Here is a 72089-nt window from a genome sequence, read left to right on the forward strand (position 1 = left end):
AAAAGCAGTACGCCAAAGGAGTAGTATGTTTGAATTCTCAGTATTCATAAAACAGTAGGCGAGATATAGCCAAATGACCTATTAGCTTCCGCCGAGATTCTGCAGTATGGAAGCAATGCACACTGTGGATACTGCACCATCTCATAAGGCAATGGGACTGGCATGGAAGAACTCTCAGAATCCTAAATGGCATGTCAACTCTTTTGAAGTTGTAGGGCACATGACATGGCAACATGGCGGATGTAGTACATCCGGATTGTATTCATGCTTAGCACTTTTACTGATCAGTACATCAGTATGTACTGAACAGTGAAAGTGCTGAGCATGAATACGATGTATCAACGGCCGAGCAGTAGGTACCGAATTGACTGTAGTAGATCACAATACATGAATTCGGACACAGCCATAGAAAGTCTACATATGGGTGATGTGTGGCCATTTGCAATTTTATGACCTCATCCTCATGCATGAAGTCATCCGAGAAGGGCACACAAGTCATATGAGTCATTCCATTGAACAGTCTGTGAAGGAATCAAATGACTCTTGTTTTATAGCTGCTGAACATTAGCACAGGTTTTAAAGCATAATTTGTGTGTTATACATCACACTTTGTATCATGAATTTACTAGTTACAAAACCCACACAGCTTAATAACAGCATGGTTTAGTGCCTTTGAAAGACAATAGGTTCATCAGAATTAAAGCTGAATGACTTTCTAATTTTTGACAACTTCATTTTGACATCTCTCACTATCATATTTCCTTGCATGTAGAAACACATGATCCCTTCATCTGCCAAAATTGGCCTGCCAAGGTCACCATTTTTCTATGCATCTGACATCATTCAACAGGCATGGACTTGAAAACCAGTGATAATGGAGCATGATGGAAGCATATGGTAGGAGAATCAACAGAATCTGCACTCAGCAGTCCTATTGTGCATGGAAAATGTTTTTTTTCATATTGGTGAATGATAGAGAGAATAGACAGATACAACTTAGAATGTGTCATAAATAGCTATGGATGATGTATTCTAAACATTTCTGAAGGATATTGTTATAAGACTGATGTCATAGAGGAAAGAAAAAAGAAAAGAATAGTTGTTTTCCTATTAATCTCCCGATCATTCTGGGAGGCATAATTATGATGCTGGGAGGTTGAGAGGATGCCAAGAGTGGGCAAAGCTTCATCAGGAATGCTATTAATAATTTAAAATATAAAATAATTATGATTTGTTTAACACTTTTGTTCATGTGTAGATTTGTCCAAAGTTTTGATTGGTATTATATATATTTAAATTAATAACTAAAATATTCTTGGCATTTACATGTTATCTTTATTTTTATGTATTTTTAATGTAATAGTTTTCCACTATATAAATACTGATATTAAAAGAAAATTGAATCCATCCATCTATCCATCCATTTTCCATGTCGCTTATCCTACACAGGGTTGCAGGAAGCCTGGATCCTATCCCAGGGAACTGAGGTGCCAACCCATCACAGGGCACAATCGCACACACATTAACACACTACGGACAATTTGGAAATGCCAATCAGCCCACAATGTATGACTTTGGACTAGGGGAGGAAACTGGAGTACCTGGAGGAACGTGCAAACTACAGGGTGAAAGCGGAATTCAAATCCCCAACCCTGGAGGTGCGAGGCAAAGTGCTAGCCACTATGCCACCATGCCCCTAGAAAATGCAATAAATAAATAAATAAATAAATAAAAAATATAATTATTATTATTATTATTATTATTATTATTATTATTATTATTATTATTATTATTATCATTGTTGTTATTATTATTATTATTATTATTATTATTATTATTATTATTATTATTATTATAAATGTCTGCATATATAATAATGTCTTACTGTCAACACAAGTACAACACACCCACATAAAGTAAGTGCCACATGTGGTCACAGGGTGGGACAACCATCAGTGCACCAGAAAGACTAATGACTTTTGGGCAATCATCACCCATCTCTCTCTCTCTCTCTCTCTCTCTCTCTCTCTCTCTCTCTCTCTCTCTCTTACAATCACACAAATCCCTAAATGTCCCCACAAGGTCAGAACTGTCAGATATTCCTATCCTTTGAGGGAATTTTGCTCCCCAACAAAATGCTAAGTTCAGTGGCTTCGCCCCGTCACTAGTGTTGCATAAGATCACAGAAAAGAACTGTGATAAATGAGATTTCAAACTGTGGGTTACAGGTCATGCTAGTAATGTTACTTAGTTTAACAGTCTTATAGAGTCTTGCATGTTAGCAAAGAGCATTTTCTGAGCCAAACCCTTGCAATTCCCCCATCTCCCACCCTCTCTGTGTGATTTCATTTTAATGGTTGATGAATTTCTAACATGCTTTTTCTAAATTACCAAAAGTCATTCTAAGTCATTTCTGTGGTTGCTACAAAAATGTAGAAATGGAGAAATGATGTCTCTATTTCTCAAATGCAGCATTATAAAAAATTCACAAATGTACACACACTCTTTCAAATTGTTACTAACAGTTCAGATTAAGGTTGTTTTTGTTTGTTTCTTTGTTTCTTGGTTTGCTTTTACTTCAACTCACCTAATTCTTTATGACAGCACTTCATAAACTGGGGCAGTGGTAAAAAAAAAAAAAAAAAAAGCGGTAGAAGGGGGGTCGGGGGAAAAATTTATTTTAAACGATTGTACACAGAGGTTCACAGAGAAGCCACTGGTGGATTTTGGATATCTGTGCACGCCAAATACAGAGAACTGAGTGACATGGCATAGAAAACATATTCTCCCGTTCGCATTGACTTATCTCTGTGAGGCTGTTTTTCAGCCCTGGTGTACCTGAAGAACAAGTGTAGAGCCAGACACATGGTTGAAGATTTGCGTCTTTTCCTCAGCTATGACTGGACCGCCTTGCATCCTCTATCTAAGCACAACCATCATACTGTAATGCAAATGTATTATTGACACTTTTTGATTAATCAAGGCATGTAAAATACAGGTACCGGCAAGTTTGCTCAAGTGATTTCCACCATGCACTTGCTATGCTTTGCTGCCAAAATCTCTGTTCATTTCTTAGGTATGACAAGATGAGTGATTTAATATGGAACTGGAACTAGTATCTAAAATGTCTACAGAGTCAGATTTAACCTGCTGAAGCAACATATTTTCATAATCTGACTCACGTGAAGATACACACATTGAATGAAAGAAAAAGCTAGAATGAGGGTACACTAAGGTTTTTCAGTCAAGTTGGTTGAAGATGTAAGTTAAAACATTTCATTTTATAACTTGTAATTTAAGATCCCAAAAGTATGCACTCTTCTATGTAAACATCTAACATACTGTCCCCTGTGAAAGTACTAGAACAGCAAGGCCAATTCTCTGTTTTTGCTATACTCTGAAGACATTTGGGTTTGAGATCAAAACATGAATGAGACGATAGGTCAGAATTTCAGCTTTCATTTCCTGATATTTACATCTAGATGTGTTAAACAACTTAGAACATAGAACACCTTTGGTGGCAGACCACCTAATGTTTAGTTGAGAAAAAGTACTGGGACAGATAGGAGTAAAGTAAGTTAAAGTAAATAACACTACTCTTCAGAATGTGAAATAAGTGCTCAATTGGGTTAAGGTCTGGTGAACTTTGCCAGTCTAAAACCTTCCGCTTTTTACCCTGATGAGGTCTTTTGCTGTGTTGAAGTTCCTCCAAATTAGATTGGTTGCTCTGTAAACTGGTAGACAGGTGTATAATTTTAGCTGAGCTCCAGGCTCACGTTTATTATTTATTATCAGCTCACTTTCAAAAACTCACCAAAACATGAGGACAAATCAACAGAAGTAGAGTCCATCACAGACTCGCGGCTGACTTACACCATTTAGTGCCTGCACAGTAATATGTGAGAATTCATTCTCCATGCTGAGAAATGTTATTTCGGACCATAGACGCACAATGCTCCACAAAAGAAAGACCCATTTGGTTCAGTAGGCATTTGAGAAAGACTTAACGGAAAAATGCACAACTGAGTCGAAAGACATTCTTAGGAGCATCAGTACCAGCACTCGCTGCCTGCAACTCTTTTAAATGTAAGCCATTTACTTTCATTTACTTTGATGCCAGCCCTGAATTTCTTTATTATTATGCAAAATAATTCAGTAAGCATAGAGTATGTAGTCTATAGCTTATTTTTGTTTTCACCAAAATAATGTGTGTGTGTGTGTATGAGTGAGAGAGAGAGAGAGAGAGAGAGAGAGAGAGAGAGAGAGAGAGAGAGAGAAAGAGAGACAGAGGGAGACTTTCCATGCATGTTTTAAGACTGGAGCTGTGTTGGTGCTTGTGTGTTGGTTGATGGCAAACTCATATTATCAAGAATAGACTGAGTTTGTTAAGAATAGAATTAGTTTGGTCCCTGTCCTAAATGTTCCAACATGAGATTATAATGAGACACCTGGAATACCATTTCATGACAGCTCTTCAGTACCAACAAATGGATCATTTCTTCATTAGTTTGAGTGTCCTGCATCACGTGATCTATGTTTAATAACTGAAAAGTGGGGTAGGTGAGTGGAAGGTGGATTATTTGACCATCAGTTACTTGGTCAAAGGCATGGCAAAGAGACTCGTTATCATGTAATGTAGGCTGGGAAGGATACAATTGCAGATAAGAGCTTTATTAAAGTGAGGCAGGCAGACAAATCCAAAAACATGAATCAATAGCATGGTCAAAACAAGCAAAAGGTCAGGTGATCGGCAAACGGGCATAAACTAGGCTAAACAAGAATCAAACAACGAAGTCGATGTCAGGATCAAAACTATGAGACACGAAACTATGAACAAAGGCTTGGTACGCAGAAAACTCACGCAATACTTCGGAAAGTACAACAAGACACAAGGGGTTTAAATGACAAACATAATCAAGGGTGAACATAAAACAGCTGAGACTAATGATGACAAATGACACATGAAAACAACCAATGACAATACAGGGGTAGAGACAGGATAGAAATCATAACAGATGCACATGTAGAAAGTAAACAAAGTCAATGTCACTAAAAAAATGCGTGCGCAAGGGGAAATTGTGACATTCGTCACCCGTCTGTTACCCAAAGGGAAACAAGGCATATAGAGTTATCATGACACACAGATGTTGACAGCCCCAGCATCGCCTCCCTGGCCAGAACTGCAAACACCCCATACCTCCAATACACTGCAGCAGGAGCTATCCACCCTCATAAGTTCTACTATTTTCTTAAAACCAATTTGTTTCCAAAATGAGTAGATGGGTGAAGCAGGGACCTCCACACTGTGCGTTTTGACCCGGAAATTTATTAATACAGCACCAGCGGACGTTCATGAATATACCTATGCACGAACCTTACATTAACCAAATGTGCACGTCCCAAAGCCTCGTTCTGAATCAGGCTTTGGTGGACTGAGGTCTGATTATACCCCAAATCCACCAAGGCCTGATGTGTACTCCCTTGTATACACACCGGTATGTGGTACATTCCTGCTCAACAGGGTAGGCCTGAAGCATGTTAGGGATCCAGATCAGAGTTCCCACCTCCATGCGGGAACACTGATCCTTGAAATGCCTGGCTTCTGCAACACCAACACACCTGCCTGGGCTTTGCCCCAGCTCAGGTGGGCACAAGATGTTCCTCCTGTGGAAAGAGAGACACAGCACGAGGAGATGTTAGAGAGGCAGGGGAGGAAAAGCAAGGTACCGAGGGCCACCATTTTGATGCTGTAATCAGTGCCGCATTAAGCCTTTGCTGGACCCGGGGCTAATGCATCCCTTGGGGCCCCAGTTATATGGCAGTTATATTCCATCAACTAGTAAATCAAATGCGCAATCAAAGAACCGTAAAGACTAAAGGCATGTCGTACTCGACAAACAACAAATGAGCCAAAATGCTCAAACAAGGAGTGCATAGTGAACACTTCCATTAAAATTGTTGATCAAATAAAAATGAAGAGAACTACAGAGAGCATATCATCAACCCATATAGGCTAAAAATAATCCACATAAATTAATCAATGGTATCGAGTAATAATTTGACAAAGCAGAAACAGCCCAGCAAATAAAATTAATTAAATCTCACTCAGCACTAAAAGGCCTTCTTCCAGCTCTTCTTCAAAGAGAATTCCTTATTCCTGTTTAATCCTTAAAATCAAGTTAATGCAGCATGTAGTACTCATTTGACATCACTGGCAAACAGTTAAGCCTTTGTTCATGCAATTTTGAACCACCTGATTCAGAAGTGTTGGCTGAAGGAGGGGGCATATCATCATCCAGGTGGATGGTGGTCGTGGTGGTTGAGCAGATTTCCCCCCAATACAATGTAAAGCCCTTTGAGTGCCTAGAAAAGTGCTATATAAATCTAAGAAATTATCATTATTATTGTTGTTATTATTATTATTATTGTTATTATTATTATTATTATTATTATTATTATTATTATTATTATATTCGGCCTACCTAAAGTGGCAAGATCGTCTCGATAGATCCAGTAAGCCCTCGGCTTATATTGTAGATAATTACCTGGACCATAATGTGTCATTTTAAAATGCAAAAGAGAATCCTCTCAGGGGGCCCCCTAGTGTTCGGGGCCCTGGGCTGCTGCCCATGATGCCCATTGGGATAACGTGGTCTTGGCTGTAATACTCCAACAGTGACACCCCCCACCCACCCCCAGATTATGAGGGTCAGTCACAGACTCGTGGCTTTTTCTCTGTTAAGTTCAAGTACATGCTTTTTGGTGTGTGTGTGTGTGTGTGTGTGTGTGTGTGTGTGCATGTTTTGCAAGTGCCACCGGCTATCTCTCGCTCTCTCTCTCTCTCTCTCTCTCTCTCTCTCTCTCTCTCTCTCTCTCCACTTATGTATGTCACTGAAAGCACAAACACTAGCAACCAGGTATTTTCTGTAGACTTTCCAAATCAATCTGATACTTCTGTCTTGAGTTACATCATCAATAAAGATTATCGAGCCCATTCCAATCCAGAAGCAGCAATGCATGCCCAAGTCATGATACTACATCCACCATGCTTGACCAGTGAGCTTGTATGTTTTGGATCATAAGCAGATTAATCTTGGTTCCAGAACTTTTGAGGCTCATCTCTGTATTTCTTTTCAAATTCCAATCTGGCTTTCTGATTCTTACTGCTGATGAGTGGTTTGCATCTTTTGGTATGGCCTCTATATTTCCGCTCTCAGTCTTTTTTTCAATGGTTGATTGTGATACCTTCACCCCTCCCCTCTGGAGGTTGTTTTTTGGTTTTACTTCACAGCTCTCACAATGTTTCTATCACCATCTGCTGTTGTTTTCCTTGGCCGTTCAATGTCTGGATGTCAGTACACCAGTGGTTTCTCTTTTTTTTTCAAGACATTATAAATTGCTGTATTGGCTATACCCTATATTTGGCAATGGCTTAATTTTCCTTAATTATCCTTTTTAACATAAATCCAGTCTTCCCATGTGAAACTCAGGGCTTAAACCAAGAGAAGACCTTCAGAGCTATTAAGATTTTAAACAATCGATCTAACAGTGTATATCTGGGCAGCAAGAAACACCTGTCAGTCACATGTTCCAATATTTTTGATCACTTAAAAATTGGTGGGTTCAAACAAAAGGTGCCATGTTCTAAGTTGTTTAACACATCTAGATGTAAATATCAGGAAATGAAAGCTGAAATTCTGATCTATCGTCTCATATTCATCTTTTGATCTCAAACCCAAATGTCTTCAGTGTATAGCAAAAACAAAAGAATTGGCCTTGCTGTTCCAATACATTTGGAGGGTACTGTATGATGGGATCCATGATTGGTGCATGATGGAACAAAATTCAAGGAAATTGTTTATATAGTTGTTTATAGTAGCTATTCATTATGAACTCAACATAGCCAGTTGTGCATGAGCTTGAGCTAATATTTTTTTGGATGATTTATTGCATTATGTTGAATCATTTGGCATCATGTGTTAGAGTTCTGGGGAGCTGATTTAGTGGGTGTTAAGAATATGTCAACTTTAATGGAGTCATAATGTGGTGTGAGTATTGCTCAAGTGAATCAAGTACATACCACCTGGTCATCGCACACTATAACGTGTATTTTGTACCTCCCTCTGCATATTGTAAAGTCAGTTCTTCAGGCAACATTTTGTCCTTTATGTGTTTTGTGGCAATTATTGGCAGCAACAGTCATACACACAAACACACTCTTCCCTAAGCCTATGTATTATGAAACTTATTACCAGCTGTTTGTCTTGGTCCTAAATGCTGGGCATGTTTGTGACACATGCACTTGCTATAACCTTTCAACCTACTTAGGCAAATTAAAGATAAATGTTTCACCTCACAGAAGCCTCAAGGGGACAAGCTCAGCCAGAAAACCTTGTCCCTGCCAAGTGAACACCCTAAAGCAAAGTACATAAGTAGGGACATCTGGGCCCATGCAAAACTTCATGAGTGCTGATTTAACAAGCAAAAGTTTTTATAAATGAGCAAAAGAAATGCTGATGAATATCGACAAACTTGATCTGTGAAATGCATTTCTGTGTTCAGATGAGACCAAAATATAATATATTTACTGTTAATAATATCAAACATCAACAGATTTATATCTCAAAAATATTTTATATTAATATATTAAGAGCTATAATTAAGTGAATGATAAAGTTCTAAAATGTTATGTTAAGAACTACTTTAAGTAAGTCACATACTGTAAAACATTCCCTGAAATAACATTCTATAATACAATTCTATAACATCAACTGATCATTCCATCAGGTTATACTCATTATTCCTGTGAAAATACTGTTCTAATCTTTCAAATCAATAACAGAGTTTGATTTGAATTGTGTCTGAAACCTGTTGCTAGATGACAAATAATTTTAAGATAAGTTCCCAGAATCATTCAAAAATATCCAATAATAAAGTTGCAAAATTAATAAATATTATATCTGTCATGAAATATAATGTCAATGCTGGAATCGGCAACTCCCAAGATGCATTGTAGCCTACAAATATGGCTGCTCAGCGTATATTCATGAGTTTGCCAAGCCTTTGTACTTATGTTTGAATTCTGATTTATAATCTTGTTCATTGTCTCCTAGTTCACTGATTCTAGTTTTGCCTCATGTACTCTGTTTGCTGATTGCATGATCCTGTGCCTGTTTTTTGACTCTGCTTCATGTTCTAGATATGTCCACCTCTGCTGTCTGACAGCCCCATGTAAGAATTTCCAGTAACAATGTTCCCTCTAGTTCTCTTCTCAAAAAGGAGATGCAGAGCGTCACAAAATATCACAGTTCATCAAACTGCACACAGAAAAAGCACTCACCTAGGCAACTGCTGTCTGGTCATCTGGTGTCTGGTGATCACACCCCATCCTATGATTGCTTCACTGAGTGCTTTCAACAAGTCTTGGATTATTCCTCAGAAGGCAAGAAAATTGGGGAGAGACTCCTGTGTGTCAAGCAGGGAAACTGTAACACCACTGAATTCACCCTAGGGTTCCCCACACTCGCGGCAGGAAGTGGATGGAACAAATCTGGAGTAAACTAACTGTTATTGAAGCATAAATGGGAGCCACGTTGCTACTACTGCAGCTTCCCCAAGATGATTTCCATGCATGCAGATTCACAGTCCTCAAATCTCATGGGCAGAATGAGAAATCACACACTAGTCCCCTCACTATTACACATCATGTCTCCAAGCACTTCAGTTCCTAGCTGCATCAACCTCCCTGGAGAGCCCTGACATAAACACCAAAGTGGAAATTCCTCCATCTACAGTATATGTGAGACTCAGGAGGTATTCAACTAGGCAAAAGCTAGTGGTCTGGCCCCTCCCAAGCCATGGAGGAATATATATAAAGAGGTACTCAAGCAGGGCTATATTCGTCCAGTCACTTCTCCAGTCTCAGCTGGATTCTTCTTTTTGGAGAAGAACTTTAGAGTTCTTAGCTAGCCTTTGATATAATTTTGATAAGCTTATTTTTCAGAAGCCTTACATGTAAAAGACTCACAGGGTCTTCTTTCTAAGTGTTCGCTATGCCATTGAACTTCTTTGACTATCATATGGGCTGCAAATTTGGTGGTTTTAAGCTGATTGAAGACAGTCTATTTTACTATCTTCCTGATAGCTATTAACTGTCCTTGTACTCAAAGCAATATGAAAAAATATGGACTTAAAAAGCAAAGGATTTTAGCAAATGTATAAACACAGACCCATCAAGGGACAGCGGTTCACTTAACTAATGTAGTCTTAGATGACTAATAGCTACATTGTAAAGGGTATTTCCAGAAGAACCCAAGGAACTGGCTTCTGAAATCACAGTTACAGTTACCATGATTTCTCAAACTTTTATTTGATATTAAGGCTTATTTCAGTGACAGATAGGGATAGAGTGATTTTCATCACAGCTTCCTTATAGAATAATAGTAGGCAGTGATTGGTTTAGAATATCGTGTTCAGCATAGTTTTAACTCATTGAAAGGTAATGAAGCCACATCAGTACCCCATAAACTTGTGCATATGCCCCAAACTGTGCACTCTAATATATGAGGATTCCACATGGATTGTAGATGAATTGCAAATGCAGCTTGAATTTAGCCTAAAATATTCCACATCACTAATGACTATTGAGTGTCACAGCAGAAAACAGACCTTCCAAAGATGCTGTCTTCCATGGGTCCATATATCATGGAGTTATAGGACAATCACTGGCATTCTTCAGTTGTAACAATTGATCTGGTCAATTTGGTTGTATATTTTAGTATCTCCCTATCACAACCCATTAATAGTAGTTGCTTTTATCTCGTAATCATACTGTTCTAAATCTTCCAAGAGCCACTTTCCATGTCTGCTAGTCTCGTTCTTTTTCAGGCTAGAACACAAGTTATTTCTGGTGCTTATATTAACATTTTGGGATTTTGCTGTGTCTTGCTGTGTGATGGGGAAGATAGAGTTCACTCTTGTCTAGTCTAACCTTTCAAGTTCATGAACTTCACTAAATGGGTAAACACTTAACCAAAAAAACAAAAAACAAAAAAACAATGTATGTTATTGTTTCAGTGCTGACCATGCAGACCAGGAGTTCTAAATCCTTCAGGGGCCTCTGCTAAGGAGTCTTTGACCAAGGTGCTTAACCTCTATTTAGGTTCTGGCATGAAGACTGATGAATAGGTCATACAAGGAATGTGTACAATCTAAATTCTGCAGAACTAATACAGCCCTTAAGAAAGTAAGATAGCCTATGTGTGTCAGCCTAAGCAATTATATAATTCGATTTCTCATTTTAATTTGACAATTCATTAATATGTAGAAATGTGAATTGCATGTAGTATGCAGTCACCTGAATGTTTGCAGATATGTTTTCTTCCCAATTTCACATGAGGAAAATCCCTTTTTTTATTTTATTAATAGCTACATACTCTTCAGCATTCCCCTATGGTACATACAGTGGTGCTTGAAAGTTTGTCTCAAGAGAAAGTGGATCATGCAACAAGACAACCACCCTAAACACACAAGTTCTTCTACCAAAGAACGGTTAAAGAAGGATAAAGTTAATGTTTTGGAATGGCCAAGTCAATGTCCTGACCATAATCCAATAGAAATGTTGTGGAAAGACCTGACGCAAGCAGTTCATGTGAGGAAACCCACCAACATCCCAGAGTTGAAGCTGTTTTGTACTGAGGAATGGACTAAAATTCCTCCAAGCCGATGTGCAGGACTGATCAACAGTTACAGGAAACGTTTAGTTGCAGTTATTGCTGCACAAGGGGATCACACCAGATACTGAAAGGAAAGGTTCATGTAGTTTTGCCATTCACAGATAGGAAATATTGGATCATTTTCCTCAATAAATAAATGACCAAGTATAATATTTTTTTGTGTCATTTGTTTAATTGGGTTCTCTTTATGAACTCTGAACCTCAGAGAAAGGATTGACCGCCTGAAAGTAGAGGTAAAGACTAATTGTGGGGGCTTCAGTCTCCAAAACCTCTTAAAGAAGCTTTAAAGTTATTCAAGACTTTCAGCATTACAGCTGCAGTTGTTTATTTAGGAAATGCCCAAAGAGCTCAAGTTATATTGGGATACGTGGGACCACAGGAATCAATGGTTGTTATAACCTTTCGTTCAAATATCTGTTAGACAAGGAAACATAAATAGTCTTTCTTTCACAAATAAAGTTCAATTTAAAAAATTTGTTTACTATAATCGAGATTTATGGCAAATACAGGTTCAAAGAGATGCCTGATTTAAATCACACAAGGAAAACAATCTAATAGCAGTCAGAGCATATCTTCTTAATACTTCACACTTATTCCCGACATCAACATGAATTTAGAGCATTTTGCAATCCATTGTTTAAGCCAATTCAGTCTATGTACATGTAAGTTACATACGTTGCTGAAATGTTATTCACAGAATTCCTGTTTTGTTAAAAGTTTTCAAACTTATCTTTGACAACACAATACTTACTATACATGTATACATACTCAGGTTTTAATGAGATACAATAGGAGTAAGAGCCTAATTATTACATGTATTCCATTTCAATTCAAATACGTGGTCATGTTTCTTCATTGCCAGTGCACAGACTTTATAAAGAACATCTGTACTGTGTTTCTACTAAACCTCATTTTCAGTTTCATTTCATATAAATCAACCCTGTTACTTAAAATGTTTGATTCTCACTGAAGCACATTCTCACACTAAATATGTGCTCTATAATCTGGGTTAATTAGGAAACACAACATTTTCCACAGTTCTGGTTTAAATTAACTTTTGACTCCTTAAACTATCTGACCTCTAGGTCTTTTCTAACTCGTATTATATCCTTATTTAGTAAGGGGGAACATAATGCATTGCTGGCTTGTTATCAACTAAGGTAGCAGAGGATTTGTGTCCAAGATGTCGCTAGGTCCCGTGTTAACCTTAGAATAATAAGGCCCATTGTATGAGTTAATTTGTTGGTGGATATTTGGTAGTGGTGGTGGATCAACACATTTTCTTCCATTTCCTGTTTAAGCACACATATAAACTCACTAGAATGGACTATTAGCATGCTAGTGAGACTCACAATAAATACAGCCCATTAAGGTACTCTCAGGAGAGCTGTCTATAAGGCAGACATCAGGGGAATGCCCTTGTAATACATTTCTGAGAGTGAGCTTGACATGGGGAGGCCAGCCACAGGAATGTGTTGAGTTTGTTTTAGGAGGCTTTCCCAATGGAGGATCACATCCGACAGACTGGAAATATGCCAGAGGTCAGGACCAGGTAAGAAGAAGAAGCAGTGTGGGTACACACTACACTCATATCGAAAGGATCGTACTTTTGTAACTACATACCTTTGTAATATGAACACTAAATATACTCCTGCCAGATCACTTAGGTCATCCAACTGTAACCTGCTACCCTGCTACCCAAAACATGGCTGAAAAGCAGGGAGTCAGCATTTTTGTTGCCTAAACTGTGGAACTCTCTCCCTGAAAAACTACGTGCAGTTGATTCAATTAGCTCAAAGTATCTCAAGATGTATTTGTTTACTGGAGCCTTTCCTTAAAACATTTAATTTCCATATTTTTATTTGTACAGGGTGTCCAAAAGTCTCCAAACATAGGGGAAATGAACACTTATTAGCTAAATGCCTTCCAAAATATTTTATACTTAGAATATATATATATATATATATTATATATATATATATATATATATATATATATATATATATATATATATATATATATATATATATATATTCAGATAGCCTTTAAGAATGCCTTTGGCAAAAGAAACACTGACAAAGGCACAATCGACGTGGTGCTGGCATACATACTCGCCTATGTATGGAGACTTTTGGGACACCCTGTATTTAATTTGCTTGTCTTTTATTTCTTTCATTTAATTTTATTTCTGACTGCTGATTTTATTTTCTTGTATTTACTGTCATATGCATGTATGTTTACGTCGTTTGTAAAAAAGATTTAAAAGATGCTATACTTTAAAGCTTTACTTTCACTTACTTGAAATTGGGACTGGATTCCCCACATGTGCCAGTCAAAATCTTGAACCACTGCTCTAAAGGCAACAAGATAATGCTGTATCCAACCATGTCAAAATTGTCTTGTGTCATTTCAAAAAATTTGTCCAATGAGACAGAACAAAATGCTGTTCTGTTTTTTCCAGAATATGTCCACCAATAAACATTTCAAACTCAAATTTATACACTCCTTTGGTCTATCTACATATAAAATGTGTTATAGTTCATAATTATTTCCAAAACTGTGCTCTTTGATTAAACATAAAGAGTATTAAACACTGTTGAAATATGACACAAAAACCATAATCATGGAGTAAGAATATATGAAAAATCTGCTCTTTAGGTGCCCAACACAAGTGCATGAGCAAATATGATAAACAGCTTGTTATTTGCTGGTCCATTTTTTTTTAATAAAAGTGAGGACTGGGGTGACTAGAACTGCTGTATTAATGAAATTTAAAGTCAACTGGAGTTAAATGGGTCAGTCAAAAACGGATGGAGTAAAGTGTACATGTTAGTTCACTTTGGGGTTGGACAATGGGGAAATTCCTGAAATGTGATGCTTGAGTGGCTTCCAAGATGGAAACCCAGATGTTGGGGTTTTTTTTCTGTTGAACATTAGAGTGGTTCTGTTTGACTAGATAGCAATCCCTGTCGATGTTTGCCAGAAATGCTAGTGACAACAGAACTGATAAAGTTATTGAACTGATAAAGCTATTGGACACAGCTAGGCACTATATCCACTACATTTGATTTGAAGAAATTAATATAAATACAAAAGTTTAGACATCCATATCCTGTGAACACATGAAGGAAGCATGGGGCACAAGACGGGGTATACCCTGGACAAGCCAATCCATTGCAGGGCACAATCACATACACACACTTTGGACATGCCAATCAGCCTACCATGCATGTCTTTGAACTGGGGGAGGAAACTGGAATACCCGCAGCACGTGGAGAACATACAATGTTGTTCATGGATGTTCATGGACGTCCTTTCATTTCAATACATTCTTTTTTTGCCAAAGGCATTCTTAAAGGTTATATGAATATATATATATATATATATATATATATATATATATATATATATATATATATATATATATATATATATATATATACATTTTGCTAAAAAGTTTTAATTTCCACTATGTATGGAGACTTTTGGGACACCAAGCAGTTTAAAAGAGTTCTGGGATATAGGCATAGATGCTTCATAGAAAGGAGAACACACCATGACCTCAAAGATTTCAGAAAACACAAGATACGAACTGCTGGTAAATGCTATAGAAAGACTCAATTACAGTTTGTTGAAGTATATTAAAAAAGCATGTAGAGTGCCTGGCCAAGAATTGTGGACAAATTAGTTGAATGTTAGCTTGTATCAAAGAGATATTATAAGGAAAGTGCAGAAAAAAACATTAACCACTCATATTTCAAAGTATACCACCCGTGAAATATACTGTCATATGCATTTGTGGCTGCCAGTGTAGCTGAGTCACTTCTCTATATTAGAAACATAAAAGATGATGGCAGAAGACTATTGACTGTTCAGATCAAACCAAATGGCTCAAAATTCAGCGGTTGGCATTCCAGCAGGGCAATTACTCAAAAAACGCTGCAAAAACAACTATAAAGTATTTCAGTGCCAAAGTAGAATGTATAACGTGACTGGGCAAGTGAATCACCTGGATGAACCCCTTTGAGAATGTATCTAGGGTTCAGGCTGTCAGTTATGACATTTGAAAGCCTTAATTTAAATTGTTACTTATAGTCCTTTAAAATAAGGGAAAGAATGTTGTTATTCATATAAAATTAATCCAGTTAAAGCTGACATGCTACACCTTAACCTCATAATCTGTAATTTCTATTCTAATGAACTGACATATACATATTAAAACTCTTACACACTGCAGTGAAGGTTTCATATCATCATTTGCTTTACAATGTGTGATTGCTCTGAGTGTTAAATGTTACTGTACCTTATATTATTCAAAAATATATCAACACATATTTGGAATAAGGATAAAGGTTGTTGCTCTGCAAGCCAGACTGCAACTTCCACCCACCCACTTTTATAAATTCTTCCCCACTCAAGTAATGGTGAGGAGTAGGAAACTATGAACCCAGAAATGGTTTTCCAAAACAAGACTGACTTAAAAAAAACATCAGATAGTCCAATATAGAAGTAAATTCTTTCCTCTGTATGTTCACCTGTCCTGTTTTTCTCCCTATTTTCTTGGCCTCATCTGGCTGAAAACATTCATTTTGAAAGTAGTGGAAAGTTTGACTCTGAAGTTGACTAAAGAGCTGACTGCCAACATTTTGTTTATTGGATTAAGTAATTAGTGCTTGTTTTCTCACAGGTTTTATGTATTTATTTATTTTAATTGGATTCAAATTATGACACTGGAAGTTCACTATAATGAATGATACATAAATGTGATAGTATGTAATCTCATCCCCCTCTCATCGTCTTGTTAAATCCCAGGTGTGCACAATTGTTAAACTACACTTCTGATTTATATATAACCATTGATGCACTAACTGCTACTGTGTATATTGATACTGCTTTTTCTGAAAAGGAAAAGGAAAAACAGAACACTACCTAAAGCCATACTAAAGTATTTCTGTGTCTCCCTTATGAATTGGGGAATTCAAATTCCTTGATTATACAAAACCATTCAAGCAAGAAAAAAATATTTTAAAAAACAAAATAAACATTAAAAACAACACAAAAAAATCGTTAGTCACACCTCATGTATCTACCTCTCTCACTAATTCTGTAGTGCTTTATGTATTTTTTCTAAAAATGTTAGCACAGACTATGGTTCTACAATGCCACAAACAACAGATCAATTCACTGGTGTATTTTCCCAATATGATGATATTGAACTACATTTCAAATCACAAAAGTATCTATATTGTTGTCCTCAAATTCACTATAAATAGAATTAAATGGAATTTCTAAACTCAGTTGTATCCGATTGTAAATGGTTGTGATCTGATTTAGTCAACAGTGTGTTGGGGCGCACGGTGGCTCGGTGGCACATGGTTAGCATGCTTGCCTCACATCTCCAAGGTTGGGGGTTTGATTCCCACTGTGGCCCTGTGTGTGTGGAGTTTGCATGTTTTCCCCACGTTTCTGCTGGGTACTCCTGTTTCCTCCCCCAGTCCAAATACATGGTAGGTGTAGGCAGATTGGCATGTCCAAAGTAGTATATGAATGGATAATGTAGGTTTACCTAAGAGCTTATGTACTGTAAAAATAAAAAACCATAATGCTTATATCAAACATCCCTTCAACATGCACAGTACTGTTTGACTATATCTTAGGCAGTTGTGGAAGAGTAGTGACTTATAATCCCACTATCTGGTATTACTCAGAAGAGGATGGATTCCCTTTTGATTCTGGTTCTTCAAGGTTTCTTTCTCATGTCGTCTTAGGGAGTTTTTCCTTGCCTGTGTGGCCGGCGGCATGGGGATCTACATCTACATCTGGATTTCTGTAAAGCTGCTTTGTGACAATGTCTATTTTAAAAGTTGTATTTAAATACCTTCTCAAAAAAACTGCTGTTCCACATGTTACATACTTTAACAGATGTGATGTGAGTACTGAACAAACATGATTGATTCATAACCATAGACATAAGGGATAACTATTTCCACATTCCAATTGCTGTAAAGCTTAGATGATTCCTCCATTATGCAGAGTGCAGACTGACACCACCATGGTGATATAATCTAAACACAGGTATTGGCAAATCCACAAGATGGTTCAGTTAATTTCTAATGTCTGTAGCAAAGTTTCTGAACTGACAGACAATTCAGTGAGCAATGTAAGTCAGACAAGGCAGAGCAATGTAAGTCAGACAAGGCAGACACAGTTGCTTTGGGAGAGGATGCATTGACACATGACTGGCCCAATTAATGGCTGCAATGGCTTTCCACTACTGTTACTGTTACGGATACTGCTGCAGCACATTCAACAGACTATACAACTAGTGTTGCCCCATTCTGGCTATACAGAATGATTCCACTTGTTGTTTTCAAGATGACACCAGTGGGATTGGTTGCAATCATTACTGCTCCGACCACACTTAATTTGTTTTTGTAAATTATTTGGACATTTCCTTACTTTAATCTCTTTTTCTTTTCCCCACATCTTTCATCAGATATGATAGAAACACTCTTATTTCTACTGGTTTACAATCCACTCACTTATTGCCATTTTTAACACTGGATTCATGCTGGCCGAGTGAGATCCTGAGGAGGAACAAAGAAGGCGACCCGAAGCAGCGGCCCCGATTGGAACGACCTGGCATCGAGAACAGGCTGAAGGCTCATGCACGCCATGCTTCCCTACCTAGCATCCTGTTAGCCAATATCCACTCTCTGGAGAACAAGCTTGACAATCTCATGGGCAGGGTTAAGTTCCAGAAGGACATTCGGGCCACTCGAGCTCTTCCACACCAAACTTGTCAAACCATATCTTCACGGATATCACTTTGTGTTCAGGGGCAATGTCATGCTGGCATATGTTTAGGCCTTTTGGTTCCAGTGAAGGGAAGTCATAATGCTACAGCATACAAATCCATTCTAGATAATCATTGTGCCTCCAACTTTGTGGCAAAAGTTTAAAGAAGGCCCGCATACTTTTGCTCATGTAGTGTAACTGTGGCAGTGTGACTGTCACTGTGAGTGGCAGGCTGCCAGGGCCACCTGGGTCACTCACGTTGATAAGTATGACCAGAAGAAGAGCCTTTTATATTTTTCACACAAGGTCACAAGTAGACTTTGTTATTAGTGTTCACAAAAAAACAAATAAATGGGAACACTCCACTAGCTCAGAAGGAAACTTCCCTGACTCAGTTGTAGAATCACCATTACAAATGTAACGTTCTGCTGTGTTAGAGGAAAAATACAGCAAAAAGCCAAGAACGAAACTGAAGTATGAAAAACACATAGCAGTGCCCTGAGTGAGAGGAAATCCTCTCTGACTTTGCAATTATACTTATGTCATAACTTTGCATGTGTCTGTTGTCATGGAAATACCGGAGATGGCACTTGACTACATTTCCCATAAGCCACTGCACCCCACTGGACTGCCTGATCCTGCTTCACATTTCTGTTAATGAGCACTAGGATTTAAGTCACATCTTGCACAACACTTTTGTCTTGCTTTTGTCTTATGTTGTTTCCATATGGTTATGTTCTGAATTCATAGTTCTTGTTCTGTGTCTAGTCTATTACATTTTCTTAATTTGTTAATTTTTCATTAAATTCTTATCTGCATTTGCATCCGTCTCACCCTCAATTACATGACAGAAAGCAATACCTACAATGGGTACAGCAGATTTTCTTTCCACCCAAGAGGACATTTTGGAGTACCTGAGGTTGGAACCAGAGGGAAGGGGATCTTGGGCCAGGGCCATATATAAGTATGGATGGAGGCCATGCGTAAGATCTTTCCTCACACTCCCTCCCTCTGTCCCTTCACTATTCCGGATTTCTCTCTGCCTGCCAGGTTCTCCATTGCTCAGCCTCCCTGCTTCACTGAGGGTGTTGCTCCGCTTCCCTGTTCCATTGAGGATGCCTCTCAGCCCTCCTGTACAGCTGAGGACGTTGCTCTCTCTCCTAGTTCAAGTGAGAGCTCTGCATTACCTCCCTGCTCTACCTCAGTGTCACTACGCCAGGCGTCCTCTTTGGACATCGCTCCACTTTCCTACTCTGCTGAGGACATCACTATGTCTCCTTTCTCGGTTGAGGACATCCCTATGCTTCCTTGCATGACTGAGGATGTCGCTCCTTTTCACTGCTTCACGCCGTGTGTCACTCCCCCTTCTTACTTCGTGGAGGACATCACTCCCCCCTCCTGCTTTGACCGCCTGAACCTGTTTCACATTTCTGTTAATGAGCACTAGTATTTAAGTTACAACTTGCGTCACACTTTTGTCTTATGTTCTTGTCATGTGGTCATGAATTCATAGTTCTTGTCCTGTGTCTAGTCTATTACATTTCTTAGCTTGTTCATTTTTCATTAAAGTCTAACCAGCCTTTGCATCTGTCTCACCCTCAATTACATGACATCTAAATGTACAATGTCTAAGTACATTGGTCAAGTTTGTGATACATCCTCAGCTACATGACATCTACATGTACAATGTTTAAGTACATTGGTTTGTGGCATATGTGAAAACACTAGAAAGCACAAGTGTTCATAGAAACATGGCTCATTTTCTGAGTTCCGTAATTATATTGTAATAGATATAGACATTGCTGCAAAAGCTATGATGGCTAGAATTAGAAAGGGTGTGACTGGCATACTGGAAAGCATGCAGAGCTTACATCCTGGAATGCAATATACACTAAAAAGTACTAGAATTTGCACTTAGGCATAGACCAATAGGCAATGCTTTAACATAAGTGCTGTACACATTATTCAGCAGCAATACACAAAAGAGCACACATACGCACACACTGTACTAAAATCTGGGCATATACATTTACAAAGCATACCCAAGACTATAAATATATTAAAATATCTTGTTGTGTAAATATTAAAATTCAAGCAAAAGTATTTGTTAAAAAATATCCTCCCAACTGTTAAATCAGAGGAACACACAGTTGTTAAAAGATGACGCCCTTAGTCAAAATTATGCAGACTATTAATTTAATTCAAAATAATCAGTTTTATTGTATACAAAGTAGTATTTTTTCTTTTATGCTGAAACCCCTTTTGACAGAGTAGAATGGTCTTAATTTATTTCATTGTTTAAGAAGGATTTACAAAACCTATTCAAACTTTTTCCCGTTATCCCAACTAACTCAACAGAAATATCTGCTTTCACTGTTTCTTTTTCCGGGCTATTAAGCCTGCAAAAAGGATCATAAAGTCTCAATCTCTGCCCATAAACTTCTGCTGTATGTTTTCAGCCCCTTACATTCTACTCCACATATGATGCATACTTTACAAAAGTGTAGAACCTGGTGTGTGAGGGTGTGGAGGAAGACTCTTTATGCTTTTGCCCCCGGAATTTAATAACTTATACCAGAGGATACTCATGAACATCCCTGTGCACACATACCTCACCAACACCAATTGTGCATTTCCCAATGCCCTGCATTAAATCAGACTTGGATGAACAGTGGTCTGTTTACACCTCACTAGTCCACCAAAGGTGTCTAATGTGTCCGTAGTGTATGAATGGGTCTGTGAGTGTGATTGTGTGCCCTGTGATGGACTGGCACCCTGTCCAGGGTGTACCCCGCCTTGTGCCCAATGCTCCCTGGGATAGGATCCAGGTTCCCCGCGACCCTGAGAAAGGAGTAAGCGGTAGAAGATGGATGGATGGATGGATGGATGGATGGATGGATGGATGGATGGATAGTCCACCAAGGCCTGGTGTGTACTCCCTTATATACTCATTGACACGCATTGCGTTCCTGTTCGATCAGGGGAGGTCTGCGGCATGTCAGGGATTTGAATCAGTGTTCCCACTTCCATTAGGGAATGCTGATACTGGAAATGCCTGGCTTCCCCACTGCACCAGCCAACCTGCCCAGGCTTTGCCACAGTCATGGTGGACACAGGAGGTTCCACCAAAAGTGGGTGGGTGTAAAAGTGGGGAGAAAAACGAAGATTGGGGAGCAAGCTTCAGGTCCCTGGCACCTTGGTTCCAGGGAGTTGGTACTGGGGGAGGAGTATGGAGAGGAGAGAGAGAGAGCGAGGGAAAAGAGTTATGGGTGACCAGGAACCACCATCAAGTGATCCTCCGCCATCTGAATGGCATCCAGGGACGTAGGCTGTTGGCAATGGACTTCCTGTCAGGAGTTGCATGATGAATTGTTCCAGTAGCACAGCTGGAGGAGTGGTGGGCTGCAGCAGCTTTCTCGGCTTGCTCCTGCATGGTGCCTTCAAAGTGCCATTGCTGCTTGTTGTGTAGGTCAAGAATCGCTTGTTGTTGGGTTTGGTGGAGGATGGTGAAGGGACTTTAGGATCTTGCCATGTGGGGAGGCTTCCATGATGGCATCTGAGTCTTCTGAAATCCCTGGTTTCAGCAGCAGTGTATAACCTTGTGTGTGAGGGTGCGGAGGAAGTCTCGGGAGGCAGACGGAATTCTAGCAGAGCGCCAGGATTGTGTTCACACCGTGCTTTTCAGTGCACTTTTTAAAAAAACTGAAAACGGTCCATCAAGAACTTGCGGCTTTCATTCTGTTCAAGTTCAAGTTCACACTCCTCGATGTTTGTGTGTGTGTGTGTGTGTGTGTGTGTGTGTGTGTGTGTGTGTGTGTGTGTGTGTGTGTGTGTGTTGCATGCTCTGCCAGTTCAGTTTCTCACTCTCTCTCTGATTATGGCTGTCCCTGAAAGCACAACAAAACACAAATATGTAGACCGGCGATAACAAGACACAGGTGAGAATCATCACACATTACCTGATGATTCAATCCACCTCCTCTCTGTCTACAGCTGATGCTCGATCATGCCCCCACTGTCATAAAAAGTAAAAAATTTTCTTGGGTTCGAAACTTAGCTAGCAAAAAAGTAAATGCGTCCTTCCTTGGTAATCAACACACATTTGCACTAGCTTTTAAAATATAAGCAAGTTGAATGAGTAAAGGTTTTACACTAGAGAATACAGAGCGAAAGCTGCAAGTCCAGGATGGACTCGTTTTTGAGTTGTTTTCATTTTGTTGAGTTTTTAAAAGTGAGCTGAAAAGCACAGACAGAAAAAATGGAAGCACGGAGCTCAGCTAAAATTCCACCTGTCTCTTGAGACTTTATCAACACTCTCACACAGCAGGATTCTACAGTGGTGCTGAAACCTGGGATCATGGAAGACTCTGATGTCACAATGGAACCCACCACACTTGGTGAGATTGTCAAGGCTCTCGCCATCCTCCACCAAGCCCAGGACAGTCCTGACTGTATGACAGGGTTACTCAGCACCGGGAGATAAGGTACATGTTTGACTACCCACATCAAGCTCTAACTTGCTTGCAAAGTGGCAAGGACCCTTTGAGGACATCAAATATACCAGCTCCATCTTCATAAACTGTGGAGAGAGGCAGTTCCTATGGCTCTGGTGATGGTGGTTCCTGAGAGGGAGGAGCTGGAATCAGAGGTCAGTCTAAAAAGTATGGCCCAATTCACCCCGCTCCCCTATGTAGACAACCTTTCACTGTTCCATAGAGCACAGGTTGCCAGGATGCAACTGGAATTTTCTGATGTTTTCACGTCGACCTGGTCTCATTGTCTCCATAGAGCACCACATTGAGACTCTTGCAGGTGTGGTTGTCCACAGCTACCCATTCCGGTTACCTGAACACAAAAAAAATGTGGTTTGAGATTAACTCAAGGCTATGCTTGACAAGGGAGTAAACAAGAAGTCCCACAGTGATTGGAGCAACCCAGTGGTCTTGGTGCCCACGACCGACGGGTCAGTCCATTTTTGTGTGGACTATAGAAAAGTCAACACAGTGTCTAAATTTGACACATATCCTCACATTGAAGAGCTGCTAAATCGGTTAGGTGCAGCTTCTATGTATTTGAAACCAGACTTAATCAAGGTGTATTGGTAGATTCCCTGGTCTCCAATACCCTGAGAGAAAATAGCTTCTTCCACTCCGTTTGGGTTTCACCAATTTGACACCCTTCCGTTTGGGTTGTTTGGAGTTCCAGTGATGTTTCAACGTCTCATGGACAGAATCTTCCAACCGCACTATGCATATTACAACATCTGAGGGCTGTCCTGAGATTCTTGAGACAGGCAGGACTCACACCAAACCCAAAGAAGTGAGCAGTTGGATGGGAGGAAGTGCGGTATCTGGGCTTCTACTTGGGCCATGGGCTGGTGCATCCCCAAATTGAAAAGACAGCAGAGAATGCAGCCTGCCCTAGACCCAAGACCAAAAAGTGAGTGAGGCAGTTCCTGGGGCTGGCTGGCTATTATCAAAGGTTTGTACCTAATTTTTCAGACGTCACCAGCCTGATCAAAGGGAGTGCCAGATCTGGTCCAGTGGGCAGAGCCGAGCGAGTGGGCTTTCTGCCTGGCAAAAGTGATTTTGTGTGGGAGCCCACTATTGCGTTCTTTTGACTTTTCTCTCCCTGTTGTTCTGCAGACTGAAGCATCAGACAGAGGGCTGGGGCCGTTTTGTCCCAGGAGACAGTCAGCTGCAGGCCAGATGGCTACCCACCCTGAGTCGGGTACTCGGGGTATGTAGCAGTGGGGGCGTGGTCAAGCATCAGCTGTGGACGTCAAGGAGGCAGATCGAAAAGCAGGTAACACGTGATGATTCTCACCTGTGTCTTATTACCACCAGTTTACTTATTTGTGTCTCTTTGTGCTTTCAGTGATTCTCATAACCAATGAGAGCAAGATACAGGAAGTGCAATATAGCTGGCAGAGCTCACAAGATATGCATATACACACAAATCTTCTGGTAAACATGTAAATATCTTATGTATATCTTGAAGGGCAGTATTAAATAAAAAAAAAAACGTGAGCTTTAAACAAAATAATAATTTACACCAAGCATCTTGTTCAAAAGTTTACACCCCCCTGAATCTTAATGTATCATGTTGCCTTCCTGTGCAACAGTGAATGTTTGCACCTTTTGTAATAGTTGTGTACGAGTCCCTCAATTGTCCTAAGTGTGAAAAGATGGATCTCAAAATCATATAGCCACTGTTGGAAAGGGGTCAAATATGCAGAAGATGCGGTAAAAGCAAAGAATGTGCTGGACCTGGAGGATTTTTCTGAAGAACAGTGGGCACTTTAACTGCTCAGGACAAACAAGGAACTCATGAATAACTATCATAAAACATAAACACACTAATTGATCATCCAGGTAACAACACAGTATTAAGAATCAAAGGTATGTAAACTTTTGAATTTATTTATTTGGGCAGTGGTAGCTTGGTGGTTAAAGGCTCCAGGTTACTGAACAGAAGGTCAGGAGTTCCAGCCCCAGCACTGCCAAGCTACCACTTTTGGGCCCTTGAGCAAGGCCCTTAACCCTCAACTGCTTAGTTGTATAAATGAGATAAAAATGTAAGTCGCTCTGGATAAGAGCATCTGCCAAATGGCGTAAATGTAATGTGTAAATTCAGTTATTATTGTGTCTTGTTGACTATTTATTTAAGACAGTACTAAATCGAAAACAAAATGTTTTTTGTTTTTTTTTACAATTATTAACATTTTGCAGATTCTGCCAGGGGTATGTAAATTTATGAGCTGTATATAATAAATACTCAGACCAATGTTAGGATTTATTCATGCAGTGTTTATTATATATTCTCCAACACCCTATAATGTTTCAGACTGAAAAAACAACCAAAGACAACCAAAGCTTGAGGCATATTGGCTTCAGACACCAATTTCTTAGTCATTTTAAGATAGCCATCAGTTATCCTGCTGCAGGAAGAGATGCAGGATCTTGCACCTGTAAAGTTTGCCAGAGTAATTTCTATGCTTCAGCATGCACTATATGCTAATACAGTTTATACTTTATGGGTTATATTCTCAGTGCTAATGGGGTATAAATGGATGATAGCAAAATCCAAGCTAAGACTATCCACTGAATAACCACAATCAATTTATTAAAGTCCAAATACACATTTTCTTGGTTTTCAACTCTTTACTGACAATTCAGTCAGGATTCTATTCTATTACTACATCCCTTACCTCCACTGTCAGGAGAAGCCTTAAGACTCTCCAGTGGTCAGAATCAGCCACCAAAGTATTCCGACTTTGAAAAAAAGGACACCCTGGCCCTACAATACCTTTAGTTGTTAAGGTGAATACTGCAGACACCAGAGTAGGAGGTATGTTATCCCAATGCCACAGCATTCCACAGTAAATGTATAATTTTTATTTTTTTTTAAACACATGATATTATGGAAGCTGCCTGCTACATGTGCACAATCTAAAACCTCTTAACACTTGCTGACCTAACGACCAGTGTTCTAGAAATTTTTATTCTTCTAATATACTTTTCCAAGGCATGCAGACTCCTTCCCCTTCCAAAATTACCCAACACTTTGGAAACAGCGGAAGCACCATTTCATCATGTGTTTCATTTGTGCGGTTTACCTGAGGACATGGTCTCTGACCAAGGCCCACAAGTCACTTCTCATGTGTAAAGCATTTGTATATTTCTCTTTATCAGTGTAAGTTTAACATCTGGATATCATCAATCTAATGTCTAACTAAAGTTTGGGGAAAAAGTCCACACCTAAATCTTTACTTCCTACCTCAATTTATATATATTTTCATCTTTCCATTCCACATCCCAACCCAAGTTTTCACATACATTTACAAATATCATAGCCAATTCTAAGCCTATGCTGCCTCATATCTTCAAAAGTGGATTGTCTTCTGATCCTGGGGCCATTTGGGTTTGGAGTTGTATTTTCTCATTTGCCCTCTATCATGGTCTGTGTACTCCATCGCATGCTTCATCCCTCTGTACAATGACTATTTCTCATTCATCATCCATCTACTATTGGCTTTCACCCACTTCATCTGTCCCTCCTACCATTCCTCCTTTAAGAACTTCCAGTGCTTTAGAAAAACAGAGACAGAGAGCATTAACTTAGCATTTTGCTGCATCTTCCAGCTTGACCTGAAGACATATTTGCAGTTGCTGCTCCTTCAATCAGGTTTGGCAGTTTCTTTGTTTTTGTTGATTCATATATCATTGATATGTTGAATTAATTTATTTAAACCCTGTGAGAGTTTTAGTCTATAGTTATCCTGCCATTTTTTGAGGACTCATAGTCATCAATCTGCTAATTTAGCAGGTGTCCACATTGTTAATAATGTACACTCTAATTTTGTATACATTATTCCATTACTTGCAAGCTACAGTTATAAATTAACTGAAATTTGGAACAAAGACAACAACTTAAGCATTGGGCCTGGCTTGCATAAAGCAGAAGCTGCCCTACTCCAGCCCATGTTTCCCCAAAGAGTCCCCAGTACCATTTCACTGTCACGATTGGGAACTGGAAGTAGATGCAAATGCAATTCAGGGTTTTATTTAAGAAATTGGCAAACAGATCCAAAACATGAGGCAAAAGAAGTAAACAGGAACAGGCAAAGGTCAGGTAATCAGCAACCAGCAATACTAGGGCAAATCCAAAAAATCCAAAAGCCAGTTAGCAAGGCAAGTTCAAAACCAGAATATCAAAACACAGAACACCTGGGTGGGCTACACTTGCTTGTAGGCCGAGGTGCATTCTGGGAAAAAGAGTTTGTTGTTGATTCCTGAGTTGACCTTACATAACACTCACAAACACTCTCTTTTTCTTTATTTCACGTACCATATTGTAGAGGTGTGTAAAAACAGCATACCATGCCTATATACATATAATATTGTGCAACAACAACAGTGTCATAGTAAGGTGCTGCTAGACCAGCTTTAAAGTGCCTTGGCATTGACTGCAAGTCTCTGGAACTGTACAGCAGGGATAGAACTATTAGATCATACATCATGACATCATTCATGTCATCATTGAAATCTCATGCTACAGTTTTAAGTTTAGTGGTAAGGGTATTAATTTTTCAGTTTATTTTGTTTGGTATTTGGAGGAAACACAACATGATCCTAGAGCACTACAGACTTTGTGATAAACATCACAAATGCAGCTGCCTATCTTTGTGCACAGGGAAATTGTCATGGATTGACCCAGTTTGGGCATCTTACTTTGCCCATAAAGTGTAGCAACAGTTGACAAATAAAAGACATTCAAGCAGATTTAAACACATTGTATAGAAAAAGAATGATGGAAGACAATATATCAGCAAAAAAGGTGAAAGTCAAACACGTACAAATAATTTGTTGTCACTAATATTCCGTAGCTTTTAAACTCTCTGTGTGTGTGTGTGTGTGTGTGTGTGTGTGTGTGTGTGTGTGTGTGTGTGTGTGTGTGTGTGTGCGTGCATGCGTGCGTACATGCGTGTTTGCGTGTGTGTGTATGAGATGGTCATGCAGCTGTAAGTATGCACTCAGTGAGCATTAGCTTTGAGGATCAACCCTCCAGTTATGTAATTTGCTCCACACATGGATATATTGGATGTACTCACAGTAAGTATGTGTGTGTGTATCCAGCATGTGTGCTCTTTTGGCACGTGTCCTAGGATGCATGTCCATATGCACGTTTTTTATAATGCACTATAGTGCACTATATTTAGAGTGTGTGTGAGTGTGTGTGAGTGTGTGTGTGTGTGAGTGAGTGAGAAGGGAAGAGAGAGAGAGAGGCTGGACAATATCCATATGGCTCCCTTTTGCCTTTCTCTCATAGGATCTGGATTATATGTTGTTTTCTAATTTTGCATGTGTTGGGAACAACATTAACACATTGGCCAGTGTGTGCCAGTGCATAGAATGAGTGTGCATGTGTGCGTGCATGTCTTTGTCCATGTGCCATGTGTGTTATCAACACTGCATTAACAGTGTGACACACAAGCTGTAGAATTCCAGCTTTTGTGTATGGTTCCAACTATCTTTCATCTCTTTTTGAAGGCATACCCTTCCTCCACACTTACAAATCTCCCACAAACTGAAACACATCAAGGACAGTAAACAAATCAGTGCCTCTGGTTTCAGCATAATCATTTTCCTGCTTGCTGCTACTGCACAGATATGAACTGCTAATACCTAAAGATAAATTAAAGCATCACACTGGCATTCGTCACTTAACAAAGGTCAGCTGAAAGATATCACCTGGACAATGTTAGTCTTTGTCATTCTGTTTCTCTTTATCTATTCCCCTCACTACACAGCATGAAATAACAGTATATAGACAGATACTTAAGGCCAAAAGGTCTTCACTGTGAAGGAGAGAACAAGACAGGGGGGATGCCCTATAATAGAGTCTGTCAATAACAAGAACAAGAAATAAGGTTCACTATCAGCTGATACACTGTAATAATTGTAGAGTACTGAGCTGAAGTGGGAGCTTCCACTTTCATAAAGGGGATGCAATGGTGGAGAGTGGACTACACCACTTGGCTCTGGGGCAAAAGGCTTACAATGATGGTTGCTGGAGGTGCTGAAAACAAGCATTCAGCCCCTCTTACATGTTTCATCACAAAGCACTAAATATGTGTATATGAGTGTGTGTTTTGTGTGCAGGCAGTAGGCTGGAATTGGCAAATGACTAAATTGGGAGGAAATGCGATTTTAAAAAACCTCCTCAATATTGCAAGTAAACCAATTTTTTTTTCCTTCTGTTGTGCGCTTGTTTTGGGTAACATTGTTCACAAATCTATGTGATACTGAATTCACAGCCTCATACCCGAATACAAAATGCCCCTCTCACGATCAGAAGGCTTTTCACACATAACCAAAGTACAATCTTTAATCAAACAGAGCTGGGGAAATTACTTTGTATACTAGCTGTAATTTGGCAAACTTATTATTCAAGTTTATTATTAAAGTCAAAATCGGGAAGGAACAATCTGGCACCTGATCCTCTGTCGTATTTGATCTTCTGTTTCTGGATTTGAATGCATTTCTGTTGAACTGAACACAAAATACGACGTGTTGAGCGAAAAACAGTATTTCCTCTTTGTTTTCAGCTCAGGCCAAACACCATAGTGGACACGAGCAACTTTTCAGCCTAACCTTTTCAGGTCTTCTAGCACCAATTATTGGTCTCTGCGTGAACATTAACCTCCTGCTGTTTGTGTCTCGGCGCCAGACAGACTTGATCCAGACAGTTAACACTTGACTTTGATTCCAGGAGACACTCGAGCGCGAGTCGAGAGTGAACGGCTGCGTGTGAAACTGCGTAGTGGAGAACTAAACTGTATGGCGAAGCAGACATACTAGATCTGGTATTTAACATACTATTCAGTAGAATAGGGTGCGTATTTTGGACGTAGTCAAAAAAGAGCGCTGTGAGGAGGGAGGTGTACTGAGAGTTCAGCGCTAAGGGGGCAGGACTTTCTCTCTCTCTCTCTCTCTCGCTCGCTCTCTCGCTCTCGCTCTCTTTCTCTCTCTGTGCGCGCGCGTGTGCCTGCGTGCGTGCGTGCGTGCGCTTTTAAAGAGGAAAACTTTACGGTTGTTCATGTTTAGCTTCACTTGCGCACTTTCCGTCCCGGCTCTGCTTTGCTTTCAGCTTTTCTATCACTTGCTCTGTTTTTGCCTCTTCCTACTTCTGCCCGGATGCATGAAGAAGATGCGCATCCACGTCACTGAGCGTTTGTTTCCATTTTCCTAAATTCCACCCCTGAGTCAAGTTAAGCGTGTTTATGAGTGTTTTGCGTGTGGATGTGAGCTGTGCTCTTTGAGAAACGATGAACGTCGCACTTTGCTCTATCCCCGGCGGCGTCGCGTCGCTGAAGATTGTTTTGCTGTGCTTCTCGTTACCGCGCGTGGCCGATGCTCTTCCGGACTCCGCGAGTCTCTCGCCACCTGTCAATGGGTCGGGTTTCGCACCTGTACGGAAGACCGGCGGCTTCGTGCGCGCCATCGACCGGCTCTATCACGGAGGCGGGAGAGTGGGCTACCTCTTGTATTTGGACGATCAGCGGTTTCAGCTTGACCTGGAGCGGGACGAGTCGGTGCTGTCGCCTCACCTTGGTTCTCCGTACAGTGCGACCCTACGTGTCGCGGGATTCCTGCGCCGCGGCTGCTTGTATCGGGGAACAGTCGACTCCAATCCGGAATCGTTAGCGGTTTTCAACATGTGCAAGGGAGGACTAAGTGGATTTTTCGCCGTGAACCATGACCGCTACAAAATCAGATCCATCGCGCACGGCAGAGAGCGTGAGAACGACACAGAGCGCACGCTGCACTATTACACCTGGGAGAGCTTTGGCTTCGAGGCCGTGACGGAACACAAAAGCTGCGGAACGCGTGAAAAGAGAAGGCGCGATGGTAGTGAGCGGACGCGCCGAAGGACAGGTAAAGCGATGGGGGACTTAAAGCGCGACGATTACGATGCGCGCGACAGGAGGTTCTGGGTGAATTTCGCGCAATCACAAAATGCAAAGATGCGTAGCAAAAGATCGGTGTCGCGCGCGCGGCACGTGGAGCTGTTACTGGTGGCAGACGCGTCCATGGCTAAGAAGTATGGCAACGATTTACAACACTACCTGCTGACATTGGCGTCTATCGCGTCGCGGTTGTACGGCCACGCCAGTATCGAGAACCCTGTCCGTCTCTCTGTAGTGAAGGTCACGGTGTTGACGGAGAACGAGAAAGGCCTCGATGTGACCAAGAACGCTGCCGCAACGCTCAAGAACTTCTGCAAGTGGCAGAACCAGCAGAACCCACTGGACGATGACCATCAGCATCATCACGACGCGGCCATTCTCTTCACCAGGCAGGTAAAGAGAAACCTGTGACCATGGTTAGAATCAGTAACCCACAGAAAAGTAAGTGTGCGTGTGTGTGTTGTGTTGTGTTATGGGAGTACAGACACAAAAGTGTAAACACGTGCAAATGTTTTGATTCAGTCGTGTTTGTACAGATCCAGGAAATACTTTTGCTTTCCAAACTTGAAACATGCTTCATTTCATTTCATACAAACTGCCATGGAATGCTTGAATTTTTTCCCCCATAATGAGTGGACACATTAACATTCAGAAGAAAACAAAGACATTTCAGATTGTCAAAGCTCTGTGCTTGTTCTTATGAGCCCTCATTTCATTATTTTACCAGTCATTCAAAGGCCATTAGCTCTCTCCACAACTCTGCTATTGATTATTGATGTTAGGAACACACCGTTATAAATGATTTGGGTCATTAGAACGCTTACAGAGTCATCTTTGTGATGACACAAAGCAAACTCTGGGGCTGTGTGAGTGATTTCTAAGACCAAGGGATGATTGTTGTAGGTAAATGAAAGATCATCAGCCTATAAGGTCTACATACGAGCATCTCTCATCTCACTTGAAATCACACAAACACACACACACACACACACACACACACACATTTGAAACAGCCGTGCCAAGTTAATTTTCACCAAAACCATGTAGTTCACATAGAATATACTACTTTGGAGGGAAATTATACTCTAAAAATCACTAGATTTTACTTCATCAAGCTAAGTAAAAAAAAGAGTAGTACCCAGTCTCATTTGAAAAAAATGAAGTCAGCATTCAAATAATTGTTTTATGTGAAAATTTTCTTAACTTCAAATACTTCTCATGCCTTTCCTTATGGATTTTGAGCTCTCAGAGATCACCCTTGTATAAATTTCCCCCCTCTTTGAACCAAACCCACAGCAAAAAACAATAGTTTGTGCCTATGTCACCCTCTCTCATGTGGTAAGCTTTCATCCCTGCTTGCAAGTGCTATGTCCTTTGCCTAACCAAACTCTCAGCATAAGCGAATCATGTGAGGTCCTGTTCAGTAGGGAACAGATCCCACGCTTAGTTATGATTCTCTTGGCACTGGGATTCTCAATGGAATCTGCTCTGAGGTGCTTTCACTTGGCACTAGGTTAATGTTGCTTCCCCTTGGCAGGACTCGCTAATGCCATATTCCACTGACAGCCTGCTTTCTCTTGGCAGTGCCATACAGTGCTGAACTAGTGTAGAGCAAATCGGTGCCAGTGCATTTCTCTGTCTGAGTGCTGCTTACACACCTGGTGGAGCAGCCTCTGTGGGTGTGGTTGTTGTGGTTGAGTCTGCCATGTAAACAGGGTACACCAGGTAAAAAAGAGCATGCAAATATCCAAGGGGAAGAGCTACAAACCCACACTGTTGAGTGTGTGAAATGGACTCAGAGAATCATCGCCCTTCATGTCCTCAGTTTGCACAATGCCCAAGTACATATGCAGTGACTGTAATTACTAAAGCAAATAAAGCCTGGCTAGCTCACTTGGTAGAATATGAGACACTTAATCTGTGAGACGGTTAAGGCTCTGGGCTACTGATCAGAAGTTTGTGTTCAAATCCTGGCCCACCCAACTGGCAGTATTGGGCTCTCACTCAACTGCTCAGCTCAGCTGTAAGACATGTTAGATCAAAGCATCTGCTAAATTAATAAATGTAAAGTTTACAATGACATCTAAACAGACATATGCACCAAAATGCCTCAATCAACTTGTATCAAGTTGTGATGAACTAATCTAACGGATACTGATTGATACTGGCCTGAAACACTGGATGGGTATCAGCTCACATTCCACATATTTTATAAGCTGATCCATTGATATATTATATGATCTGCGATGAACAGCTACTGACACCACAGATCATGCATGTGAACATAGGACAACCCAACTTAAAGCATGTCATGGTCACACCTCTCATGCACAGCTAGTGAGTGAGTTTCAGATCAGTATCAACCAATAGTCAGAGCTTGGTATCCTTAAAATAAAATGGGATTGGTGCTTTGCTAATTATTATAAAAACTTGCCACTCAACAAAATGAACGCTTCACACTAAGAATAATAAAAGGTCCAAAGCCAAACGTTTTACTACATCAAAAAAAAAAATCAGCCATTGTATCTCAAAGCACAATACAGTGCATAGTGAAGAGCAGAACAAACCCTCCTAAAGAATCCAATGTGGACATAAAACCATTGGCACAGATCTCACCAACATGCACTTCACAAAATGCATTCCATTTTCTAACTGTCCACACTACATCATTAATTTTAGTAAGCAAATTTGCCACTGGCTTTTTGAGTCATGTTTTGATACACAAAGAGTAGGCAGAACAACAAAACAAGCCCCCTGCCCACACCAACACACAGTTCTCAGAATCCCTTCGCCCCTCTTTCAGCTCCAGTGTGAGTTCAAGCATGCGAGGATGACACAGGAGGCCAGAACAAGAGGCACATTGAGAGGCATTATGAGATATTATGTAATGCAGGAGACGAATGCATGAGTGTTCTGACACTGCAGGAGAGAGAGCAGACAATGCCTTGACTGTCGAGGATCTGAACAAGAATGGGATGCAAAGAGCAGCTTCTGAGGGACTGTGTGCTAGAAAATATTTGGTATTCAGTTGTGTCCTCAACAAAGTAGGCTCTGAGTCAACTTGAATGGCAATTGATTCAGATTCAGTTTCAAGCCTGGTCTCAAGGAGAAACTGAAAATGTACTGGGGTGTCATTTATCAACTAAGCATACAAATAGGTTTTTTTTAAACCCCATTTTCTCCCAATTTAATCCTTTGCTAATTCCCACCTACTAGCTAGTTATCCTCTATTACATAACATCTAAAATTGAGGCCACACATTTGCATAAATCTAGGCAAAAGACATTCAAACTCAGTTTTTCACAACTCCATACATTTCTTTTGGCAAGTCAGTTAGGCATCTACTTTATTTTAGGGTTGTCACGAAATCATAAACATATCTTACGATTCTATACCAGCTGAAGTATCACGATACTACGCAGTATTGTGTTAATCATAATTCAAATCTATAAAATGAACCAAATTTACAGAAATACATAGATATAAACAAAAACAAACAAGATTTTCATCTCAATACTTTATTAATGAGTATGAATAACTAGCTATTGGAAAAACTCAAGAATAATCATACAATTGGCAAGCAACTAATTCAATGTGTCACATACAGTGGGGGAAATAACTATTTGGCACGTCAACATTTTTTTCAGTAAATATATTTCCAATGAGGCTATTCACATGAAATTTTCACCAAACATCAGTATTAACTCATGAAATCTCGAAATATAAAGAATTCACAACATTAAAGTCCATAAATAAAGTTATGTGTAATAAAGCGGAATGACACAGGGAAAAAAGCATTGAACACGCTAGCTGAAATTTATTTAATACTTAGTGGAGAAGCCTTTGTTTGTAATGACAGCTTCAAGACACTTCCTGTATGAAGAAATTAATGGGCCGCAGTATTCAGGTGTGATTTCGGCCCGTTCTTCTAAACATATTGTCTTTAAATCTTGTTCAATTGGATTCGAGTCAGGTGATCGACTGGGCCATTCTGACACCTTGATTTTTTTCACTGAAACCAACTGAGAGTTTCCTTTGCTGTATGCTTTGGATCGTTGTCCTGCTGGAAGCTCCACCCACGTCTCATCTTCATCATCCTGGTGGATGGCAGCAGATTCTTCTCAAGAACCTCCTGGTAAAGGGCTCCATTCATCGTTCCTTCAGTTATATGAAGTCTGCCAGTACCATGTGATGAAAAACAGCCCCACACCATGATGCCTCCACCTCCAGACTTCACTGTTGGTGTAGTGTTTTTAGGGTGATGTGCAGTGCCATTTCTTCTCCAAACATGGTGTGTAGTATGACAGCCAAAAAGTTCAATTCTGCTCTCGTCTGACCAGACTACACTCTCCCAGTATTTCATAGGCTTGTCCAAATGAGTTGTAGCAAACTTTAAACGAGCTTGGACATGCCTTTTCTTTAGTAATGGAGTCTTGTGGGGTGAGCTTGAGCATTGCCTATTGTTTTCTCTGTGACGATGGCACCTGCTGCCTCCAAGTGTTTCTGGAGATCTTTCCAAGAGGTCCTTGGCTCTTGGGCTACTCTTCTGACTATTCCTCTGACTCCCTGGTCAGAAATCTTGCGAGGAGCTCCTGTGCGTGGCCGGGTGATGATGGAGTGATGTAGATTCTACTTGTGGATAATGGCCCCAGTGGTGCTTACTGGAGGTTTCAGAAGTTTTGAACTACGTCTGTATCAGATTCCATAAATATATTTTAAAACAATATGGTTCCAAAGGTCTTTGGAGAACCCTTTGCTTTTACCCATCATGAGATGTTTCTTGTATGACACCTTGGTAACGAAAAGCCTTTTTATAGAACTATAAACATTATGGAAGATTCCAGAAATTGAGGTAATAACATTTAGAATCTTCTGCTCGGGACAGTATTATAATTAGAAGTTAATTCGGAGTGCACCTGTGACTGTATTTAAGATTTTAGCAATTGATATAAATGAAAAATCCAAGCAAATCAGCCAAGACCATTATTTGTGGACCTCCACAAGTGAGGGTCCTTCTTAGGAGTAATTTCCAAACAACTGAAGGTACCACACAGACACTGCTTTGTTCAGAAAGGAGGCACAAATTATTGCTCAGGGATGAACGAACTTTGGTCTGAGAGGTTAAACTGAAGCCCAAAACAACAACAAAGGTATTCATGAAGGAGTTGGCGGCCTCAGGTACCAAAGTATGTACATCCACCATTGGGCATGAAAGGCTGCTATGCAAGGAATATTCCCCTACTCCAAGGCCAGCATGAAAATGCCAGAGTGAAGTCTGCAGATCACCATTCAAATTTTGTGAACTGAACTGAAAAAGTGTGTCCGAGCAAGGAAGAAGAAGAAGCCTTTATCTTTCACATATACTGTACATTACAGTACAGTGAAATTCTTTCTTCGCATATCTCTCCTTGTCAGGAGTTGGGGTCAGAGTGAAGGGACAGCCATTATATGGCACCATTGAAGCATATAGGTTAATGGTTAAGGGCCTTGCTCAAGGGCTCTATAGTGGCAGCTTGGTGGTGGTAGCGCTTGAAGACGCAACCTTCTGATCAGTAGCCAAGAGCCTTTAACCACTGAGCCACCACTGGTCTGGGAGGCCCACAAACCTGAGTTAGACCAGTTCTGTTAGGAGGAATTAGTAAAACATTCTGGTACAGTATTGTCAGAAGCTAGTGTAAGGCTTCCCCAAGTGTTTAATTCACATTAAGCAATTAAAAGGTAATGACACCGAATACTATCAAACTCTGTGTAAACTTTTGATGCACTGGAAATCAGATATAGTAAATAACAACTGGTACAAATCTGTCTCTTAGCTTATTATTTTGAAATGATGTCTTATGGAAATAAACTAGATACACTCACTGATTTAATTAAAATTTTATCAAAACTCAATGAGACAGAACTATCTGTAATGGTACAGAAACGTTTGAGTAACCTAATCACCTATAACTGCCCTACAGTCAGCACGGTAAAGGGAGTTCAGGAATTATTTCTGCACACATGCAAGCCACTAACTCTTCCCACCCTTTGATTAGAGTTATGAAATATGAAGTAGGAAAGTGTACATGTATAGTGTGTTTATGCAGTATACTTTATTATTAGTCTGTTCACTTAAGCTAGGCTTACATTGCATGATTTTGCTGTCTCTGACAAACAATTGAAATTCTGGCTGAATTGTGTGTGAATTGGATACTAAATCATGAGACTCGCACTGTGTGAGAGGGTAAACAAAGGCAGGTAAATGTATTCCACTGACCTTTCAGAGGTTATTATAAATTTCTGATTTACAAAACAGACGTAGAAGGCTAAAGACTTAATCACCTCTACATGATATTACACTGTGAATTACATCAAAGTATGTTTGACTTAGCTAATGTTAGGCAAGTATATATTTAACATCAGTTAAATATACTGTATGTATTAGCAATGCTACAGACAATATCTGGTCAAAAATGGTCAACAACAACGCTTTTGGTTTTCGATCAAAAGAGAAAAAAAATGAACATTTTTACCAAAAAGGCAAAAAAAAATCAAATAAATAAATAAATAATGTACTATTTACTGTGTATTACTGCAAAGACACTTAAAAATACACCATCCAGCAGAGTTTTTGAGATTCCACTGCTGGCAAGTAGTTTCTGACTGCAAAATTTATATCATTATGCCCTTTCGTACTCTTCTTAAACCTAAAATGGTGGAAATGCTCATTTAGGCTATCAGTTCTGGATGATCAAACAGTTTACTGCAATATATATTATTCATTTAGGACCGTAGTTTAATTCAGTGCCATTATATACATACATATATAGGAGGAGCAACGTGACCTCGTTACTAACACATCACTTCCGTTATAATAAACGACAGAATATACACAGCGCGTAGGGAGCAATGCGGCCTCGTTACTAATAGATCACTTCCATTATAATAAAGAACATAAGTTACACTGATACAGCATATAATGTCAATAAACTGAAATCAAACTAAACCTTTTAAGCAACTCGCGACAGCATCACTGTCGTGCTCGTGCTACACAAACTCTGATTTATAAAGTTTATAAATCTTCTTTGCGGTGTAAAATGCGCCACTGCCTTAGAGGACTTGGAGGTCGCACATTTTTTTCCTCAGTCACTTGACGATTTCACCTCCGTCTGATGGTCATTGAGAGAAAAGAAAGTCATGTACGGTGATTCTGGCTATTAGGCTAAAGCTAGCGCCGTCACATTACGTGCGTATGACGTCATGTAGGAAGCGGCTTATACTTCCGGTTAGTAAAAAAACGCTAGGTTACTTCTCTTCCGAAAACATGCTTCGGAAAGTAAATACTAAAGTTGTGTTCCAAATTAAGTACTATACAATTACACTATGCACTCTGCACTACCGTCTAGTGTGTGGATTTTAGAAAAGTAATATCATAATGGAATACTCAAATGGAACACTAATGAGTAAATCTCCCCCGTGCCGCGCGCATACCAACTAATCGATAATGAGATTCATTGACAACGATTTTCATAATCGATTATTATCGATTTTATCGATTAGTTGTTGCAGCTCCAGTCAGCATTGTGTGGTTGATCAGTAACCACATTTATGTAATGTAGGCTGCACACAGAGAGTGACTGGCTTGTTTCCCCAAGTTTAAATCCAACAGCAAGCTAGTACATAGAGAGAAAAAGATCATAAATGATCATCCCAGGTAATGAGTAATTGAAATCTTCTGTGTGTTTGTGCTTTGGACCACTACTTTCCTATTGACGTTTCAGGGACATAAAACTGTAAAACTGAGCACTGCCTGCTTGTTAACATTGTCACAATGAGGTGACTAGTGGCATCATCATTTTACTTTGGACAGTATTGCAGAGTGCACACAGTGTCGTGAAGTATCGTCCAGTGAGCACCTTTGCGATATGATTTTCACAGTGGCATCAAGAGTCATGGAGACTGACCAGCAGTCAGAAGACAAGATTTCTCTCAATGTACAGCACAAGTATTAGCTGTTTGTGTAAATGTATAACACTGACAAAATGGGAGGCAAATATTTTCCTGAGATTCTTTGCTAATGTTTGTATCAGGGTCTGGTATTTCACATATCCTAAATTTCTCTCCCTGTATTGGAAGTTGACAGCATGCTGAAAACCTCACACAAATTTGGGATGGACTATGTTGAACCATGATGCTGGCGGACTGGCCAAAAGTTTTGGGCTGTGTGCCAGAGTCAGGAAGCAGCACTGCTGGATTCATTCCGGCAACTTCTGAGAAACGCAGTATGGCAAAAGTTTGTCTTTGACCACCGTGGATTTGAAGTTTTTTGACATTATGGGAGGGGGCCTTTTTGTTTATTCATTTGAAGATAACATTATTCACCACTGAATATATACATAGTAACCGTGTTCATTGGGAACATACGGTACGAAGCCCTAGCTGCTTGACCACAGTTTTTTTAATGATGATAATGAAGATGAGAGAACCTCCACTCACCTCCGACAAATGGGACAAAAAAAAAACAAATACATGTTTGTAAGGACCAAAACAGCTGAGTATGCAACTAAGCAAAGAGGAAGCGGAGCTGTTTTCACCCGTCCTTAGAAGAAAAACAAATCAGAAACAGCTGACAGAATCTTGTGGTGTGGTCACACCTAGCATCAAATATCCAGAGTTCTCTCCACCTAAATACCACTCTTCCTGTCTCTCCTCAACATGTTTGCTCTGAATGAATGCCAAATTTGAGGGCTGACCGAGCTTGCAATAGTGCCGTAAGTTGTCAGAGTGAAGTTGTGGTATTGCATTTGTGAGATAGAGAGAGACATCTTTCCTTCTGTCTCACCAAATATTCCAAACCCAACTATAAACTGTTGTTGTCACTATAATTCCTATCCATCGTGCATTTTTGTCTTGAATCATACTTTGATTGGCATTTCTGTCTTGCACCAGTATGCAGCTTCTGTAACTGACAGACCATCACTGTCATGGTTTAATCTTTGATTGGCCAGACTGTCATGTCTAGTTAGTATTTCTCCCTGGACCACAATCTCCAGCTTCTGTTTTGATTGTTGCCTCACATATATTCTTCTCTGTGTCGCTGCCAATATTGTTTTCCCTGAATATTTCAGAAACTTTCATTTCCTTTTGCCCTCTTTTTGCCTTGGTGTGCAGCCATGGGAATTCCTCAAATAACTGTCTGTGTATTTGCCTCTTTCTGCCCATATTTTCATCTCCATCTTGTGCCATGTCTGTCTCTGTCTCCATCTCTGTTTGTCTGTCTATGCCCTTCTCACATGGGTCTGTGAAAGATCCATGTTCGCAATCAACAAAACAGCAGTAAAGGGGTCAGTTGCAAGGGATAGAGAATTGCGAATAAGTTATGTGTAAAAGACAAAGAAAATAAAATGGATATATGAGAGAGGGTGTGTCAGGAAAAGGGTAAAAAAAAAAAAAATTAAAAAGGGTTAGATAGATATTGGATGAGGGAGCCCATGGGAAGGGAGAAAAAGAAAATGTGGAATAGTGTAAAGATTAGTCTTTTCAATCACTTATATTAGGAATAACAATATTAGGATCAAATAATGTGGCATAGTTAACCATGTGAAACTTTTCATATATAGCTATACTAGTATATATATATATATATATATATATATATATATATATATATATATATATATATATATATATATATATATATATATATATTCTAGTATACAGCTACTATTGTATATCCAGTTCGCAGTAGTGCAGGGATCATCTCAGAGATGATACAAAATTTAATACTACACAGTGCAGTGTAACACCCCGACCTAGCCTTTAGACCAAACAACACTGTCCTCACACTGGCCTCTGCAAAATACACTACACACATGCAGTCCACTGATGTAATCACTGAAACCTTGCCCATCCGGATTTTAGACTCAGATGGTCTAGTAAACATACTTGTTCTTCAAAGAACTTGGCATTTAAAATCACCTTTCTGTAATGTAGTTTGGGTGTGGGGGGAAGTGACTTGTTTGTGTGTGTATGTGTTTACATAAACTTGTGTGTGAAATGCTGAAACAAAGTGTGGATTGTCTCCTTTCAGCATGATTAAATGGGTAAATATGCACTCAGAGAGGCTCAGCAAACTTCTGGGAATAATTAATCAATTGTTAGAGAATGGAGGTATGCGAAATTTCATCTCCATGATGGATTTCTATCATATACAACTAATAGAAGCTGATGTATGTTTGCAAAAAACACAGGGGTGTGTGAGGTTTTCATAGTAAAATATCTTTCACAGTATTCACAGAACATTCTTCTATTCTATTGGACCCATGGAGCAGTGGGCAGTGTAGTTGTGCATAAATGATGAATGCTGAGATAAATAAAATTAATTTTAGAACTGTGGATTTCATAAGTACATCATAGATGTTTCCTCTGTTTTTCACTATAAAGAGAAAGGATGCATTGAGCTATAAACACTGCTATGAACTTACTATCTCCCGCTATGAGCTCACTTATCATCCTACTAATAAAACATTGGCTGAAATTATGCTTAAAAAACAATCCTCAAGGACATTCCTGAGACTGCTATTTAGGGAACTTATACTAAGTTATTACAGACAGGAAATAAACATCAAAGATCTGCAAATGTCTCATAGAAATAACAGCATTGCATGCAACCCATTCAGGATTCTACATAAAACATTAGTTTTTTGCACTCATCACTATCTGTGCATCACTACAGCAGTTTCTCTGGCAAGAAAGGCAATCATCTGTACACCAGGCAAACCACTAAACACCATTGTACTACAAGAATGAAGGATTCTCCCTTCAAGTGGCAAGACATAACATTAATAAAATTTCTGTTTGCATTGCTAGTTCACAGTATACATACAAGGGGTGGCTGCTTATGTAATCACATATCTGGGGGTTGTTGGGGGTTTTTTTGTAAATATTTTTCCAAACTATATTGAATTTTCCTACTACAATATTATTGGATATTTTGTCTGGATGCATGATATATAAAGTTCTAGAGGAGCTATAAAGTCCTGTTGGCAGCCACATGTGTTTGTATGTGTGTATTCATATTAAGATGTGAATTGGAGAGCATGTAGTATTGATCACCTAATTGATATCTCCCTTGCTGAACAATAATCTGCCCTGAAGGTGTAATTGCATGGGAGAAAGGAAGAGAAGATAGATCAATACCTCAATCAGCTACCATAACAAAACACACGGCTGGATAGATCAGTGTGAATAAGAAGTAAAGTGCAAGCATGGATAGGCACAAACTTAACCGCCAATAGCCTCTTATCACTGAAGCAGACGAGTTGTTGCAATTTACAGTAGTTTCCTCTTGCTATTATTGCAGCTCAGAGCCCTTTCATTAAGAGTTATCAGTGAGTACAACTGCAATACAGTGTGTGTGTGTGTGTGTGTGTGTGTGTGTGTGTGTGTGTGTGTGTGTGTGTGTGTGTGTGTGCGTGCGTGCTTCTGTGAGTGCGCATGTGTGCTCATTAGTGTTTGACAGTAAAATGTCCAGTGAATTTCTCAGCTGAACTTGAGTCATGCATGTGTATGCTCTCTTTAGGACCTGTGCGGACATCACTCATGTGATACACTGGGCATGGCTGATGTGGGCACGGTGTGTTCTCCAGAGAGGAGCTGCGCTGTGATAGAAGATGATGGCCTGCACGCTGCCTTCACTGTCGCACATGAAATTGGTATGAACAAAACACCATAAAGCTAGCACATTTGCCTCACACCACCAGGGTTGGGGGTTCGATTCCCACCTCTGCCCTGTGTGCATGGAGTTTGCATGTTCTCCCCGTGCTTCAAGGGTTTCCTCAAGGTACTCCAGTTTCCTCCCCAAGTCCAAAGACATGCATTGTAGGCTGAATGGTATCTCTCAATTGTCCGTAGTGTGTGTGATTGTGCCCTGCATGGGTTAACACCTTGTCCAGGGTGTCCCCCACCTTGTGTCCACGAGTTCCCTGAGATAGGCTCCAGGCTTCCCCGTGACCCTGTGTAGGATAAACGGTACAGAAAATGGATGGATGGAAACACCATAAAGCATTTCTATATACATGTTCAGAAACAACACTTCACAGTGTAATAATATTTTCCCTGCGATAAAAATCAAGGTTCAACAAACATGGGTCTTGATAACTAGATAATGAATTGAATTAGATCACAGTAGAAAGAAGACTAAACTGTTTAGTTGAACTACAGAAGCTTGTGGTAGACCTGATTACAACTGAAGAGGGAAAGAACACAGCAGTTAAAATCTGTTTATGTGTTCACTCTGTTTTCATAGCAGATTCATGGAGTGAGAAAGATGATGTATCCAAATCCAAATTCTGAACATAACGTCTCTCTAGACCTCAAATAAATAGGTCTCTGTCTATTCAACTGTGATGACTCTGAGGACTTGTTAATTAAGTGTTTATTGTATTTAACTTAATACTATTAACTTAAAGATATCCTTATTTTCCTAGATATTTATCCATTTTTAAATTTTCAATTTTGATATCAGTGCTTGATATCAGTGCCCACAAAATCACTCTTTAACAATCTAACATAAATGTGTGTTTTCAGGGCACCTTCTAGGCTTGTCTCATGATGACTCGAAGTTCTGTGAGGAGAGGTTTGGCTCCACAGAGGACAAGAGACTCATGTCTTCAATCCTGACCTCCATCGACGCTTCCAAACCCTGGAGCCGCTGCACCTCGGCCACCATCACTGACTTCTTTGATGATGGAAATGGTGTGACTCTTCATCACAGTTCTAGTGATAGACATATAAAGTTTTTAAAAAATCATATAAACATAAAGCAATGTGTTCATTAAAATTTTAATTTTTAAAATGGGATCTGTGACCACAAAACTTTCCATGGACATGTTGTTCTCCTAAATGCAACATGCACAAGCTGAGGCTTGTCTAAATCAAGGCACTGTGTCTTTTGTATAATCTTAAATACATCTCACCACTCCTTTAAGGGGCTTATTAAACATTTCAAAGAAATGAGCTGGATGTCGGAAAACATTCAGAGATAACCAGATAACCAAAGCTTCTTGTGTTCAGTGTGATCTGAAAAAATGTATGCACTTTAATCTAGAGCATCATTTTGCTGACTGTCCAATGCTTCTGTCTTCCACTGCAGCGGAGTGTTTGCTGGACATGCCACATAATCCTTTGCTTGGTCCTGAGGAACTTCCTGGTCAGAGCTATGATGCAGTGCGGCAGTGCCAGCTAGCCTTCGGGTCCGAGTATTCTGTGTGCCCAGGCATGGATGTGTGTGCTCGTCTGTGGTGCGCTGTAATCAGGAAGGGCCAGATGGTGTGTCTGACCAAGAAGCTGCCAGCGGCAGAGGGCACACAGTGTGGCAAGGGCAGGATATGCCTGCATGGGAAGTGTGTGGACAAGACACGCAAGAGGCACTATTCGGTGGGTTTGGGGGAGAGTATGGTAAACTGGGAAAGACAGTTTTTGATACTCTATAACATTATCAGTGTTTAAAAAGAGTTCATTTAAGGCATACGGTTGTTTTATGAATTTTGTGTTGAGAGGCTAAGCATGATATACTGTGTTCACAGAGTGGAAGAGCACTAGAGAAAAATATATGGTTGGATGTGTTAAAAGAATGTGGCACAGCTCCCCAGGAAGCACTGGGTGGATAGAGAGGTTTCCCCAGCATGAACTTGGGCTGGAATGTGAGAACGAGACAGACAGTCAGAGGGAAAGTGAAACAGGCCTGCTGAAATAAAGTACACCCTAAGAGAGATATTGCACGGTCAAATACAGGGAGGAATTCAAAGTGAGGAAAGATGGGGTGGAACTAGTGACAAAAAGCTGAAGACAGATGAACTGGCGATGTCATTAAGGAAAGTGTAAGCAGGAAATCAGGTCAAATGATCCATGAAGGTGTGTGGGCTTTCTCACCATGAATATACGAGAAGCCGGAACATAATATATGAAAAGCAAGAACATGAGAAGGAGGTTGAAGCTGGAAGTGCCAAATGTTTTTGACTTGGCAAGAGAGGGTATTCACTAACACAGTAGTTTGCCGTTATGATGAAAGACAGAGATAAGAGAAGAATCTTCCAGTGGCATAAAATAACAGAAACTGAACGGGGTCAAAGAAGTTTGTTGAATAAGTTACGAGTACCAAATGACTATCCATCCTTTATGTCCCTCGGTTACTGTGCATAACTCTGTAGTGATGTAGTCATAAGGCGTTTTTCTAGCCTAAGGTAGCCAAGATAATATCAAGGCGATTAATCCTGCAGGACTTGAGGAATCTTATGTACTGTCTGCCCTTCTCCAGGCTGCTTGGGTATTTTTGTTTGGTATGTTATTAAGTGTCACAGAGACTCATGTTCTTTAAAAGAAGAATGTCCTTTTGAGAGTATTTCTTCATTTCTATTTGTTTGTACGAATCAATCAGGAAAATGCGGATCTGGTGTGTTCGTTTAAGACTCACACATGCATACTTCCCCTCTTTTCCTCTGGTAAATTTGTCTTCAATTTGCATTGCTTCTTAACAGTGTCCAGTGTTTTTTGTGTGCCCTCACTCAATTAAGACAGTTTTTGAGCTGTTGTTGGCTTCATGTTTGTTTATTAGTAATGGGAATGGGTGTGCACACATTCTTACATGAAACATCTCTCTGAGACTCATAACATACTTACTTAGTGCTGTAGCTGAATTCTTTTGGCATTAAGCAATTTCATTGAAATTGTGTGTCTCTTAAGAAAAATGTGTCTCTTAAGAGCTGCAGATTGAGATGCCTTTAAGCATTTGTTAGTTGTTGTTATATATGTATATGTAGGACTTGATTAATTGAATGAATTCTTTATGCAATATCTTGTGGTATAAGAACCAATTTGTTATAAATTGCATTCAGCGCCAGGATTTCATGTGTGGTTTATGGTCATATTATTTGGCCTTCAGTATTTGGGCTTTCCCCATTTGTATTTGTATGCTCAGATTTTAACTGGCACTCTTATGGTCACAAAAAAAAAAAAACTTAACCTCTCTTAGGTCTTAACTTTCTGCTACAATTGCCCATATTTTCCTAATAACTCACTTTCCATCTGTTTTTATCTCCTCTTAGGCCTCTAACCACGGTAGCTGGAGCTCTTGGGGGCCGTGGGGTGCATGCTCTCGAACATGCGGAGGCGGAGTGCAGTTCACACAGCGTCTGTGCAACAACCCTCCTCCTCGCAACAATGGACGCTACTGCACAGGAAAGAGAGCCATCTACAGGTCCTGTAACATCACTCCATGCCCCATGCGAAGTGAGAGCCATCCCTTACATACACACATATATAAAGTACACACATACGCTGAAGCATATTACTCCAAGACGGTTCATGAATATATGCAATGACACATAATCTAAGTGTTGCCATATGCAGTATACATACATGTACAAAAGTAGCTCTACCACCCAATTACAGTGCCCGCCACTAATATTGGCACCCTTGTTAAATATGAGCAAAGAAGGCTGTGAAAATTTGTCTTTATTGTTTAACCTTTTGATCTTTTGTTCAAAAATTTTACAAAAATACTCTACTCTTATGGATATCAAACAATTGCTAACAAAACAGTTTTATCAAAAATATATATACAGTGTCTCACAAAAGTGAGTACACCCCTCATATTTTTGTAAATATTTGATTATATCTTTTCATGTGACAACACTGAAGAAATGACTCTTTGCTACAATGTAAAGTAGTGAGTGTACAGCTTGTGTAACAGTGTAAATTTGCTGTCCCCTCAAAATAACTCAACACACAGCCATTAATGTGTAAACCGCTGGCAACAAAAGTGAGATACTGTATATATTTGTTAAATATAGGTGTACAACAAATATTGGCACCCTTTTAGTCATTACTTCGTGCTACCTCCCTTTGCCAAGATAACCGCTCTGAGTCTTCTCCTATAACGCCTGATGAGGTTGGAGAATACATGGCGAGGGATCTGAGACCGTTCCTCCGTACAGAATCTCTCCAGATTCTTCACATTTCGAGGTCCACACTGGGGGACTCTCCTCTTCAGTTCACCCCACAGGTTTTCTATGGGGTTCAGGTCAGGGGACTGGGATGGTCATGGCAGGAGCTTGATTTTGTGGTCAGTAAACCATTTTTGTGTTGATGTTGATGTATGTTTTAGACCATTGTCCTGCTGGAAGATCCAACCACGGCCCATTTTAAGCTTTCTGGCAGAGACAGTCAGGTTTTCATTTAATATCTGTTGATATTTGAGTCCATGCTGCCATGTAGCCTAACAAAATGTCCAGGTCCTCTGGCAGAAGAACAGCCCAAAACATTAAAGAACCGTCACCATACAGTGAGGGAAAAAAGTATTTGATCCCCTGCTGATTTTGTACGTTTGCCCACTGACAAAGAAATGATCAGTCTATAATTTTAATGGTAGATTTATTTGAACAGTGAGAGACAGAAAAAAAAAAAAAAAAATCCAGAAAAACGCATGTCAAAAATGTTATAAATTGATTTGCATTTTAATGAGGGAAATAAGTATTTGACCCCCTCTCAATCAGAAAGATTTCTGGCTCCCAGGTGTCTTTTATACAGGTAAAGAGTTGAGATTAGGAGCACACTCTTAAAGGGAGTGCTTCTAATCTCAGCTTGTTACCTGTATAAAAGACACCTGTCCACAGAAGCAATCAATCAATCAGATTCCAAACTCTCCACCATGGCCAAGACCAAAGAGCTCTCCAAGGATGTCAGGGACAAGATTGTAGACCTACCCAAGTCTGGAATGGGCTACAAGACCATTGCCAAGCAGCTTGGTGAGAAGGTGACAACAGTTGGTGCGATTATTCGCAAATGGAAGAAACACAAACGAACTGTCACTCTCCCTCGGCCTGGGGCTCCATGCAAGATCTCACCTCGTGGAGTTGCATTGATCATGAGAACAGTGAGGAATCAGCCCAGAACTGCACGGGAGGATCTTGTCAATGATCTCAAGACAGCTGGGACCACAGTCACCAAGAAAACAATTGGTAACACACTACGCCGTGAAGGACCGAAATCCTGCAGCGCCCGCAAGGTCCCCCTGCTCAAGAAAGCACATATACATGCCCGTCTGAAGTTTGCCAATGAACATCTGAATGATTCAGAGGACAACTGGGTGAAAGTGTTGTGGTCAGATGAGACCAAAATGGATCTCTTTGGCATTAACTCAACTCGCCGTGTTTGGAGGAGGAGGAATGCTGCCTATGACCCCAAGAACACCATCCTCACCGTCAAACATGGAGGTGGAAACATTATGATTTGGGGTGTTTTTCTGCTAAGGGGACAGGACAACTTCACCGCATCAAAGGGACGATGGACGGGGCCATGTACCGTCAAATCTTGGGTGAGAACCTCCTTCCCTCAGCCAGGGCATTGAAAAGGGGTCGTGGATGGGTATTCCAGCATGACAATGACCCAAAACACACGGCCAAGGCAACAAAGGAGTGGCTCAAGAAGAAGCACATTAAGGTCCTGGGTGGCCTAGCCAGTCTCCAGACCTTAATCCCATAGAAAATCTGTGGAGGGAGCTGAAGGTTCGAGTTGCCAAACGTCAGCCTCGAAACCTTAATGACTTGGAGAAGATCTGCAAAGAGGAGTGGGACAAAATCCCTCCTGAGATGTGTGCAAACCTGGTGGCCAACTACAAGAAACGTCTGACCTCTGTGATTGCCAACAAGGGTTTTGCCACCAAGTACTAAGTCATGTTTTGCAGAGGGGTCAAATACTTATTTCCCTCATTAAAATGCAAATCAATTCATAACATTTTTGACATGCATTTTTCTGATTTTTTTTGTTGTTATTCTGTCTCTCACTGTTCAAATAAATCTACCATTAAAATTCTAGAACGATCATTTCTCTGTCAGTGGGCAAACGTACAAAATCAGCAGGGGATCAAATACTTTTTTTCCCTCACTGTATATAACCGTGGGTATGAGGTACTGTTCCATATGGCTACCTCTCTGTGTGCACCAAACAGATCTGGGTGTAACGCGTTACTTTGCGTTACTGTATTCTAATGGCTTTTTCTGATAACACAGGAGTGTAACGCCTTACATTTTAAATTGATGTAATTTGATTACAGTTACTGATGTCAATAAAATTACGTTACTTGTGTTACAAATTTACTGTTAAGAAAACAATATTAAGTGGAATGCATTTTTTAAATAAATCACGTTTTGCCCCTAAGAATTTTTCTTTAGCCCCGAATAATTCTCCACTTGGAGCGGTTTGTCACTACGTAATTGAATGTCTGTAAAAGAAGGCCGCCTGTAATTGTATGTCTTCAGTGAACGTAGGCGAGACCAATCAGACAGGGTTTACAGGAAAATACATGCAAACACTGGTGTCTTATTAGCTGACAGCTCTAAATTCTGCCAAATGCTAGCTCACAGTCAGAGTGAGGAAAAATGGATATATGCCGATTTTTGGGGGTTTTTTAACCACTAAATGGGTTGAAACTGATACACTAATATCCTGTCATGCTGAGCAGGAAAACAAGGAGCGTAAATGTTTATATGAGTTCCAGTTTACGTGAACATGATATGAGCAGAGCATAAGGAAAGATAATGTATTTTGCATGGCAATACAATGATAGCTTAGCTGTGCCTCCTCTTGGCTAGAGACACCAAACTAGCCTCCTTAGAAAAGTTTTATATTTTAGTCCTACAAACGGTGACTGCACCCGAGGCAAGTTTTATGATAAATCAACTTTTTCTGATCATGTCATACATTGACGTGTGTTAAAAGTAAGAACGATGAGTTATTTTTGTAGGTTTGATAGGTTTTGAAAGTAACGTGAAAGTAAAGTAATTAGTAATCTGATTACTTTTTACATGCGATAATCGGTAATGTAATCAGATTACAATTTTAAAGTAGTAATTAGTAATCTGTAGTGGATTACTTTTTTTAAGTAATTTACCCAACATTTGTGCCAAAACCACCTCTGGTGTTTATTGCCAGAAAGCTCTGTTTTGGTTTCATCTGACCATAGAACCCGATCCCATTTGGAGTTCCAGTAGTGTCTGCACACTGAAGACGCTCGAGTTTGTTTCTGGATGAGAGTAGAGGCTTTTTTCTTGAAACCCTTCCAAACAACTTGTGGTGATGTCGGTGACTTCAGATTGTAGTTTTGGAGACTTTCTGACCCCAAGACACAACTAATTTCTGCAGATCTCCAGCTGTGATACTTGGAGATTTTTTGGCCACTCGAACCGTCCTCTTCACAGTGTGTTGAGACAGTAGACATACGTCAAATTCCAGGTGGATTCATAACATTTCCAGTTGACTGGAACTTCTTAATTATTGCCCTGATGGTGAAATGGGCATTGTGTTATTTTCTGATAGCCACGTCCCATTTTGTGAAGCTCAACAACCTTTTGCCGCACATCACAGGTATATTCCCTGCTCTTACCCATTGTTATGAATGACTGAGGGAATTTGGCCTATGTGTTACCTTATATTTATACCCCTGTGAAACAGGAAGTCATGGTTGAACAATTTCCTGTTCCTGGTCACCCAGGTGTACTAACAAAATGTAAAATTTCAGTGGGAATGTACTTCAAATATAATTCACAGGGGTGCCAGTAATTGTTGCACACCTATATTTAACAAACTTTTTTTTTATTAACCTGTGTTGTGTTTGCTATACATGTTATTGTTTGATATCCATGAGAGCAGAGCATTTTTGTGATTTTTTTTTTTTTTCAACAAAGATCAAACGGTTAAACCATAAAAGACAATTTTTCACAGCCTTCTTTGCTCATATTTATCAAGGGTGGAAATATTAGTGGAGGACACTGTATACACACACGTTCATTTTACTACTAATCTTGTGAGGAACATCCATTGACATAATTATTACTGCAGCTAATTACACCTAAATTAGCTGCACTAATAATAAACACCTAAATCTATCCCTAACCTTACCCTCAGTAACCAAAATGAAACCTTTTGGCTTTTTTTTTTTTTTTTAATAAAAGCTGCAGATTTTGTTTAAAAAAAAATCTGTCTAGTCAAAACTCTCATATACTCCTATCCTTGTAAACACACACACACACACACACACACACACACACGCTCTCTAATGTGACTTTTTGCTTTGAATTAGATAAGAATTTCAGGCAGGAACAGTGTGAGGCGAGGAATGGGCCTCAGACAGACCCTAAAGGAGTGAAGACCTTTGTCGAGTGGGTGCCCAAGTATGCTGGTGTGCTGCCAAAGGACATGTGCAAGTTAACCTGTAGGGCCAAAGGCACGGGATACTATGTAGTCTTCTCACAAAGGGTACGTTCAGCATAATTTAATATGAAAATTTCTGTATATAAAATATACACTACCAGTCACACGTTTTTGAACATAGAAATTACTGTAAGACTGTAAATTACTGTAAGTTGATATTACACACTTTTAGTATTAACTGTAACCAGACTTGTTTGAGCTGATATAAAGGCTATGGTAATTCAAATAATAATAATCACCCTTTACAACCAGGGTGAGCAGAAAAGCATCTCAGAATGCTTTTCACATTCTGAACCTAGAGGCAGATGAGCTACAACAGCAGAAGACCACGTTGTCAGGAACAGGAATCTGAGGCTACAGTGGGCATAGGCTCACTTAATCTGTACAGTTGAAGATTGGAAAAACATTTCCTGGTCTTCAACTGTTCAGTTTCAGAGAGCCTGTGTCATTTGTAGCCTCAGATTCCCGTTCTTAACTGACACGAGTGGAACCTGATATGCTTTTATATTGTTGTAGCCTATCTGCCTCAACATGTGACATTATGTATGCTCTGAGATGCTTTTCTGCTCACCATGGGTGTAAAGAGTGGCTTTCTTGTCAGCTCGAACTAGTATGGCCATTCGCCACCAGAACTGCCACTCTCCATTCTGCGTCTTTAGTGAAAATCCCAGGAGATCAGCAGTTTGGAAATTCCTCAAACCAGATCTAAACTAAAACAAAGCTAAATAAACACTACATAGAATGCTCATCAAACTTTTCTTCTGTAGAATATAGTTATAGGTAATGAGATAATGCCAGTGGCAAAAGGATGAGCTCAGTATTTGGTAGTGATTAAAACTTTTTCTTAGGTGATAGATGGGACGGAGTGTAGGCCCTACAGCAGCTCAGTTTGTGTGAAAGGGAAGTGTGTGCGCACTGGCTGCGATGGAATAATAGGCTCCAAGCTGCATTATGACAAATGTGGCATCTGCGGTGGTGACGGCACAGGCTGCGTAAGAGTGGCTGGCAACTTCACCAAGAAGAGGTAGGAAAACACTATATGTTCTTTGTGGTCAAATCCATTTGGCAAAGAATGAATCTAAATGTAGATGTAAAGATGTATTTTCTGTTTCAAGTATTTCACATATGTATAAGAATAGCCTCATTTGGAACCCCTTAAACTCCCAGGACTCCACAGTGCATTCCAGACATATATTTCTCACTTGTGTAACTACATAAGCGATCCTATTAGATTAACTGGAAATACTGAATAATTCATAGTACTTAAAAAAGAATGTGTTTTATAAGATAAATAATTGAATAATAAGCAGAGACTTTTAAGATTCAAACTGCGCACTCTCGCGAGTATTCCAGATGACTTTCCAGATGGAAAGTCAAAATATCTAAACTCCTGCTTGGAAACGAGTAATGGAATGGCACTCTATTTTAGAGTTCCAGCTGTTCAGGCGAGGTTAGGCAAAAATCAACAATCCTGACTTCACTGAGAAACTGAAATATGAGATCACATGAACATGGCAGTGCACAGACAGAAGCATATTATTAATGGTAAACTATTTTTAATGCATTTCAATTCAGCCTTTTTTTTTTGTTTATAAGATTTTTTTAATTCCAGGCAGTGGAACAGTCCATGGTAAAATGCTGGAAATATTTACTAGGAACTTGCTACATCTGATTTTGTTTAGAGCACATGTTTACAGGCTTTGTGCAGTTGCTTGAAATCCTTTTTAAAAATGCCTGATGTTTTCAAGATTTAAAATGTGCTTCATTCTGAGTAAACAACAAAAGAATGTTTGACTTTTCTGTTGTAAGTCATCTAAATAACATGGTAGAAGATTAAATCACTGACGCGGCATTTCTAAAAGACCTCTCAATAGAATTGACTGTAAAGTTAGCAGTTAGACTCTTTAAACTAATATTAGCATTAGATGTACGCACGTTGGCATAAAATCTAATAAAAAGTTGCAAGCACGAGATTTATAAGGATTCCCTTATGCAAGTGGGAGCTGACAGTCATAAATGAAGGCTGCAGGACAAAGAGAGATCAATATCATGTGTGACCCAAACCTAATGAGTAACAGTTCCCACAATTTTCTGTTTTTCCAGAAAGACAAGACCATAACCAAGCCTCTTTTTTTGCTGCCTTATACATTATAAGATTAACCACATACTCGTATTTTTCTGTTTCCATGCCTTTTCCCAGTTTTCCTAAATTCCTATAGAATCTAAAAGTGAGTAGCCTAAATGTTGCTAAATGACTTGGTCTATTTCTTGTGTTGCTTCAAAAGAACAACTGTGTTTTAATTGCTTACAGTATCAGAATCCATTTCTGTATTAATTTTTTTCTGTAATCCTGTAATCTTATTGTATTCTATCTTCTCTCTTCCTCTCCGCCTACGTGCAGTAAGGGATATACTGATGTTGTGAAGATCCCAGACGGCTCAACTCACATCAAGGTCCGTCAGTACAAGCCAAAAGGTCAGGCTCACTTTGCTGCTTACCTAGCCCTGCGTCGGCCCAGTGGAGAGTACCTTCTCAATGGCAAGTTCATGATCTCCACCTCTGAGACACTAATCCTACTGAATGGCACCATGCTTAACTATAGTGGCTGGAACCAGCATGATGAGGCTCTTCACACCACAGGGCCTGGCGCTCTCCGAGAGAGCCTTGTAGTGCAGGTACTAGCAACTGACCCAAAGAAGCCTCTAGATATACGTTATAGCTTCTTTGTGCCTCGCAAAACGCCACTTCCACCTCGGACAACCTTGGTGTTTTCTGCCACACCTGCAGCATTGTCTTCTGACGAGGTCTTAACCATGACTACGAAGGTTGTGCCCACAACAGAACCTCCATCAACCCCACCTGGGCCACGGTGGGTGACAGGCTCATGGATGACCTGTTCCAGGACATGTGACACGGGCTGGCAAAGTCGTACAGTCCAGTGCAAGGACCCGCAGGGAAAGCTAGCTAAGGGATGTCCTCTAGGGGACAGACCTCCAGCCTTTAAACACTGTCTGGTTAAAAAGTGCTGAGAAAATCTGATGGAAATGTAATTGCGAAAACTTGTGCACACGTATGCATGCTTCTTCTTACGGGTCTGAGGTGAAAGGTCTCAAGAAGAGACAGACAGACAAACTGGAGCACATAGTGTCTTATAGAGCAGAACAGTTTGAAGTTCGAATGCCTATTCATGCCTGAACTTCGTCACTGTGGAACTGAATTTTTCTAGCATTATGACCGTGGACAACGAGTGCCTGCCCTGGCCTCTAATGCAGTCACTTCATCGGCTGCCTGGAATCTACAATCAACAGTGTGTAGCCACTCATCTCATGCCAACCACAATCCGTTTCTCCAGCCATCCCTCTATGGGGTAGAGTGCATTTCAGCTCATTAACTACAACAAATTTAAACTGCAACCCAGAGAAGTCAGTAGAAATTAATCCTCAGTTCATCATAAAAACTACAAGTGAATGGAGTCTGAACTATTTATGCATGATTGGACTGTACTAAAGATTACTCTGGCTTTGGACTAACTGGAAACTTTTGGAAACATGCCCAAAAGTTTCTGGATGTAAACCATTTTCCAGTACATTCTCACTTGCTTAATGTACGTACCACCATATTTGAAAAACTATAAGAGCACTCTATCACATTTATGACAGAGTGAGCTCATCTAGGTCTTTATTGCTAATCCATTGGTTAACGGCGGTCAATGTTTTTTTTAAATGTGCCCGGGATTCCTGCTGAGAAAGGAATGGACTGGGAAAAAAACGTATACTTTTCTTGAACGTGTGTTAATTTAACACATTTTTCATTAGAACATACATAAACATTTACAGCAATAATGGTGGACGTGTATGATGTTAAAAAGCATGCATTCATACTAAACAGGCAAAACCATTTCTTACGTCATTTCTTAGACATTGTGTTAACTAAACACGTACAACACAAAAAAAAAACACTCTTAAAAATTATCCTGACGAATAGGAAATAACGCTTAATATAAAAATGTAAATTCAGCATAAAAATGAAGTTTGCTACATTTATTTCAAATATTCAGCTCAACCAACTTGAAAATCCTCTTATTTTTTTATCTGGACACATTTTTGAATGCACAATTTTGCATTCAGTCAGCTATAGGCAAATTAATAGTTGAGTCAGCTAAATACACACAGGTGACAACAAATTAAGGTGTTGGGCCATAACAAACTGCCTGAACAATTTCAATGTGCCTTGATCATGGCATTGATTCCAAAAATGAACAGTTTTTCCAAATGTTATTCCCTCAATTAGTGTTTTAATGATAATGGTGGAGAGTGCGCTCTAACACACTGGTCCAAACTCTCCTATGGGTGTGCAGTCGGGTTAAGTTGTAGTGGCTGTGAAGGCCATAGCATATGATCTCTATCGTTTTCCTACTCAACAAACCATTCCATGGGCCCTCATCTCCTGTGGATGAGGGGAACGTGCCCTGGGAAGAGACTACTCTCAATAGGATAGAAATGTTTAATCAAAGGATAAAGGTCAATAAGTAGAACTTTGTATTGATTTGGAGCTGAATAACAGAGCCACCATTTTCCGTTACTTTGTCACCCCTCTGTATTTAGGCAACCCACTGGAAAAAAAGAGAGAGAACAAAATCATTCTTACGACAATATATGTTTATTAGGTGTTCATGAAAATAATCATGGAGACAAATGTATTAATGTATTCATTGATTGATATTAACAATAGCATTCTATTCTCTTAATATTGAGTGATACAAATACACACAGTTTTATACCAAATATTAGGCAGTTATCTTTAAACATACTTGACAAGTCATAGTCTTCAACTTGGTGCAACTAGCTAACCAATTTTAAGCATACAAAGTTAACATATTACCAATTCAACAAGAGTAGACAATACTTTAAACTAAGCTAACAATTTGCTTGGTCATTTTTAAGTGAAACTGAAGTGTTAGCAACAGTTTTTACGTTTGCGTTGTAATTCGGGAGAATTTCATCCTGATTTTGTATTCCTTTAGCCTTGAATATTAATCTTAAAAATTTCAAAGGTTGAACAAAAGCATATTGTTAATGTATAACCTAATTGAGTTTGTCTGACAATAGCACAGTTAAGTTGGGACTACTTAAAAAGATCGCTGCAAATTGTTAGCGTGTAAAATATACTTCCCATTTGTTTTATGTTTTCAAATGTTAAGAATATTTCAAATATTAAGAATACAAAGTGGAATTGTTTCAAAATTGTTTAAAATTCATGTCATGCCAGACACTTGTCCACTCAAGCTGAAAGTTCAATTGACTTCAAACTTTGAGGCCCTGAGATTTTAGCTGTTTTTAATATATGCAGTACTGTCTGATCATTGCCATGGGAAAATGCCTTTGCTGAAAGACAAAAACACAGCACTGAAATCATAATTTATTATGTGTGTAACTGGTATGTACAAAAAACTTGCTGAATTTATTTATTGTTGTTTTTTTGTATTTGATAAGGAATATGAATATATGACTAAGCAGAGTATTTCCTTTTTAAGGATGTTTTTGTTGTTTTTCAAGTCATCTTCAGAATATGTATATAAAATCTCTATATTTAATTTGTTCTTTCTTGGCTTTCTAAAATTCCTTTTACCTTGCACAATCATATTCTATGTAGAATCACATTTATATGATGTTGCACAACCAGTGTAAGAACACAATAGAGAATATATTTTAGTATAAGACAAAACCAGTTATTTTGTTCTATCAAGTCGATGTGATGTGACACAGTCTCATAACTTAAGTATTTTCTCACTTTGCTGGTCAACATCAGTTTCATTCCACTCCATTCAACAATAATAAAAAAAAAACTGTTCTGGATGTAGACGCCCCTGCTGAACTCAGACAGCTGGAATGTATAACTATTTATGTGTCTAAAATTACATCCACATTTCACACAGTTTAAGCCAGCTGAGACAACTGAAGTACAATAAAGAGTAAATTCAGTTCTATGGCGTTTTATTCTACAGCTATGCAGCTATTCTCAGCATCATCAGTGATCATATACTGCTCATGCTTCATCATATACTGATGATTGATCAGTGATCATACACTGCCCTCCAGAATTATTGGCACCCTTCATGAAAAGAACTTTGTATAGGGACATTATATAGTTGTTGTTTTTTAATTTCCAAACACAAAAATGTTTTAAGTAGTTCAAAATACTTTTCTACCAATAACCGGTTTCAAAATTACTGGTACACATAGAAATAATATTTTGTGACTGTCCAGAAGACAACAGTATTTTCTTGTCATGTCTAACAAGATTGGCAACAACTGTAGAGGGTCTTGGGTCACTGCTTCATGCGGAACATTTTAAGCTTATTTGTATTTTTATGTTTGTGCATGTTGACACCCCTCTTCAATTTTCAGTAGGAAGAAATTCAGACACAGAGATGGTCATTGCAAAACTTTTTTTGTTTGTTTCTTTCTCCATTTCCGTGTTTATTTGGTTGTATGTTTAGCTCATCATCTTGTTGAAAGCTTTCTATAGCCAAATCTGTACCTCCTGGCAGAGGTAACCATGTTCTGGGTTGAAATATATTGCTTCTTTGCAGAATTCATGATGCCATTGAAGAGCCCCTGATCCACCAGTCACAAAACATTCCAAAGCATCACTGATCCACCTACATATTTTACAGTGGGGTATCAGTTGATTTTCCCTGTATGCAGTCCCTTATGTTTCTTTTTGTTGCTGATGGTGTGCGTAGATTTTGCTCTCATCTGACCATAACACATGGTGCCAATTGTAGTTCTAATAGCATTTAGTGAAGTTCATAAAATGAGCAAAAAACAATTGCAGAAAATAAACGATCTTTTCTTAAACAATCATTTCTTTTAACTAAAATCTGCCTCTCAGCAGGAGAAATGGTTTATCTAACTATTTTTGACTGTTGATTGTGGTGCTGGTCAGGTTTTATGTTTTATAACTTTCCTGAGAGCAGCTCACAAAATGCAGTACCTGAACTTCACCAGATGTCATTAGAACTACAATTGGCACTATGTGTTATGGTCAGATAAGAGCAAAATCAAAAGTCAAAATAAAAATCAAAAGTGAAGGGTGCCAATACTTCTGTAAGGTCTCTCCGTTATTTACTGTATAACAGCAATAGTTGTCAAATGGACTTTTTATAATAAATGGAAAAATATACATAAACATTTTTTTTTATGTGAATTTGAAGACAAGGATGCTTTCAAAGAAAATTGTGGGTTTGGATCGCTTCTTCTCTTCAGGCTTTTGTGTTCATTATTCCAGCATAGAAATAAGCTCTGACCCCAGCCAAAGATAACTTTTGTCCCTTTTCATTAAAATGAAACTCAATAATTCAGTCCCTCCAGGATTTTGCAATATTATGATCGCAAAAATGAATGCAAAATCAAGGAAACTCCACAATATTTGCAGCAGCTTGCAGTTTTTCTAAATGACCACAGATTTTTCCACAGATTTTGGCCAGGATGTGTCATGTGCCATTATCACAATGAGCCATGTGACATCATCACAACGCGCATTCAGTCAAAGCCCTCTTCGATTCACGTGCGTCGAACATGAGTACAGCTAAAAGGTCTCATTTACCAAGAAACATCACTGTGAAAGACGGCACACAACAATTTCACCAATTAAAAGTAATTTTCCGCAAGGAAAGCACAAAAAAACCCTCCACAAATTGCATTGCAAATTTTGAAAAAAGCTGCAGTAAAATCAAGCATTTTTGGCCGCAACAATCACAAAAACAAACTCAGTGAAATCCTGTACAGACAAATAGCATGCTATGAACTGCATAGTGCATACTGTACACTATGTCTTGATTTTTGTAGGGTTGTAACACTTCAGATCAAACAGATTTTCTACTGAACAAAAATGGCAAATTACTATGAGGTAACTGCCATCACTGACCTAACCCAGAACTAATTTAAAAACGTAAAATGCCCTAAAATATCTAGGTTTTTGGCTTTGAATTTAAGTAGTGTTGTGGTGTTTTTCTGTATCATCTGAATATTTGTAATACTTTACTCGCACAGTGGAAACATACACCATTTGACACACAGCCATCATTAAAACAGAAAAGATAGCCGTATCTGCTTGAAAATATTGTGCACAAACTGTAACACACAAAGCTAATGTTGAAAACTGTATGAAGAGAGACACATATAAGAGGAAACCATCTCACACCTCGCTGTTGGTGCATTTATTAATTTATGGATATTATTACTGTAATTTATGCAAAATGCCAAGACCTCAATCTGGAGACAACCACAGACACGGCTATGCTGTGGGTAGGGCCAACTGGGAGATGAGCGCGCTAAAACTGGCTGCTTTTTTAATCACAAAGTTCATTATAATGTTAATTGAAGTTGGGATTGAACAAAAACACTGTTGGAATCTTGAACAAGGCCCTTAACCCTGAACTGCTTGGCTATATGCTTGGATTTGACCGTTTTAATTGTAAGTCACTTAAGAGCATCTGCCAAATGATTTAATGTCATTGTAAATGTAAGTACTGACTTAAAGTACTGACTGAGGCTATTCGTCATTATTTTGACTAGGTTCATTAAAAAGCATTGCACCTTAATGACGGTTCCACAACAAGTTCTACATTCAGCTTTACTTACTTTCAATGAAAGCTGCTGTGGAAAACTGCTGTCGGCTTTTCTTGTGTGTTGTTTAAATACAGCACAGGAATAAACTTTTTCCTGTTCACAAAATAGGTGTATTCAGTGTCTCTAAAGGCATTGCCATCATTATTTCTTCCTACACAAATATAAGCACACAAATTATACATGGTGTTGTGCCAAATGCTACACATGAAAGGGTGAACACAGTGAAACACGACAGAATCATATGTGAAGTTTTAGTGCCACCTTGTGGCAGCTCTGATGCTGAGTAGCTGTGGATGTGGCTCCATTGCAGGTATGAAATTTTACAGAAAATAGTTCAATATGCTATTTCTTATATATTATCTTAACTAAATTGAGAGCATTGGCTGACCTTTACAGGAAAAGAGGTCTGTGTGTATCCAAACAGGTCCACTGTGACAAGTTCAACGTGTAATTTTCCACCGATTGCCAACTCAAAGCCTTAAAGGTTCTTCAGTTGTCCCACTAGATGGAACCTTTAAATGCAGTCCAACAAGTGAGTGTTTACATAATTATATAATAGTTTTATTTAACTCATTTGCCTTTATCCAAACTAGCTTAGAGTTGAGACAGGATACAGCTACGGTTTAGAGTCTTGCTCAAGGGCCCAGCGGTGGCAGCTTGGCGATGCTGAGATTTAAACTCACGATCTTCTGAACAGTAGCCTAATGCCATATATCAGAAACGGTTCCACACAGAGCTGTTATTATTTATTTATTTATTTATTTATAGGAAACTAAGAGCTCTTACATGTCCAAGGATATTAGGAAGTATAAATAATAAAGTATAATAATAAAGGTAAAATATAATAATGGCATTATATACATGAAGAGTTTTGCATTTAATATTTTTAACATGTAATATTTTAAAAATATGTGCATTGCTGTTAAGTTAATATCTCATCTTCATATGCTTGTCTCTTACAAGGACAGCAATGAGAAGTCCTGATTTTATTGAGAACATTATTGCATGATCACTGAGTGCCATCTGGTGGGCAGTTGTATATAATACAAACAAACTCGACTGACCTGTTGTATATTAAGGTGGACCAGACATTCTCAAAGCTGTTGAGCAAAACATGGACAGCTGTTACGAGGTCGATTTGCTTTCACACAAACAAACAAAAAACGTATAGTTTACGATTACATGACTCATAGAAACAGGAAACAGCTAGATTGAAGCTTTTGAGTACACGTGCAGAACGTCATGGTGGTTGTGTTTATAGGTTTGGTGTGGTCCAGGTTTAAAAAGTTCTGTCATATAGCTTTCATCAGATGGAAGAGAAGAGAGAGGTGGGATTCCATGTGAGTTTTAAGGCACGGTGTGTTCCTGCACTGAATAGAGCTGAGGACATTTCGACACCAGTGATGGCTATCTAAATCTATGTTCCCTTTAAGACATTTTGTCCTTGGATGTCTCAGTGTTTTCACCATCCAGTTCCGTCGCCAAACAGACCCCATTAATTTACTTCTTAATTCAATTAGCGTTTGAATAGACGTTTTCTAAAACACATGAGGGTGTGAGAGTTTCTCTCAGATTAATTGTTTGAGGTTTTGTTTTTTTAAGTGGAAAGGGGTTTTAGCTACTTCAGCACGCTAGACGCGGAGTAGGAGGAGGAAGAGGAGGAGGAGGAGGAAGAGGAGGAGGAAGAGGATAGGAGAGGAGAGGAGAAGAAACATTTCAGCAAAACGATTCCACCTTAAACAGCTTGGCAGCTGTGCTCTCGCCGTCTAAACCCTGTTCCACCCGGCCAGTCTGCACGTAGAGAGGAAAGAGAGAACTGGCTTAGTTACCTGCCGTCCCTGTCCTGCCAATCTTTAACTTAATCCCTCTTTTACCATTTACTGTCCTATACAAAAAAAAAGATGTGCAATGTTATGGAATAGACTTTTAAATATGACTGGTGCATAAAAAGTTACATAAGTATAACATGTTACAATGGTATAAAAAGTTACATAGTATAAAATGTTACAGTGGTATGGGCTAAACTGTCCGATCCCAAAGGTTAAATGCGCAAAAAAAAAAGGGGGGGGGGGGGGGGTCGAGTGGTGCGTGTGTGTGGGAAGTGGGCGAGTGTTCTAGGCCAGCAGCGTCCTACTCTACTGTGATTAATTATTGTGGCCGAGCGCCAGGCCTCTGCTGCGTTTGGTTGCGCACGAGATTTCGTAGTCGCCAGATCAAAAGGACTCCAGGAAAGGGGTGGTCCTGTTGGGGGCATATATAGCCAGCTGTGCTCGAGCCTAAGAGAAAAGGAGAGACAGGGAAAGGAAACTGTCGCAGGCCAGACAGCTGACTGCGTCCGTGAGAAAAGAATCCTTGCTCTGAAAGGCTGAATAGGAACTAATCTGCAATTTAGTTTAAAAAGAAGGAAGAAAGAAAGAAAGAAAGAAAGAAAGAAAGAAAGAAAGAAAGAAATTCACCGGGGTACAAAAAATTGCTATATTTATTTTTTACATTGGTACTCATATAGAGTTTGCACTGGATTTATTTTTATTTTTATTATTATGATTATATAGAACTTAGCTTTAATAGGTTAGAAGTTTCTGTGACATTCAGTTTACGTGATCCACGCACCTGGACTTTGTCAGTTTTTGCAGAATAAAAAAAAACTGAACGTATTTCTTGGAGGATTATGATGTTTTTTGTGCGTATTGCGCTAAGTTTCATTGCTGCTCTGTGCGCTAACGCGGCGCAGAGCGCATGGGAGGAAACCACGCTGAAACCAGTTCGACTCGACTCCTACATGAGCAAAAAGGAGTCGCCTCTAAGTTCAGAGGCTCAGGAGAAAGAATCAGAAAAGCTTTTCTATCGGTTGGACATTTTTGGGGAACAGATGGTGCTGGAGTTGGAGCCGGATCAGACTTTCCTGGCGCCTGGGTTTGTATTCCATGTGGTGGGGAAACCGGAGGGCCAGCGGGGGTTTGACAGCTCGGGGGAGGCGCGCTGCTTTTACACGGGTACCGTGAACGGAGAAAAGCACTCTGCGGTCGCGCTAAACGTCTGCCATGGACTGAGGGGTGGTTTCAACTATGCTGGTGAAGAGTATTTCATTCAACCCGCGAATGCCACCGGTGAAAGCAGTTTTTCGAGCCAGGACTTGCACATCATTGGCCGGAGAAATAGGCGGCTCCACGGCGAGGTCGGTGGCTCCAAGTGCGGTGTCAGAGAGGACGAGGACAAAGTCCCTGTGCACCAGGAGACGAAATCAGATAAAGAGGTCGCCTCAACTCCAAATGAGTCCCAAGGTAGGGTCTTTCATACTTCAAATATTGTTCCCATTAACATTTAATATGCTATCTTTATATGACCAAAAATCTTACTTGTAACTAATGAATTATATCAAGTTAGGCATTTGGGTTGCCGTTGACGCAGAATCACTGATTTTCTTCAGAAACTATTGTGTGCATTAGAATACAAGTAGTTGGGCGGTTAAGGGAACGAAGCCAATTTGCTACAAGTGAGTTTAGGGTTAACTGGAAGAGGGAGAGAAAAGGGGAGGGTGGGTAGAACTTTGTGATTGCGTAGGAGGGAGTGGTAAAAGGCGGGAGGGTCTGGGCTGGGCTGGTGAAACGTGGAAACTCGCCTCCTGATAGCGCGTGTTGCGCAGGTCAGCCTCCGCAGACATCTCTCTCGGGACGACTGCGGATGGCGTACATTACTGTTAAAGACGTCAATGTAACTTATTACGTAGGTTTAGTTGAAGGTGAGCCATAATAAGAGGCACTACTCAGTCTGCTTCTCTTGCTTCATAGACAAATTCTCCAATTAAATAAGAATAGCCTATTATTTGTCAATTGCAATTTATCAGTCAAATATTTAGTGTCTTTTTAATGATAAATATCCGTATCCTGTCCTTGTTTCAGCACATCATCGGGCCCGTCGTTTTGTGTCCACCCCACGATATATGGAAATCATGATCGTGGCGGATCAGTCAATGGCAGAGTTCCACAAAGAGGGACTGAAGCCTTACCTGCTAACCATAATGGCAGTAGCTTCTCGCCTTTACCGCCACCCAACTATTCATAACTCTATTACACTGTCTGTGGTAAAACTTATGGTGATAAATGATGAAGAACAGGGGCCAGATGTCTCAGTTAATGCTGCCCTCACCTTGAGGAACTTCTGCCAATGGCAAAAACAGCACAACCCTCCCAGCGATCGTCACCCAGAACATTATGACACCGCCATCCTGTTCACTAGACAAGTAAGAATCAAGTCTACAGTAAATAATAATAATAATAATAAATAATAATAAATAAATAAACCAAGAAATAAATATTAACTAATTTCTGAAATTAGGGTTAGAATTGGATGTTGAAATGGCTTGTTTTCATATTTCTCAATCTCCCTTCTTTAGGATCTATGTGGTGCTCACTCTTGTGACACATTAGGAATGGCTGATGTTGGCACAGTGTGTGATCCAGAACGAAGTTGCTCCGTCATTGAGGATGATGGATTGCAGGCAGCTTTCACTGTTGCACATGAACTAGGTAAGATCTTCTAAATGTCTTCTGCCTTTGAAACAATGACAGCATAAAGGTATAAAATTATACTCTGAAACATTCAAAATCTTATATAGCTGATTTCACTTTCCTGTAGGTCATGTGTTCAACATGCCCCACGATGATGCAAAGCAGTGTGCTAACATCAATGGTGACAGCTGGGGCTCCCACATGATGGCATCTACTCTTTCCAACCTGAACCAGTTGCAGCCCTGGTCTCCATGCAGTGCACTGATGATCACCACCTTCCTGGATAATGGCCATGGTCAGTGTCTGCTCGACAAGCCACAGAAGCCCCAGCAGTTACCACAAGCCCTGCCAGGTTCAGTGTACAATGCTGACCATCAGTGCCATCTCACATTTGGTGAGGAGTCACAGCATTGCCCTGACCCGAGCACCACCTGTACAGCTCTCTGGTGCACTGTCACTACTTTAAATGGTCTTCTGGTGTGCCAAACCAAGAACTTTCCATGGGCTGATGGAACTCCATGTGGGCATGACAGCTACTGTATGGCAGGCCAGTGTTTGAGCAGTCGTGAAGCAGCAAATTATAAGGTAAGCACCATTTGGTGTAGTGTTTGCATTAGAAACAAGATGTCTGTTAGTTGTCTAATAGTTTTTCCCTGTGGTCTTCACAGACCCCTGTCAATGGAGGATGGGGAAATTGGGGACCTTGGGGTGAGTGCTCACGTACCTGCGGTGGTGGTGTGCAGTACTCTTTTAGGGAATGTGACAGCCCTATGCCCAGGAATGGAGGCAAATACTGTGAGGGTAAAAGAGTTCAGTACCGATCCTGCAATACAGAAGACTGCCCTGACAGCAATGGTAAGACCTGTAATTCAAGAATGTTACATGACTGATCATGACTTGTGTATTAGATCTGTAGCTTACATTACCTTTTGATCCTCTGTCCAGGTTTAACTTTCCGTGAAGAGCAGTGCCTGGCTCACAATGACATTTCCTCCCATGTAACGTTTGGCTCAAGTGAGGGTGTTGAATGGGTACCGAAGTATGCTGGTGTATCACCCAAGGACCGCTGTAAGCTGGTTTGCAGAGCAAAGGGAACGGGCTACTTCTTTATCCTCAAGCCAAAGGTATGTATGTATGCTTAGTAGATAATGCAATTATGCAGTGATCATTTATATAAAATAATTCAGGATTGTAAATGAAGTTCAGAAACAAGACATAATACTTGACTCTGTGCTGCCCTCAGGTGGAGGATGGAACTCCATGCACCCCCGACTCCACCTCTGTTTGTGTTCAAGGTCAATGTGTTAAGGCTGGATGTGACCGTGTGATTGGCTCAGATAAACAATTTGATAAATGTGGCGTCTGTGGAGGGGACGGATCCACTTGCAAGAAAGTGTCTGGATCCTTGGAGTATGCAAGGTAAGCAAACACCTATAAATATGTTTCGTTGTTCACTTAACAAACCTCAAGCTCAGAAGATGACCTGTATGTTTTCTGCTTTCAGACCTGGCTATCAAGATGTTGTGACAATCCCTGCAGGTGCCACCCACCTCGATGTCAAGCAGCGAGCCACTGGTGGTCGTCGACATGACAACAGCTACCTGGCTGTTCGCCGGCAAGATGGCACCTACCTACTAAATGGTGACTACAAGCTTACAACTTTGGAGACTGACATCTTTCTTAAAGGGGCACTTCTGCGCTACAGCGGTTCTTCAGCCTCTCTTGAGCGCCTCCGCAGCTTTACTCCTCTTCCGGAGCCACTGACGGTCCAGGTACTGTCTGTAGGTGATTCTCCTCGGCCCCGTGTCAAGTACAGCTACTTTGCCCCACGCCCTGCTTCCGCAAACAGACGTCCCATCAATGCCATCAGAGAAGCAGGAGGTGCAGAGTGGACACTACGTGAATGGGGACCCTGCTCACAGACCTGTGGTGTAGGTACACAGAAGAGGGATGTCCTCTGTCTAGACTTTCAGGGTCGACCCTCACAAGATTGTCACGAAGAGCTGCGTCCTTCTTCCTCTCGTCACTGTACCACACATTCCTGCCCATCCTGGGTGGTGGGTGAGTGGTCAGCCTGTTCTAAGACCTGCGGCAGAGGCTTCCGGAAACGTCAGCTGCACTGTATGAGTCACGATGGCCATGTTTTGCCCCATGACACCTGTCATGCAAAAGATCGGCCACGACCCTTGTTGGACATATGCATCCAGAGTGCCTGTTAAGACTGGGTAGGACTAAAGGCAATCCCTGACTGTAAATTCTGCTATTCATTGTCTGAAGCAGAGCAGTGCAGGTTTGGGATCCAACGGGCCCCCTATGACGGTGACTGCAATTAATCTTGAACCAGCACTACAGTTCCCACTTCTCCAACACTGGGTGCAGGACACAAAGCTGGCACACTGTGTACCTGTCTGAAAAGCTGGGATAGAGGAAGAGTATAAAAAAACTATAAGGACACCTCGGCTGATTTAGGTGCTAATGACATGCATATAGGTCATTGAGTGTGAGTGTGTTTTTAGAGTGAATGACTGTATGTAAAGCTCTAGTTTATGTATTTTTACTGTCTGTCTGAGCTGGACTGGACAGATAGTTGCTATATGAAAGGAAAATATATGAGAGCATCCATAGAATAAACAAAAGGCCATTAGATGTGAATATATTGGAATCTATTAGTAGTTGGCTGGGACAGAGAGAAGCAGGGATTCAGTAAGTGAAACCATACTAAACCATTGTTCAGCATCTCAGATCACCAAGACACACAAGCTGCTACAATACACAGCAGGTTTTATGTATGTATGTAATTATAGCTGCACAGTTAGTATACAGGTTGATGTATTTAAGTTTTCAAAGCATACCCCAACATTAACTAACAAAGATAGAGTGACGAAATGCGAAAAAAAAAAAAAAAAAACATGGTTTCTGTACTGAAGTGATTGTGTGTGTGCGTGTACGTGTGTGTTAGTGTTAGAAGGCATATATGGAGGGTGAGGGACTTCTCTCCTGCTACTACTTCATAAGTAAGTCTCTCGTGCCTTCCGGGAAGGTGTCATCTTTTTGTACAGAATATCCAAACATTATTTATTTTTGTACAGCCTGTTAAATATAATCTTGTGGCTTTTTTATTATTATTGTATTTTTATTTGTTATTATTATTGAAATAACAGAAGGATGTAGATTATATTGGAGTATTTATACAATATTATATATGGTCTTAGGTTTATGAATAAAGTATCACATTGACATGTGAACTGAAATCATTTGTGTGCATTGATTATTCATCTACAGGGTGTCGGAAAATCAGGAACCAATGGGAATATGTCGAGTAAAATCCTTAAAAGCATGATACAGCGGTTGAGACTGCGTAGATCACTAAATTGTATTGGAAAAATAAATCTCCAAGAATCAAACTAACGACTTTACAAAGACCCAAATATCACAGAGGACTTGATGCCCCAAACTTTCAACAATATTACCTCACTAAACAACTCCAAATAAATGGATAAAACCCGGTCAGAAAAAATAGATTTGGCTAGATGTGGATCATATAAAATCAGACCGAGCATTCATCAGATGCCACCTATGCTTCAAAAGCCCAACAATTGCAGCAACTTTAACAGCTTGGTGGATTTTTTAAAATAAAATTATAAATTCAACACTGCAATTAACCAAACACACTCTCATATGGCACAACTCTGACTTTGCAAACACAGTGAAGATAACAAACATCTCCACATGGGTATAAAAAGATATTTATTAAAGAAGGTATTTATTAAAGGTATTCTTAAAGACAAATGTATAAACAACATCATTTCCATATCTAGCCAAGAAACATGGAAAATGAACATTTCAGATCCATTATATGCTCTAAAATCAAACTAAAAGCAACACATTAGACCTCCCCCTAGAACTAATAAATATCTCACCACCAACTATGTAAAATATATAAAATAATATATAAATAACATCCAAATCCAACTACTCAATTACCATACCATGTAAAAATGGGAAGATGTCTTAGCAATCACACCCAGAGAAGATTTTTGGCCACAAATATTACAGAACATGACCCACATAGCTAGTCTGCACCTGATACAATACAAAATAATACATAGAACTTATTACACATAGGATGTATAGAATGGGCTACGGGCAATCCAATATCTGCACGCAATGCACACAAAATAAACCAGACGATTACATAGATTTCATATGGGATTGCACGCCAGTTAAGCATTTCCGGGAACAAATTGAGGAAATATCTAATTTTCTAAACAGCACCATCCCACTCTGATCTTCACTATACTTAGATTTACATCTGGGATCAACATCAAAAAGGAAAACACAATAGTTATTCTTACTGGGCTAACCATTGCCAAGAAAACCATGCTAACAAACTGGAAATCAAAGAATAATATTAGTATCGCACATTAGAAAAACCTAATAATGAAAAAGCATAACAATGAAAAAACCACAATTACACATGTAACATTGACAGAAACCAAAGTTGGCATTATATAAATTAACTCAACCGACTTTACAAATACTACTTTTTTCAACCTCTCCCATACCAATGACAGAAAAAGAAAAGAAAAAAAAATATATATATATATATATATATATATATATATATATATATATATATATATATATATATATATATATATATATATATATATATATTATACACAAGTCATTTGTCATTTCAATCTAAATAATGAATACACCTGGAGAGGATGCCAGTCCATTGCAGGGGACCATGCATACACACATTTACACACTCATTCATACCTAGGGGAAAACATAGAGTAGTCAGTCCATCAAGTGGCAGGTTTTTAAGAACTTTTGTGAGGAAAATAATAAGTTTTGGGAGGAAACCAATATCCTGAGCTCAGGGTCAAACCAGGGACCCTTGAGCTGTGAGGTGACAATGCTGTGTGACTTTCATCGGGTAGACATGTACTGTATATTAAAAACTCTGTACTGCAAAGGAGATTAATTAAACTTTCACGTTTGCATGGATTAATTTCATGTTTTTTATATTGCACATACCATCAGATTAAACACTATACAAGCCAAATAATTGCATTTAAGACCCAATATTTCACAGTTTTCACCAGTATGCATGTAAAAGCAAATAATTTACACTTACTGAAATAGAAGAAATGAAATGAAGTGAATTTTGAAATGAAGTGAATACACCGAAATACTACTTCTTTATGCATGAAATTCAACACTGTATGATTCTAACAGGAATATGTGTATACCGTGGGCACAGGCTCGCCCAAAACTGGACTTTACACCAAGGTTGTAAATAGTTACTATTGGTTTTGTTGTTGTCATTTTTGTTCTCCACACCATTCTGTGAAACTCTGGAGACAGTTGTGTGTTAAAATCCCAGAGAACAGTAAATTCTGAAATACTCAAACCAGCCCATCTGGCACCAACAACCATGCTACAATCACAGTTACTGAGATTATATTTCTTCCATAATATGATGTTTGATGGACAAACTAAAGCTTTTGACCTGTATCAGATTTGCACTGCTGTGATACAATTGGCTGATTGGATAACTGCATGAATGAGGGTATATCAGTACCCAAAATGATCAACACAGTCAAACTTTCAATGTCCACTGTGCTGTGGTCTATGCTTACAGGAATCAAGTGCACACTTTGAGGTACAATGCTCCTAATTAATCTCTATAAAACACTTAAAATGTTAGTTTGTTGCTCACTAATTCACTAATATTGGTGTGGTTTAACATTTGAAGGTTACTGTATGCCAAAGGTCTGGGACAATTTAGCTCCACTTTTCAACTACTGCCATGTTGCCCACCATATGTACGTACAGTGGGTTCAGAAAGTATTCGGACCCCATCACTTCTGCACAATTTTTGTATTGTTGTTTTATAGAGTTATTAGATTTAGATTTGCTTTACATACAGTCCCCTCTGAAAGTATTGGGAGAGCATGGATATGAGATGAGAGTTTAGGATGTCAGCTTTAATTTCCTGGTATATTCTAGATTTTTTACATCTAGATGTGTTAAACATAACATTGATTACACAGGTAGAGGTTGACTTGCTATGGCATTGGTACTGCCTGTCACACCTCCTCCATTGCCCATAGCATTGCCACTTCCTTCAGCCTTGCCACCATGCCTAATGCAACCAAAACCATACAGGCCTCCCCAGTGACTAAGGTTGTAGCAAGACCCACTGGCACTGTTAATGCATGCTAAGTGCCACTGGTTCCATATGGCATAGTTCAGCTGCAGGGACATCAGCTGGGTATCACCACTCAATGTTTCAGTCCTTTAACCCCGGAACATCTCCTGACAGCAGAGAAGTGTCAGGGATGTCTCCCTGCAACTAGTGCTTGGGTTAGATGTTACTACCCCAACACGTCTCATTTCTCCTCACCCAGCTGCTCCTCACCCAAAAGCTGCTTTTTCAGCCTATTCAGCCAGTTCTTTCAGGGCCTCCTTCTGGTTTGCTCCAGTTACCCCCATGTCCCTCAGGGGGCAATGTTAATGTTCCAACAAAGCTATGGCATAACGTTAACCCTACATCTTTGCACACCTGGATTTGAGCAGTTTCTCCCATTCTTCCTGGCAGATCCTCTCAAGCTCAATCAGATTGGATGGGGAAAATTTGTGGCCTGCTATCTTCAGGTATCTCCTTTTTTGTGGAGTTCAACTGGCTAGGCCACTGAAGGAGATTCAGAGACTTATCCCAAAGCCACTCCAGCATTGTTTTGACCTAATTTGGCCTAATCTGAGGTTGTGGGCACTCTGGAACAAGTTTTCTGTAGGACCTCTCTGTATGCAGGGATGGTATTGGTCAGTTGATGAGCAGCTGCTGGTCTTCATAAGATGTAATGCTTGGAGTTTAGTCCCTAGATTTAAAGTTTTGTCTGATTAGGCCAGAGAACTGTTTTTCTCATGCTCTCAGAGGCTTTTAATTGTCTGCCATATTACTTTTGGTGGATGTGTCTTCCATCTAACCACTCTACCATAAAGACCTGATTGATGGAGTATTTCTGAGATGGTTGTCCTTCCAGCAGGTTCTCACATCTCAGCAGAGAACATCTGAAACTTTGTTAGAGCAGCCAATGGATGTTTGGTCACCTCTGTGACCAAGGCTTTTCTAGCCCAGTTACAGAGTTTGGCTGGACCACTAGCGCTAGGAAGAGTCCTGGTGTTCCCAAACTTAATCCTTTCACAATGATGATGCCCACTGTGTTCCTGAGAACTCTTTAGAAATGTTTTATACCCTAGTTAAGATCTATTTCTCTACACAATTTGATCACAGAGAAGTCAGTGGAGTTTGTGGCTTAGTTTTTGGTCTGATATTCATTGTGAATTGTGGGATCTTTCCAAATCGTGTCCAATCAAATGAATGTGTCCAGGAAATTCTAGAGACATCTCAAGATAATCAAAGTAAACAGGATATGCCTGGGCACAATTTGGAGTACTTTAGCCAAGGGTCTGAATACTTAGCAAAACCAAATATTTCCCTTTTTTAAATCTTCTTCTTTGTCCGGCCTTTTCCCATATCCACTTGGGGTTGGCTCTCCTAATCTTTTGTCTCCAGATTGCTCTGTTCTGGGTCGTTGTTGGTTCTATATTCTCTCTATCAAGGTCTTTATTTATAACAGCCATCCATATAAGGCAGGGTCTTCCATGGCTTCTCTTTCCT

The 72089-nt window shown here is 39.8% G+C and overlaps 2 protein-coding genes across 2 annotated transcripts; both read left to right on the forward strand.

Moving 5' to 3' along the window:
• Nucleotides 1-30046: 30046 nt before the first annotated feature.
• Nucleotides 30047-56845, forward strand: LOC108259052 (A disintegrin and metalloproteinase with thrombospondin motifs 5). Its single transcript, XM_017458184.3, has 8 exons — nt 30047-31398; nt 42566-42698; nt 43573-43740; nt 44138-44421; nt 46089-46272; nt 51122-51297; nt 52101-52276; nt 53654-56845. The coding sequence occupies exons 1-8, from the start codon at nt 30364-30366 to the stop codon at nt 54279-54281; spliced, it is 2784 nt and encodes a 927-aa protein (XP_017313673.1). The 5' UTR covers nt 30047-30363; the 3' UTR covers nt 54282-56845.
• Nucleotides 56846-62151: 5306 nt separating this feature from the next.
• Nucleotides 62152-67644, forward strand: adamts1 (ADAM metallopeptidase with thrombospondin type 1 motif, 1). The gene is made up of 8 exons (XM_017458072.3): nt 62152-63166; nt 63785-64125; nt 64279-64411; nt 64521-64978; nt 65062-65248; nt 65339-65517; nt 65637-65812; nt 65898-67644. The coding sequence occupies exons 1-8, from the start codon at nt 62554-62556 to the stop codon at nt 66610-66612; spliced, it is 2802 nt and encodes a 933-aa protein (XP_017313561.1). The 5' UTR covers nt 62152-62553; the 3' UTR covers nt 66613-67644.
• Nucleotides 67645-72089: the final 4445 nt, after the last annotated feature.

The sequence above is a fragment of the Ictalurus punctatus genome, chromosome 26 (assembly GCF_001660625.3).
Source record: "Ictalurus punctatus breed USDA103 chromosome 26, Coco_2.0, whole genome shotgun sequence".
Lineage (NCBI taxonomy): Eukaryota > Metazoa > Chordata > Actinopteri > Siluriformes > Ictaluridae > Ictalurus > Ictalurus punctatus.

Coding starts and splice junctions, on each gene's coding strand:
- adamts1 (XM_017458072.3), top strand. CDS start 62,554: ATGATGTTTTTTGTGCGTATTGCGCTAAGTTTCATTGCTGCTCTGTGC. Junction 65,249..65,338: donor AGACTGCCCTGACAGCAATG/GTAAGACCTGTA, acceptor TCCTCTGTCCAG/GTTTAACTTTCCGTGAAGAG. Junction 65,518..65,636: donor TCTTTATCCTCAAGCCAAAG/GTATGTATGTAT, acceptor TGCTGCCCTCAG/GTGGAGGATGGAACTCCATG.
- LOC108259052 (XM_017458184.3), top strand. CDS start 30,364: ATGAACGTCGCACTTTGCTCTATCCCCGGCGGCGTCGCGTCGCTGAAG. Junction 42,699..43,572: donor CACTGTCGCACATGAAATTG/GTATGAACAAAA, acceptor GTGTGTTTTCAG/GGCACCTTCTAGGCTTGTCT. Junction 51,298..52,100: donor ATGTAGTCTTCTCACAAAGG/GTACGTTCAGCA, acceptor ACTTTTTCTTAG/GTGATAGATGGGACGGAGTG.